We start from the raw sequence: 72,089 nt of genomic DNA on the forward strand, positions 1-72,089 counted from the left end.
GGATTGATCCGTGTACTACAATCCCTATTCTCTAGAAAACAGTTTCTGTCTTTGTATTTTCATTACCTGAATGAGCCATAGAGCCAGCAAGAAAATTTACTTCACGGCAGAGATGTTTGAAGGAATTGAGTCAAAGGTAGCAACAAGATGGCAGATATCTCAAACAAGAATACGAATAATTGATACTTTCTAATAAGATTTAGAATTTAGTTCCGCCTGCATTTTCCTAAAATCATGAAATTTAAGACTTCTTTTATAATTATGGTTATCTCAATCTCTAGTGTATCTTCAAAACAGATGAATGTCTACATCTCTAGATGTGGGTTCCGACTGTAGTAGTCTCCCTGAGACTATCTCCACTATCCAGTAATGAAGCCCTTTTCAATATTTCATTATTGTTTGATTATTTTTTTAAATATATGATCTTATTAGTTTAATTATTCTAAATTAGATTATTTTTTTAGACGTAAACGTGTACAATTTCAATAAGATAAAAGCATCTATGTGGCATCATTGATAACTTTCATACAAGATAAACTAGAAGATGAGAAATGATACAATGGTGTTCTTAGCTGACATTGGCTGCATAGCTTCAAATTGCTAGCTCTTGAGGTTGAGAATAATTTTAGTGAATGATGTGCTGTTTAATTTATTGTCTCTTCTTTTTTTTTTTCTTTTTTTTTTGAGAAAAAGAAAATTCCATCAGATTGCATAACATTGGATCCATAGTTACGAGATCGTCAACATGAGTGACTTCCATGAGCCAATTTAACCAAATTTTACGCTCATATCCCCGAGCTACACTGAATAACAACCAAACCCGTATTGATACAACCCAGCCACCAACCTTACGATGAACAGTTTCACCCGTTCGGACACCACGACCCAAAACTGCCAGACCACGTGTAAGGGTGATTCACCATCATGTTGATAACCAAAAAGCACCGACCTAAGACCAGACCATGACACAGCAGACCGACCATGACACCATAACAATGGCATCGACACGACACAGAAATACCCAAACCCTCACTCACAAGAGGAGAGACTTATTTTCAATAGAACAACAACCGGACATAAACCCTAAAACCTAACAAAACTAAAAACAAAACAAAACCAATGAGGCCTAAGGAAAAAAGCCCAGCCCAAACATCCCTTTCCCCAACAGAGAGCAAGCGCCCCAGACCGTCCTTCCTGCCGCCGGCGAGCTCCGATGTCACCACTCTGCCGCCACGCATCACCACGCCACGCCTCCGCAACCCTACTCCACAACGCCGCTTGGCCACGTTGCAGACAGATCCGACAACCCACATACGACAGCAACCAAATCCAAAATCGCGACCGGTCCTAGCCTCGCTTCGATCTCGTCCGCCGCATCATAGATCACCAGACTGATAGCTCCAGATCCCACCACCGGAAAGGGCCATCGAGTCACTGCTCCACACCCACCATCGTCTCAGATCTGAGAGGGACAGAACATGAACTTTCTGTCCAGCCCAAGGTCGAAGACCCAACCTCCTTGCCCAGACCGCGCTTCTTCTCAGACAACCCTCCACATCTCATCATTAACATCCCCTCCCGGGCCGAAACACTGCGGCAGCGGCGCCGGCAGCTTTCGGCCTGGAGAGAACAAGCCTTCGGGATTTTTTGCCTTTACCCCCCCGCGTGGGGCGCGTTCTCTAGAAAGACGATTTCATTTATTGTATCTTCTTGTTCCCTCTTCTTTTGTAAAAAAGTCCCATATTAATGAAAGCTTCAAAGTTTCATTAAAAACAAAAAAAAGGTACATTTCATACTTATGTAAATGGATAAAAGCATTAATTAGACTCTATATTGTATTACTTGCAATTGATTAAATTTGTGAACTAGTAGGTGCAACATTGTTTCTCAGGAAATGTTTTATTTCTCTTGAAGCATGTCACCACAAGAAGTTAGCAGATGGTAACAAATCTCAAGATTTATGCAACTACTCGAAAAAGATGACAAATCTTACATTATTCAAAACTTACATCATCTTGTACATGTATTAGACTACTATTGATGAAGGACTACCAACTTCTAACCCTCAACTATTAAAGGATAAAAAAAGAAGTAAAAATCTCAAAATGATACAAAATATACTTCTGAACATCAAACTCATTCCACTACTAGAAAAAGGGCCTAAGGGGACACATACAATGAGGACATATGAAGGATTTGTGCCTTTAGATGATAAATAGGGACTCAAAGAAGATATATGTCCCTATAATCAGAAAAGGGACAAATAATGTGTCCCCATTTAACAAAAATACCCACTGCGCACAGGCAACCAGAAGTAATACGTATTTGTAATGCGTCAATCACTATGAATCCATGTCTCGTACTCTCTCTCTCTCTCTCTCTCTCTCTCTCTCTCTATCTCTCTCTCTCTCTCTCTCTCTCCCTCCCTCCCTCCCTCCCTCCCTCCCTCCCTACCTCCCTCCCTCCCTCCCTCCCTCTCTCTCTCTCTCTCTCTCTCTCTCTCTCTCTCTCTCTCTCTCTCCTGAGTGTCAATTCTTCTGTTTTCAATGTATATTATTGTGTATTAAGTTTTCATACACCTAAACACTGTGAGGTTTGTACGCGCAGCGAGAAAAAGAAGCTGACAAAGCGAGCGTTTTCTCTCCCGGCCGGACGATGCCAGAGTCTAGATCTGAAGTCAGATCAGCATAGCCTCTTCTGACAGTATGGTCAAGGGTTGGTGTTTGGTGGACGGAAGATCTGCTGTGCTGCTCTCCAACGTCGGGCAAATCTATTATCTACTGCTCTCTACCTCTGGTTCTCTCTCTCCGAAAACCCAAGGGTTGCAATATGTTGGGCTCTCTATCACTTTTACTTTTGAAAAGGTTACTCTTTTCTTTTGAAATTAATTGCAAATATTTTGGCTTTCATGACTAGAATCAAAGAAAACTCTAGTTTGGATCCATGGTTTCTATTTTGTGGAACGGAGTAGAAACTCTATTTTGATAATGGGTTTTATTTTTATTAGTTTCAGGCAGATTTCAAAATTATTTGGGCTGCATTTGATGTGGGAAACCCTAAATGATTAGTTTTGGGCAACAAAGGACCCTCCACTTCTCTGTGTGTGTTTCCTCTTCTGTAGTGGTCTATCTCAATGTGAGTGAGTTGAACATCTCATATTACTAGTGGTCTATCAGCATTCTTTGTCCATACAAGATATATCTGGGATTTGAAGCCACTTGACTTCAAGCAGAACCATGATTGCAGTAGATTGGGCATTGGTTTACAATTGGTTTCCTCAAATTTTTTTCTAATAGCACATGTTAAGACTGCATATTTCTTTGTAAATTTTTCTTGGGTTTTTGTTGGAATAGATCAATACAACATATTAAGACTGCAAGTATTAGGATTAGAAGTGTTTTATCTTTGAAAGTTGATGGTCAGGAATTCAAAAGCTTATAAGAATTCAAGCTGCAAATAAGGAAAGGATATGTACCTGTTCATATAATTCAAAGCTAAATATTAACATCCTTATCTGGATTTCTTGTTAAAAGCAGGGTTTTCGAGAAAACATCAACCATGGCTCTAGAAGAATGCTATTCACATTGATATGTAAGTCTAATATCATGAGTGCAATGTAATTGGTGGAGATGTGGACCAAGTTTTGTTCCTGTATTGCATTATTCTAATTATTCATGCTTCTTCTAATGCTTATACATCTGTTTTGAAATTCAGAACTCTAAAGCTGGCCGAGATCTACTCTCATTATTTATTTGTAATTTTGCCAGGTAACCCATTGTCAATGTAGCAGAAAGCAACTTTGCTGCTGCATTTTTACTTATTGAAATATCATGTTAGTCTTGTCTGATAAGGCTCTTTATATGAAGATGTTATTTGTTATTCGTTAGATTAGCTCTTTGTATATGTTCTGTGCTTGTTTCTCTGTTTTCATGTTTTTCAGCATGATTAATACGATCCTTTCACATCGCGAGTATGGCCTTTGATACATATCCATATCTATACATATTTTCTTGTTAGCTTATATGATGATTTTGATATGAAATCATACAGTTTTGAGTGGTCGCGGAAGTCTTCCACTTATTTGATGGGATGGTTAAGAGATTATCTATGGTTAAACTCTTCTCAACTTATTAATTGATATAACCCTTTTGGAATGAATTGTTTATCAGTCTAGGCGTGGATGTTCTTATTTGGACATCTTGTTTGGGCTACTGGATTTATGTTCTTAATTTCCTGGCGGGGGTATTGGCAAGAATTGATTGAAACTTTAGCCTAGGCTCATGAGCGCCCACCTTTAGCTAATTTGATTCGATGGAGAGATAAACTGGTCGCTCTTTCTATTGTACAAGCGAGATTAGTTAGCAATGTCTATAATAAAATAATGCATTTCATTTTTTTTTGTTGGGTGACTAACTATGTATATTTCTTGATACAGGTTGTTGATGATGTACATCATTTAACAATATATGCTGCCTGAAGATTGTTTGAGATTGTCTGAGTTTGTCTCTTATCATTTTTGTTACTAGTATTCATTATTAACACTTAGAAATATTTTGGCTTTGAAGACAATACTTTAGGCTTATGAAATAGCAGTGCATGTTGCCTCTTATTTAGCAATACTTCTAACATTGACAAGTTCTGTAATTCTCCTCTTTTATCGTTTCTACAGTTCAGAGAATGACTTGCATGCAGCCATAATGGAATTGATATAGATCATAACTTAGTTGATAGGAATTTGTAGCTTGGACTTCTAGAAACAGTTTTGGGGTTTGTTTATGTATTGCTAGATATTGGAACCTTAGAGATTGTTTAATGAAAAAGGTATATTGACAGTGTGATGACTGTGATGTATTCTTTTCTCTTATTTAGTGGATTCGGTTTTATTTTTTGAATTCTTTTTTTTTTTTTGGCATGGGTACTGAATTTGTTATGTTAAACTAGAAAAGAAGAAGATAAAACTAGACAAAAAATAAAAAAAATAAAAGATAAACCATGGGCACAGATGCAGAAAGTGTCCCCAATTGGTGTATTGTATTTGTAGAAGTGTGTAGTATTTGTTGGCATTTTTTGTACTCTATTTGTAGTTTGAGAAATCATGGGGCCCACTATGTATTTTAGGGACATATAAGTTATTTGTTCCATTTAGCAATAGGAACACCTGCAATAGGCACCCCTACACTATCTGTCCCCTTTTGCATCAATGGGCACACATATCTATCCCTATAGGTATCAATGGGGACACATATGATCTGTTCCCTTAGGTTCTTTTTCTAGTAGTGTTCCTTTATGTAGATGCAAGCATCTAATAGTTTTCATTCTTCGATCACTTCCCTCTCTGCTGGTTCTTTAGGTTGATGCAATTTGATTTAGGTGAAAGGGTTTATGCAGGACTGTAGAAGACTTCAAGTCTGATAAACTGCATGGGCGTGGGTACTTGGTCAATGGAGTTCTATAATGGCTATAGTAGAGACTTGTGGCAACGACTCAATTATAGTTAGTTGCGCCTTCCAATTTGTACATATTCTTCATACGCTGCTCACTGAAACTGAAATTGCCAAATAGAGACTGGATGATTGAAAACTTCGAAACTTGCAACACAATGCGGTAGTTCTATTTTGTAAACAAATCCAACATAGGTTCTCACAATCAGGGGCGGAGCCAGAATTTTTTTCCAGGTAAGGCAAGACAATGGCAGGAGGGGAAGAGGGGAAAATTAGAGGGAAGCTATAGATTCCGGAGGTAATTATGAAGATTTTGCCTTGGTTTTGCACGTTTTTGCCCAATTTCTGCAATGTTCTTTCCTAATTCACCTTGTTTTGCCCAATTTCTGCCATTTTCACATACCTGCCTACACCAAATCAGTGTAAACTCAAAAACCCAGTCTAGGCAAGTGCCTAATCTGGGCTCTATGTGAATCCACCCCTGCTCACAATCTCTCTTAATTAAACATACTATAAACTTCAACTTTTGGTTTACTTACTTTTAAATTCTATGGAATAATGTCACACACACACACACACACACACACACACACATATATATATATATTCATTTCTCAAGGAGATTTATATAGCAATACAATCATGTACATATAATGAAAAGTAATAAATCATATTCTAAGTTAACTATAGCACTAACGCTAATTGATACATAAAGTAAATTATAATAAAACTAATTGATTCGATACATCTCATGTTAACAGTCCCCCTCAAGTTGGTGCATAGATGTCTCGATGGCCAACTTGTCAAGTGAGTTATGAAATACTTTACTTGGAACAGCTTTAGTCAAAATGTCTGCAAGCTGGTCTTCAGTCTTCATGTGTGGCATGTCAATGATCTTTGACTCCAGCTTTTCCTTGATAAAGTGTCTATTTACTTCAACATGTTTGGTTCTGTCATGTTGAACTGGATTATGTGCTATGTCTATGGATGCCTTGTTGTCACGAAATAGGTTCATAGCTTGTTTAGGCTTGAACCCCAAGTATTTTAATAGGTTACAAAGCCACAACATTTCACATATTCCTTAGACCATTCCTCTATATTCTGCCTATGCACTAGACCTAGCAACTACGTCTGTGTCTTACTTCTCCAAGTAACAAGGTTACCTCCCACAAAAGTGAAGTATCCTGAGGTTGATCTTCTATAGTGACAGATCCTGCCCAATTTGCATCAGTGTATCCAGCAACCTCCAAGTGTTTGTTCTTTGAAAACATAATTCCTTTACCTGGAGCTGACTTTAAGTAACTAAGAATATAGTACACTGCATTCTTTGAGCTTTACTTAGAGAATGCATGAACTAACTTACCACACTCTCAGTATACGCAATATCTAGACTTGTGTGAGATAGGTATATGAGTCTGCCAACTAGTCTTTAATACCACTCCTTGTTAGTAGGGACTTGATCAGCATATTTGTTCCATTGGCGTATCAGCAGGTTTGCAAGCTAACATGCCTATTTCAGTGTGTAAGTCCAAGACGTATTTTCTTTGAGACAAGAAAATGCATTTTTTTGATCTAGCCACCTTAATGCCTAGAAAATATTTCAGCCCACCCAAGTCTTTCATTTCAAATTCAGATGACAAGTAATCCTCCAACTTCTTGGCTTCTTCCTGATCATCCCTTGATACAATCATATCATCTACATAAATGATTAGGTCAGTCAGCTTGCCCTTTCTTTGCTTCAAGAAGAGAGTATGATCGGACTAATGCGATGGGTGTCAATTTCCAAAAACTCTCTGCTTGTAGCCAAATGTCTTCATTGACTCGCTGAACCTCCCAAACCATGCTCTAGGAGATTGCTAGAGCCCATACAAGGATTTCTTCAATTTACACACTATACCTTTTTGTGATGGTGCAATGAATCTAGGAGGTAAGTCCATGTATACTTCTTCCTTGAGATCTCCATGTAGGAATGTATTTTTCACATCAAATTACTTGAGAGGCCAATCTAAGTTTGTAGCTAAGGACATTAATATGCACATAAGATTGAGCTTGGCCATTGGTGCAAATGTCTCTTGATAATCAATTCCATATGTTTGTGTGTAGCCATTGGCGACAAGCCTTGCTTTGTACCTATTGAGTGTTCCATCAGCTGCATACTTCAATGTGTAGATCCACCTACACCTCACAGTTTTCTTTCCTATAGGTTTTGGCACAAGTTCCCATGTACCGTTTTTCTCCAAGGCTTCCATCTCAGTCTTCTTTGCTTGGGTCCATTTGGTGCCTACGAAGGCTTCTTGCACTTTATTTAGAATGACAATGGTAGATAATTGGAATACAAACGATGCATATGACTCAGATATCTATGGGTCGATACATGATTGCTAATGAGATATTTAGCCTTGGCTTTAGGGAATGGTTCATAATTGATTTTGGCTTTTCCTCTCATTGAGCGAAATGGTAACTGATATTTTGAGACCTTACTCCCTTCCAGGTTAGGTCTTGTTTCAGGGTCACCTTCACTATATATACGGTCATTAGACTCAATATTGGGCTCATCATGTATGGTATTCTCATTATGCACAACATCATTAGGCTCAAGATTAGGTATATCATGTATGTCATTATGAGGCTCAGGGTTAGACTCATCATGAAGAACATTATCTGATATGAGTGAAGGGTTTGAATTTACCTCAGGAGCATCCTCTGAATATATAGGTACTGGTGTTGTATGAGTAAAGGTGTCCTCTGATGAGTTTGTCGTATCACCGTTGTTTTGGCTTCCTTTAACATCTTTTTCCACAATAAAATGAAAGTCCTCTGATGTTGAAGAAGACTGCTCTTCCATATATATGTTCTCCCCTTGAAGAGGAGTATTTGGGGAAAAGAAAATATCAAGTTCACAAAAAGCGACATCCATGGTGACATGCATTTTTCGAGTGGAGAGATTATAGAATTTATATCATTTCTTGTACGAAGTGTATCCCACAAAAACACATTTTTCTGCACAAGCATCTAATCTACTCCTTTGATTGCAAGGAATGTGGACAGAAGCCACACAACCAAAGATCTTGAGTGGAAGAGTGTGAGTAGGTGGAAGAGTAAAGAATTGTCCAAGAGCTTAGTGGTGTTTTCTGGGTTGTATGGTTAGTTTCAGAAGGTGGTTTAAGAGCCCATGTGGGTAAGCTATTCATAAGATAAGTGGTGGTGAGGATTGTATCACACCAAAGGTATTTAGGCATATGAGCACTGATCAAGATTGAGCTGGCGAGCTAGTTGAAGAATTTGGCTGTTCTTTCATTCAGCCACACCATTTTGTTGATGTGTTTGAGGACATGTGGTATGATCAATAATACCATTTCTATGTAGGTACTCACAAAGGTCATGATTGACATATTCACCACCATTGTTAGAACGAAAAACCTTGATAGGAGTTTGAAATTGAGTTTGAATCATGGCATGAAAAATCTTGAAAACATAATAAACCTCACTTTTATGTTTAATAAGTAAACCTAGCACATTCGTGTACATTCATCAATGAAGAGTATAAACCAACGCATACCAGGAGGAGTAGCTGGGCAAGAGCCCCAAACATCATAATGAATCAAATCAAATGGTGCATTGCTTTTATTGAAACTAGAATGGTAGGTTACACGATGACTTTTTCCCAAGATACAAGTCTCACACTAAAAATCAGATTCCTTACAATGTTGAAATAATGAAGGAAATAAATTTCTATGATAACTAAAGGATGGGTGTCCAAGTCTCTTATACCACAACCAGATTTTATCCTGATCAATAGAAGAGGTCTGGACTTTATTGACTTCACCAACACGACGGTCACCAGCAGATGTCATCTCCATGAAATGGAGCCCCCTTTCTCAACATCACAACCAATTATCTCCCATGTGAGGATGTCCTGAAAAACACAATACCAAGGGTAAAGAATCACACTACAATAAAGTGTTCTAGTAATCTGACTGATAACAGGTTATGGGAAAGGGAAGGGACAAGCAAAACTGTATCAAGAGTCATAGATAGAGTAACAGATACTGAACCAACACCAATAATGTGATATGAGTCACCATTGGCATTAGTAACACCTGATCTGTGGGGTGAAGACAGGGTGTGGAGTATACTTGGGTCATGAGCCATATGATCTGTTGCACCCGAATCAATTATCCATACATCATTCCAATTAAAGTCAGAAAGTTTTAGAGAACTAAGTGTACATGAATCAGTCATGAAGGTAAATAGTGCATTTGGATGTCCAGAAGTATCATCCTCTAAAGCAACACATACGAGATTAACCTTTGAATCTAGAAAGGCAACCTGGAGTGAGGCTTTGGCCTTAACTCTTGGTTTTGGACCAGTAGCATTCTCGAGAGTGGCTGCAATTTCTTTTGTTGAGTGTAGCAATATGGGCATTCCACCACTCTGGATACCTTATCAACTAATAACAAGAGTTGACATTGTGCTTGGTTGATTTGCAATGAGTACAATACATAGGATCCTGTGGCTTTCTCCATGATGGTCCAGAATATGGAGAAAATTTAGAGCCAGATGTGTGTGGTGGCTTATATTTAGCCACCATAGATGACCCTTCTGTAGTTGGCCCAGACATCATTGTTTTAAGACTATTAGCTTCAGCACTGATTATTGAGTATGCCTCTTCAATTTTAGGTAATGGTTTGGAATTAAGCACCTGGCTTCTTACAGCATCAAGATAAGGGTCAAGACCTGCGAGGAACATATACACACGATGCTTACTCGTTCTCTCTATTGCAATAGCAATGCAGTCCACACACTTGAGACTGAGAGGATCTAGGATATCAAGTTCTTGCCACATTTTTTTCATCTTGCTATAGTAATCATCGAATGTGGCCACATTTTATTTGGCAGACACTGTAGCTACTTGGAGTTCATAATTCCTGGAATCATCTTGTGCCACTGAATAAGTAAGTTTGACTGCATCCCAAATCTATTTTGCAGTTTCGAGTCCATCATAATTTTCTCTGACATCCCTCTGCATGGAATTGAGAAGTCACGCTTGAACAAGACTGTCTTCTTGGACACATATTTCATATTCATCTTCATCATCTTCTGACGGAGCCTTTTTCTTCCCGGTAATATATCCAAGTTTTCCTCTCCCCGTAATATTCAGCTTAGCATGTTTGGCCCAAGAGATGGAATTTGTGTTGTCCAACTTATCAGGAGCAATTGGACCATTATCAGATGAGTAGGATCTTCCCACCACCAGGGATGAAGACTTAGCCCTTTTTGAAGTGTCATTCTGGGATGATGAGTCCTTGTCGACTACTGTTTCCACCATCGTTCAGTTTCGTTGTCTAGACTGAAGTCGAGTTTGGCGAGTCAAGCCTTATCAGTGTTGTTGGGATGCTCTTGAAGCATATTTGCAAGCAAATGATGTAGGTCAATCTGATTGTTGATGTTAGAGGCGAGGTGGTGGCGAAGTCACTAATGGCGAGGTCGCTGCCCGTGGCTCCTGGTTTGGGGACTGAAGTGGGTCGAAAGAAGCTAGAGAAGAGATTGCTGGAAGTGGCCGGTGGTAGAATGCCGATGATTTGTAGCCTGAGATTGTTAGCATCGAGTTCAAGGTTGACAAATGGTCAGGTCCGGGTCGAAGTCGTCCTTGGTGTTGAACGTCGGAGGTCAGGTCTGGTCTAGATCAAATGCCAAAGGTCGTCGGCATCAGAGGACTCGGGTATTCCCGGTCACGCTTCATCAACAGCAAAGAGTGCTACTAAGTCCCTGGTCTTGGTCGTCGGAGTCGGAGATGGTCGGTCGACGTCGAGTACGGGATGACGTCAAAGTTGTTTGGGAATGAATGCGGTCGAAGATTGCTGGTAATCTGAGCGGCCAGTGATCTGGTCTGGGTCATATCTGTCACTTGTTGGTCTCTTACTCTCTCATTTTGTCTTGGTATTTGTATTGGTATTGGTCTGCGTAAAATGAAAGAACTTCAAAGATTATTCTTATAGTATTTCGACAGCAGAATTAGGTATGAGAATTTTAGGTCTCAAGAGCGTATTGCTTTGATACCATCTCAAATTTTATGGAATAATGTCACACACACACACACACACACACACACATATATATTCATCTCTCAAGGAGGTTTATATTGCAGTACAATCATGTACATATAAGGAAAAGTAATAAATCCTATTCTAAGTCAACTATAACACTAATGCTAATTGATACACAAAGTAAATTATAATAAAACTAATTGATTCGATACAGCTCATGTCAACACTTACATGATATGTCTCATTTACAAAAATTCAAGCAAGAAAGTTGTTCCTCGTTTCAGAAAAACAAAAGAAAAAAAAATCTTTATTTATATAGATATGTACCTTTGTTTGGACCCGAACTTCACCACTCTCGTGTACGACCATGTTGAGAAGAAATGGGACTGAGTTGGCACCCATTCAGGATAAATAGTTCATGAAGTCATACAACCAAGGGAAAAGTGTCGGTCGGTCACCCAGTTTGATTTGAGGTTTTAGGAACGGACAACCGAGGGAAATGCGAAGTCATACAACTGAGGGAAAAGTGTCGGTCGGTCACCCAACTTGATTTAAGGTTTTAGGAACGGACGACCCAAAAATTAGTGAGTTGGACCATGCAGCCATATATTTGGTTTAGTCCGAGTTCAAAAGGGTGGTTACGCATGTGGGCCGAAATGAGAATTAAAAGTGTTCGGCCAAGTTTAGGCAACAGTATCGACTGAAGAATCCTCACAAGGAAGGAGTTCGAGTCAATCTATGATTTTGATTGTGAAGATCTCGGATATCAGCCAAGTCAGAGTTTTACGAAACGAATAAATCCTAAAAAGAAGGGGAATCCTACTTAAATTCCACGTCTTGGAGAACAAGTTAGCTAGGGTTTTTGATTTGTATATATAGCACCTTGTAACTCATTGTAAAGGGTCTGGCACCACACAAACAAATCAATATACAACTTTTACTCACAAACTTTTCTCTTGCTATCTCGTAGGTACTTTGCCTTCCATTCAACCTTTACAACTTGTTTTCATTTCTAGTTTCTTAGTTTCAATTCAATCCTTTACATTCAAGCACTTTACTTTCTTGTTTATTGATTTTATATGCACTTTACTTTTCGCACTTAGGAGTAGTTCGTAACGTAGAATTATCATCCATTGATCTCTTTCGGCCAGTCCGGATTGGATTGATGCGATTCGCCGTTCACACACATATCATCTCACAACGTTTTGACAACCGAATCCACTTCACCTTCGTCTTTACCGTGATTTGCGAGTACCTTCACCCAATAGATCTCTCGCTTGTCACCCGAACCTTTGAGTTTACCCAAGCAGTGAGTGTGATAGAAGATCCCGGTCAGGATTGACGCCTAACCGAAGTCCTTGCAACAGAGGCATCAGAACCTAAAGGCCGAGAGGGTTCCTTCCTCGGCCTACAATCATTTGAAAGAAGTCAGATCACGCACCATTCAAATCAGAAACCTCGCTTGGCCATTCGGCCGCGAGTTGGCATGCCCGCGCAATTTCAGAAGGACGATTCAACCACAAGTCCCTCGGCTCTCATTTCGGCCGAGACGATTTTGAGGCAAACAACCTTATCATCTTGATTGAGCAAAAACACATGTTAAGGAAAATTTTAGAAAGATGAATTAAATATTTTCAATAACAGTAGCTTACCATGTAATACATCCTTAAAGACTCGACATCGCGCGTCAAGGTAACATTCCCAACATAGATTAGATGGTGGCAGGTGTCAGAACTCCTTCCAATGTCTAGGATCAATAAAAAAATGAAAAATCTTAGGACTGTTCTAGAATTCTAGCGTTAGGGTCAAGATGGAAGTTAGCCTAACCTAGCCGCTTATTAATTAAACCCCTTGGTCCTCACTGTTGGTTTGCTCCTAAATGATCAACTAGTTGGACATTGGCTGCATAGCTTCAAATAATCGACTTGCATGCTGAACAAACACGTACTAATCTTACAAGACTACTTTGGTCTGTGAGGGTTATATGTGTAATTGTGCTTAAATATTCTTATGGAAGCCATTGCTATATATACATCATTGTGCCTTTAAAGAAATGCCTGATAAGTTCAATTCGATCTTGGGCATCTCATTGACATGATGTGCTTAATGGTGACAGTTCATATTCTATATGTTAAGAGAGTTGCGAAGTTTGAAGGTGTAGCTAGTTTCTCTGTGGCTAGTTGACTTTGAGTGGTTCTTTCAAGCCGTCTAGACACCAGTGAGATAGACAACGAGAAAGGAATTGAAGTTTCAAGGTGCAATAGTTTTCATAGAAAGATGCTAGTCCAGAGAAGTTATTATTTGAAACAGAAAGTTGATAGCAATTTTATATAGAAGTTGCTTGAAAAACATGGGTATTGTATTGTGAAAACAGTTTATAGCCTTCTCTTGGAGCTTTCCACATGCCAATAGTTGTACATCCACAATATCTTTGCTCTGGTTTGTGAATGGCTATGTCTTCAATCTTGTTTTCCTCTTAGCCAATGTTTTTCAATAAATAAATAATGGTATTCTTGAGCAAATACTCCACATAATACATGCCTCATCAATAAACTAACTATTAATAAGAGAGAAGTCCATAAGAAATCAAAGTCAAATTTTAATTAATACTTGAAATTTGAAAAAACTGTAAAAATAAGATTTCTAAAAGCACCTAGAACCCAATCGAAATCTAAATACAAACTTGAATAAATAGTACACAAACCTTTCCAAAAGGGCAACAAATAAATAAACTTGATCCCTTACCAAAAACCTCAAAAAACTGTAAGCTTGCAATATGTCAGACTTGTTATTATGCAACTTCCAATAAACAGCATGGCAACTCCTTTAGTTAGAAAACATTGCTGATTGATTATGGGTCGACCAAGCAGATAGAACTTATTGATGTTTGGTCTGGTGTTGACCATTTCTTTTGTGATTGGATCCACATCAAGATATTTTATTCAAAATAGTTCACCTGTAGAGTTTACATCCGCGATGCCTTTGTCTACAAGTTAATTTGGATATCTCCGAATTTGATCTGCTTTTTCATGCAAAGACCAGTAATTAGAAAAGGAAATTCTCAAAAATACTAAATTGATCCAAGGAAAATAGTGAAAAATAACATAAAACCCTCAGATCCCTAGGCCTGGGCTCTTATCGCTAGTTTGGCTACATTATTGCTTTGTGCTTTTTTTGTTTATTTTTTTGTTCTTGTTTTTGTTTTTAGTTTTTAGATCTATTTGTCATATTTCAAATAAGTCCATACTCTTTCAACTTAAGGTTGTCGGCATGAATTTTGACTAGTGGTTGGATTTCAGTAGATGGTTCATTGTTAATAGAACCCAGTCTTTTGCTGGATTAAGGTCGTGCGTTTCATTATCAGCCTTTGTTTAGGTTTCTGAGAGATCTTGGGACGGCCCACCCAATAGTAATTTATTGTGGTCAGTTATTGTCCTAGTTACTACTACCTATTTTGGTCAATTTAGCTCGATCAACTACCTAACTCGGCCTTTATCGTTGGATCTATTGACATGTCAGTCTCTTCTCTTTAGAAGCTGGATGTGTAGCATGATTCTAGAATTATTTGTCTTCGGTTGTAATTTCTTGTTGGGTGCTAATTGCTGTACGTGTAATTGCAATTTATTTGAATGAATTTTTAATTGATAAAAAAAATTTGATACATACTTACACATATGGTAAAGTTCTCCACAACCCCAAGCCAACATCCCACCCAATTTTCCAAAGCCCAAATTACCAGCAATCCCTGTTTGCTATAAATATACCCTAGATGGCACAAGAAAATGCAAAAAACAAAGAAAATCAACCCAAAAATTATTACTATTGCATGTAAAGCATGTCTTCGAAAAAGGACCATAATCCCCAAAGCATTTTTGGGCTCCCTAAAGTTGAGAAAGGAAAGAGTTCACTTGAAAAGGTTGATACTAATTCATCATCTCAGCACAGTCCTCAACAAGCTTGTGGGAGCCTTAAACACGATTATGGCATGGCTTCAACCAAGGATGATTCATCGTCTTCACAACCAACTGTTCAGGACATTCGAGGAATGTCAAATGGGAAGAAGAAAGGAAAGGGAACAAAGTGAAGAGTACGTTATATATGCATACATATCTACAGCTTATATAGCAATAGGTTATGTCATACGTTTGTTGTTGTCTATAGATAGCGAATAAATAGGTCACCAAAGGGCCTTTTTCGTTTAAGTTATCATAACCCTTCGATAAAGAACAAATCGATCCCTTTGCATATGTAATATTATATGTTCTTTGATTCCATTCATAAATGATGTACTTAACTTCAATACTACATAAAAAGCCAAATACCATGAAAGCTTGTTTCTAATCCCTGTAGCAATGCTTTTATTCTTAACATTCAAATTCTTTTTTAACGATTTTGCTGAGGTTTAGATTTTTCTTATTCTTCTGATACACAATTGATTAATGATTAGCCAATAGTAACCAAAAGTAAAATCTTCAAATAGTGATCTCTAGATACTACAGGAACCTCAAATAACCAAACCTAATCAATCCTGACTTAGAAGGAATATCAAGTTAGACAGTGAACAACTCAATTACATTGACGACAAAAATGTTGAATTGAACAACCGTAAAATAATCATCTAATAGTTAATTGGTTAAAAAGATGATGAGAATAACCTATGGTGGTGTTAGGGCATTACTACCTCGCATATGAAGCCATGCATGAAACCATATTCATAAGAGACAAAGTATGGAGGCTGGTCAAGAGAGGTATAAGGCTTTCTAGGCTACATAGGGAGTTTGTGCCGGTTCAATTAAGCTTCTTATTGGACCTCTTGCTCTTTAACTAACTACGTAAATAAGTGCCAACCATTCTAAATTAAGATAAAGTTTCAATAAAAATTTTACAATATGTTAACATATGATATACGTGCATTTATCATTCTTAGGATTTAATTACTAAAACAAGTGCCTATTTTACTCTAGTGGTGACCTTATTTACCTTAATGAGGATTTATTTTTTCGAGTTATCATATTAGTTTTTCATGAGTCATCTAAGTGGTATATATTATGAGCAGTGCTAGGGATCCCAAATTATTATACCAATTGTTTCCCAAATGACATGGCAACTGCCATGTAATCACTTGTGACTAGATAATTTCCTATGTGTATTTATGAAAATTAAGTCTTCAAGGAAAAAATTATTAGAAATAATATTGTGAATTAAAAGGCTTGCTCACCTAAGGGACAGTTTTTAAGGGACTGTGAGGGACAAATGAATCTGACGGCTGAAAATAAATGCACAGTTTTAAGTTGTTATAATTTCTGCTTATATATATTTAATACATGTGGTTTAGATGCATTTGTCCCTCACAGTCCCTTAAAATTGTCCCTTAGGTGAGCAAATCTGTGTGAATTAAATCTTTAATTGGCCAAACGAATAAGATGAAGAACTAAATATGCCCTGCAATCAAATAATCAAATTCCCCACAATCCCAGTACTCAACCCTACAATCACAAGCCATCATCATCCATCTTTGATACAACGTACTCCTCAATTTGGATTGCCTCCAATAGGAAGAGATAACGTGAAAACCACATTTGGGATAATTAGATCTAAAAGGAGAGATCTCACTGGGTATTACAATGGTGACACCTAGGTCTATGAATTCTTTAGAAAGAGAGATTGGGCGAGAGATTTTCTTCTTTAGATTTCTTTGATGGTTTTTACTGACTTCAAGGAAATTTTAGTCTCCTTCTAAATAAAGTGGATTAATTACCTGGGAATGTACTAGTAATGGTGGCTTAGGGTTTCAAAACAATGTTTTTTATTTGTTAAGAAAAAAATAATAATACAAACTAAAAGCAATTATTGGAGACAAGTGGAAATTACAATGTGATGATATGGCAGTTGCCATGTCATTTGGTATGTAAGTTTGGTAAAAAAATTTGGGATCTCTAGCATTTTTCATATATTATATAAAATATGTATGAGGAATATTAACATATCATAACCTTATTCGAAATTTCAACAAAAGATTGGTCGTACACTTTCAAATCTTTCGTAGCAAAAGTGCAGGGGAAACTACACTTGAGCAAGACTTTTATAAATAATAGTGTACGTGTAAGCCGCCTTGTTTATAAATGACCGGTTGCGCGGACAGCACCCAATCCACCACTGTATCAAATTTGTATTTCCCAGAAACAGCTATCCGGAGAGGAGATTACGTCTAATTGTCTAAACGATATTATCCGAAACCACGAAGGTGTATTCGATCCTGCTCGGAAAAGGTGATGACTTCCAATTAAACAAATAAATAATATAACATTGTACTGGCATGGGTTGAAGAAATCCGGCCAGAGTTATAATGAAGCACGCTTCGTACACCAGTAGAAGGTTTTAGTTGACAATGAAAAATGGGTTAATTACAGATCTACCTGTCAAACCCCACGTTTTTAATGCTGTTTATGTTCTTCGGTACTGGTCTAATACACATAATTACACACTCTTTCCTTCATTACCTGTATTGTAAATGTTTCTGGGTCTGTTCAGAGAGAAATTGTTGCTATTATGTCGGTCTTGACCATTTCTTTTGTAATATTTTGATATCTATCCATGTGCATTCACAAGAGTTTTATTTTGTAATTTAAACAATATCCTAACTAATCAGCTTGAAGGTTTTGGTGGACGACGACATTATTCAAATAAACAATCTAATTAAGGTAATCAATCAGAAATAGGGAAGAAAACATGGAGAACCAACCGTACGTTCAACACATTACAGTTCCCGTTTAAGAGCCTATAGCATATTTGCATTGCATCGTATTGCACTGAAAATGAGTTAACCATATCTCATGAGAACGTCCTATTTGGTAAGACAGTTTGGTTTAGTTTAATAAAACTCATTATGGTAAAGAAATTGAAGTTTTTGTGTTACTTGGACATTAGGCTACGTAACTCATTACAGTAAAGTTCCCCTCAATTTCCCGAGCAAGCTCATTTGTATATAAATAGGCCGGAGCAACATACTTATAGACACAATATTAGTATTAACTAGATACAATCATGCCTTCTCCTCAAGAAATATTTGGAAAACATTCAAGTGTAAAGGGTAGCTCTAATGGAAGTGGTGGATCTCCACCGACTGCTCAAGATGTCTGTGGCAAATAGAAACAGAAGCATGGCTGGAAAGCAAGGCCGGATTGCAGTTGTGCAGAATGATTTCTCTTACATATGTTTTCAGGTTATTGTGAATTCATAAACGTGCATAAATTCATGGCAACGTACGAAATATTTGTGTTTGCTCTAAACAGACTTATTTCAAATCTTTATTCTTTGTTCACATTTCAATCAGATTCTCAGATGTAACCATTGCATTCAAGTGTTGTATTGTAAAATCCCATTGTGTGATAAATATATAGAAAAGTTATAATATAAATGTTCATTATTTCTTTTTGTTCATTAATTATGTTGCTTTAGTTAATTTTAAATAATAGAATAAACCGTCGCTTTTCTAATTTGTTGCAAATGGGAAGCCAAAAACCATGCATGAAATTCTAATATATCCATGGCTCCATTTAATCATCAGTATGGAGGTAGATCATGAAATGGACTTTTAGTTTTGAACGCTAATCAATAATGTTTGGGGCCGTGACCACTTACCCAATTTTAGTTTAAAAATTGCCCACTTGCTCCACTAAGAGTTTGTTAACCCCAATTACCCGATCTAACATATATTGACTGTATTACCCTCATTTTAATTAACAAATACTCTCTCTCTCCTCCACTCAGCCTCTCTCTCCTCCACTCAGCCTCTCTCTCCTCCAGACTCTCTCTCTCTCCTCCAGAATCTCTCTCTCTCTCCACCGTCGCTGGAATTATGCCAGAAATCAAACTCCAGATCAGAACTTGACGCTGCCATCTCACCAGGGCCTTAGATGCTGCCATTTCGCTGAAAGACCCGATTACGATCCACGAAGCGGTAATTTTTCCTCGCCGGAGGCAAGAGGGTTCAACCCGTTCTGTGTGTCGCAGCGTGCGAGATCGTCAGAGGGTCTGAGTCAGTTACCATGCTGGCGGCCTGCGCCGTCAAGATGATCCACACCATGTTGTTGATCCACGACGACTTGCCGTGCATGGATAATGACGATCTCCGCTGCGGGAAGCCCACCAACCACAAGGTTTTCGGCGAAGACGTTGCAGTTTTGGCGGGCGAAGCGCTTCTCTCCTTCGCGGTCGAGCACCTAGCCTTGTCCACCGTCGGCATCGAGCCTTCTAGAATCATCCGAGCCGTGGAAGAGCTTGCCCGGTCAATCGGGTCGGAGGGATTGGTAGCGGGTCAAGTCGTGGATATCCACTCTGAGGGGTTATCCAACGTGGGACTGGAGCACCTGGAGTACATACACCTCCACAAAATTGTAGCTCTTCTTGAATGTAAGAAGAAGATAAAAAGGAAAGCCTGAGTTCTTCTAATCCTTCCGGCGTCTGAGTTTCAATATGGGATGTTGCTAGAAGTTATGTATCAATTTTGATTTGTCTGGGATTTGTAGAGTCATGTTGCACTTTCACTTGACCAATATGGGTTTGTTTGATGGTCTATTGGGGGGCAGTAGACACATTATTGGCCCCCGGTAGACTTTGATACGAGGGACAGGGTTCACTATAGTGTGGTGTTTTGATAAGTTACATGTTGTTTTCTGTGTATTAAAGTCAAATTATCTGTGAATCCTACAAAATGGTACATTTTTGGTGGTCTATTGGGAGGCAGTAGAGACATTGGACTTTGTATTGGTGGGCAATAGTATGATTATTGGGAGGCACTAATATGATTATAAATTGATCAATTGTGCCTGTAGTGTATTCATTTTGGTTTTGGGAGTTCATACAATTCACTGGACGGCAATAATATGATTTTTGGGAGGCAATAATATGATTACTGGGGGGCAGTAATATGATTACTGGGGGGCAATAATAGCCGGATTCCGGTCATCGGTCACTGGATTTTGGTTACCGGTTCCAGGAATCCGGTCACCGTTCGCCGGAGTCCGGTTACCGGAGCACAGCAAGGTGGAGGGTGACTTCTCTATATAAGTGAGAAAGAAGGAGAGGGCAAAAAAGTCTCAAAAAAAAAGAAAAAAGAAATAATTGGGTAAAGGGAAAATAATCCCTTAGAATGTTTTGGGTTAATGGGGTTAAAAAACAGTTGGTGGAGCAAGTGGGCAATTTTTAGCCTAAAATCGGGTAAATGATCATTTTCCCATAATGGGGTTTCGTAGCTATAGATATAATAATGTCTTTGTCTCTACTGACCAATTAAATTTTTTAAATTCCAACTTTAATTAATTAGGGCATGATCATCAACAATATTCTGCTTTTGATTTTCTTTTTGGCATGTTTCTATTCTGTTTACGGCGATCATGACTTGTGAAGTGACATTAATATTGCGAAGGAAGGACTTTTAATCCAATGTCAACTTGTTAAATGTCAACTCCCACGCGTAGTAGACACAATGTGCCCGTTCGAATTAATTGCTTTGCAAGTATTCCATTTTTGGCATGAATTTTCTTAACACCTCGTCGCTAGACACCTATGTCTTTGGTTACCCCGATCTCTAGTAGATTTTGAGGACTAGCTTCATTTCAATAATTTTACTCCAGCATGTGACCTTAGTCTCTTCTTTTATGATTTCGTATTTATGTTACTTTTCAGATCAAGATTTATTATGTTTATTAGTTATTTGAACGGTAAACCATATAGCTCTTTTGAATTTTGTTTACATTTTTAGGAGGCTCTAGATATGACTTTTTTTTTTCATTTGTCAAAATTTTAAGAAAACTTCATTCACAAAAGCTATAGAGAAAGAAATTTGAAGGTCTCAATAAAATATAAAATAAAAAAACTCTTAGTTGTCTATAATAGTAATTTTATATGAAGAAAAATAAGTAATTAAATAATTTAAAAAGAAAAGAGGTAAAATGAGAAATTTGGAGGTCACAATAGAAAAACTCTCATTTATACGTGCAGATTTGCTCACCTAAAGGACAGTTTTATCACAGTCCCAGAGACAAATGCATCTCAAATACATGTATTAAATATAAAAGCAGAAATTAAAACAAGTTAAACCTATGCATTTATTTTTAGCCGTCAGACATGGGGGATAGGTAGACAATCTCTTAACCTCTCATCATCAATCTCCTAATCTCTCTGTTTCTCATTCATCCTTTGAAAGTGTCAAAGTTCATATACCAAAAACTCTTTTAGACAAAGACCGAAATCCATATGATAGGATAAACTAGAGAAGAAACTAGAATACGGCAGGCAAAGCCCACTAAATCCACTAGAAAAGGCTAGACAAGAATACTAGAACAAGATATCCAACTCACATGACCAATAGACTTGGCCCAAGGACAAGCTCAAACACCCAAACCCAACCACCAAAGCTAGCCCAGAACCTTGGCAACGAGCACAACAGTAGCACCATACACGCCCAAAAAATCATCGAAATCGCCACTGATAGCCATTGAAGTCGTCGTCACCGTCGCCATAGCACATAGGGTGACCACCCCACCAACACACATTGACCCAGCGAAACCAGCCTCTGAGAACCCCCACCATAATAGATCTAGTAAAATACGTCCTCCCTCCACCATAACCAAGCCTCAGAACTACCCTAGCCACTTGCATTTGAGCCACATCCTCTTCCAAATCGAAAGGTTACGTCAGATTGCACCCCTCAAGCACTACCACCAACTGCCGCCAACCACATGCAACTGCCAAACCTTCTGATCCCATCACCAGGCCGTAATCAAATAGAAATTAATTTGATCACCAACTCAATTCAGCTCTCCTTCACGCCAAGAGCCTCGCCGCTCATCTAGAATCATCCCATAAATCTAGTCTCGCTCGACCACAAATGATGCACGCCGACAAAGCCTAAGGCTTGCCCAACATGGTGGCCAGTCGGACGAGCGACAAAGCCAAAGTGAAGTAGACAGTAGTAGGTCATAGAGACGCGTACGAGGTTTTTTATTTTTATTATTATTATTTTTTTGTTAATGATTTTGATTTTGTTAACGTAGCTCTATAGTATATGATATTTTTGGTCTGGTCCTTGTTATGTCCCTATTGAGACATACACTTGTTTTGGACCCGACCTGTAATTTTTTTGGGGTTTTTTTTCCACTTACACCGATTAAGTTTTTTTAATTCTCTTTTACCCAAAACACTCTAAGGAAGTCTTCCCTAATACCCAATAAAGTTTTTTTTTTTTTTTGCTTTTTGTTTATTTTTGAGACTATTTTACCCTCACCCCTTCATTACTGAGAGAGAGAGAGAGAGAGAGAGAGAGAGAGAGAGAGAATGGAAGAGAGAGAAACCATAAGAGACTTCGTCAGAGCCCTGTCATCGGCCGCTGGATTTCGGTCACTGACCGCTGGAATTCAGTTACCGTCCGTTGCCCACCAGACTTTTCTGAAAATCTAGTATGAGGTCCCCAAAGAGATTGTCGGACATCTCATAGGTTGCCGGAAATATTTATTACCCCTAATAGACCCCTATTGCCCCTTAATAGACATCTATTGCCCCCCAATAGAACTTCCGGTTTGTGAAATGGGAACTAATATTTTTAAAATTAGATAAATAAATCTTTGACTAAAGAAAGAAAACGAGGAGATTACATCAATTCAAAACGTCTATTGCCCTCCAATATAACCTTTTTTTTTCTTTCCGTCTGAGCCTTCTGCCCCCATATTATCAAAAAAAACAAAAAACAAAAAAAATTGATTTGCATCGCTTTCTCCAGTACCAGAAGCATTTAATGCACCAACTATGGTGCCTTCTGATCTAGTACTGCCTCCGGCCTTTGCCAGCACCCGGACTCACAACTCGGATCCCAAACCAGCCATGAACAGAACGGAGAAAAGCTCAAGGTCGGCTTTGATTTTCGCTTGCGCTGCAACTTCATCATCCAAGCAAAGCCCGACGTAGTCGTGAGCCCGGACCTGAAACAATTCGAAACGTTGCTACTAGAATCAAAACGCTCACTGACTGGAAGAAAAGCTCGGACCTGAAACGCTGACGGAGTTTCCGTTTTGTGGCTTCGACTCACTTGCATTGCAACTTCATCATCCGAGCAAATCTAGCTGGCCTACCTTGCTCGATCAATGGCGCCGCCTCTATTGGATCTGGATCTTCACCGAAGTATCACCTCTACCGACAGCATTGTGACCTCGTCTCACCGTCGGCCATCTAGACTAGAGACCAAAGCGGGGAGAGAGAGAGAGAGAGAGAGAGAGAGAGAGAGAGAGAGAGAGAGAGAGAGAGAGAGAGAGAGAGAGAGAGAGAGAGAGAGAGAGAGAGAGAGAGAGAGAGGGCATATGTAATTAATTGATTAAGTTAAGGGCAAAACTGTCATTTTACTTTAAATAGAGTGAGTTGGAATAAAAATTTGTTACTGAGATAAATGAGATACTTTTGGCCAATTTTGATGGTTCGGCCGTTGATTCTAGCGTCTCAATAATGACAGTATTGTGGGGCAGGCTTGACATCCCATTGAGGTGGAATGTGTAATTTCGTTAATGCACGCATAAATGAGTTCAGACTATTCTTTAATTACTTGAAAAAATAAATTCAGAAAAGGTGAACGATGATTTTTAAATCTACGTATTCACAGAGGTTGGGAACAAATACGCGGGAACTTTACCCCTGACTATTTCAAATAAAAGCGTACGTGTAAGTAAGACGTATGGCGGGATTGGCGGTATAGTGCTCTTCCTGGGTTGCGTGAACAGCACCCAATAAACCATCGCCAGTCCCAGCCACAGCAGAATTTCTCATATGCTTCGCCCAAACAGGAGACTTCATCGTTAGAAGGCAGGCGAGCCTTGTGTTCGATCCTGCAGGTCTGAAGAGGTGGCGACCAACTGAAATAAACAAGTAAGAAACCAATGAATTTAGGGTGCATGAGTAGTATACGTATGTTGACGATGAACAAAGGGTTATAGATCTGTCTGTCAAACATTTGCGCTTTTAACGCGGTTTATCAAATCCTTCAAGACTTATTATATTCACAATATATTATATATTATACAACGTTGTTTCTCTGAACATTTGTCTGGTTAATTTTCTGGGTCTGTGCGGATAGACATTGTTGGTCTTGTGGTCGGTCTTGACCATTTCTTCTGTAATTTGAGATCTGTGTCAATCCACGTACGTACAGATTTTGTTTAGTTACTAGTATATAATTTAAACAATTTCCTACCTAGCTTGCTTCTGGGATTTTGATTCACGATTCCCTTGTGATTTTTGTGCAGGTTTGTCGATAACGTACGTTAGTCAATTACAAGATTTTGAAATATCAAATATTAATCTGATTAAGGAAATTAACGAGAAATATGAGAGAAAGCACCATGAAGAACTGAAGAAGCTAGCAAATTTATCACGTACTTATATTTTTCAGCCTTGCATTGCATCCCATGAGAACGTCCTGGTCGGTAGGACAGTTTGATATAGTTTTTATAGAATTCAACAGGGCAAAATAAGTAGAAGTTTATGTGTTGATTGGACATTAGCTAGGGTACGTAACTGTAAAGTTCCCCCTCATTTACCTAGCTACCAAGCTCAATATGTGTATAAATAGGCACATAATCAAAGCAAATGATTTGCATCCATAATCAGCATCCTTAAAGACACAAGATTAGTGTCAAGTAGTTACAAGCACAGGCATGGCTTCTCCTCAAGAACTGTTTGGAAAGAGTTCAGGCGTACAGGGTAGTTCCAAGGGAAGTGGTGGATCTCAAACGACTGCTCAAGCGGTGTGCGGCAAATAAAACGGAAGCATAGCTGTGAAGGAAGGAGTTATGCGGAATGATGCGTGCTCTCTCTCTCTCTCTCTATATATATATATATATACACACACACACACACACACACACACACACACACACACGGTGCGGATGTCCATACCGTGCGGACGGTACAGATTTCCCGTTTTCCCCCACTTTCCGATCACATTTTCACATTTAACTGTTCAGTTTTTAGGTCCTAATGTATAGATCACATCTGCAAAATTTCAACCAATTTGGTGATCGTTAAGATATCCAAAACTGCAATTTACCATTATAAATACGAACGGTTCCAGTTCGACAGATTCGGTCCGTTCATGTAAATTGCAATTTTGGATACCTTAACGATCACCAAATTGGCTGAAATTTTGCAGAGGTGATCTATACATTAGGACCTAAAAACTGAATGGTTAAGATGTAAAAATGTGGCCGGAAAGTGGTCGAAAACAGGAAATCCGTACCGAAATTTAGGTACGGACGTCCGCACCTAAGAAAAATCATATATATATATATATATATATATATATATATATATACAGATCCTATCCAGAGCGGAGCTCCGCTTTGAAATTAACGTGTGAAGTTCAAGTTTTGGGTCACTTTTCGGTCGCATGTCCGCATCTCGACTGTTCAGTTTTTAGGTACTAGTGTATAGATTATCTCTGCAAATTTTCAGCCAAAATGATGATCGTTAAGGCATTGATAACTTCCTTAAAGCTAGTACGGTTCAGGTTGACAGATTCAATCCGTCCATTGGTTTAAGCGAGGTAGATACCTTAACGATCATCAATTTGGCTAAAAATTTGCAGAGATGATCTATACACTAGTACCTAAAAACTGAACGGTCGAGATGTCGATATGCGACCGAAAAGTGACCCAAAACTCGAACTTCACACATTAATTTTCAAAGCGGAGCTCCGCTCTGGATAGGATATATATATATATATATATATATATATATAGAAGTTTCCAGGTAGCTAATTGTTGTTATATATGTGTGCGTGCTCTATAAGTAGAGTAGATTAGATTTGTATATCTTCATTCTTTGTACACATTTCAATTTGATTCACGATGTAAGCATTATTACTATTTGATATAAGTTGTTATAGTAGTAAGTTGAATTCCGACATGTTGAATTTGTTCATAGACTCTGTCGGTTTAATCACTTCTAATTTCTTGGATGGGGACTCTCAAATGAAGAGAAAAACGCCATGAAAGCTAGCTCAGTTCTAATCCATGCATGGAGCTGAGCTTTTAACTCTTACGTACTTTAATTAGGGCCTGTCTTCATTTTTCAATTAGAAATTGCTGGTAAAGGACATGGACTTGCTGCTTTTGATTTTCATTTTGACTCGTGTCACACTTTCTTTATAAATATTAAGCTGGAAAAATTTTACACCCAATTTGGCTTAATATAAATGTCAACCCCGCACGTAGATTGATTTCAGGGCGTAAAAGTTAGAATGAATTTCTTATGGAGTGCGTCTTACGAAGTTATACGTGTGTAGCCCTTTGGCTTGAATTTCTTAACACGCCGTAGCTAGGCACAAAAAGGTTTGTGGGGTAATCTCGATCTCTTCAATTATTTCTTTTTGTCGAAATAAATAATTATAAAGCTACAAATTAGCTCCTAAGCCACACATACAAGACATAAGCAACTGAAATTGGTAAAAGAGCAGGTCCAACCTCATCGCATCTATGGAATGATTGAGTGAGACAGTGAGTCACAGAGTCAACAAGAAAATTTACTTCACGCCAGAGATGTTTGAAGGAAATTTGGCTGGGACCGAGTTAAGCCCAAACTGAAATTTGTTGGACCGATTTTCAAGGATTTCAGGCCCGAAGAGGCTAAAAGAAAAAAATATATATAAAAAAAAGAACACGCCACCTCAGAATCACTGAATTCAACGCTCTTCTAGCTTTGATAAACCTCTTCGGATGACAAATATATATTTCAAAATGCTACATATATACTATGATTATAGCGGCAAGACACAACGCCTAGCCTATTAGCGAGTTGAAGTGGAGACGTGAATGAAATCTTCAGCTATGAACTCAACCTCATTAGTGGTCATGGATAGAGTGGCGTGGTCTAAGAGCTTGTTTTCTTCTCTTTCTTCTTAGTACTACTCCATACTTTGTAAATTTAACACCGGCCTTCACCACTTTAAATTAGGTTCTTTCTCTTTTTGGGCCATTTGTTTCTATAATCAAGTTGAAAATGGACACTGGAGATTAGGGACCTAGAACTATTGAGATGATGAAGTCGAGTTGAAGATGAAGGGTGGAGAGACGGAGAAACAGAGAAAGGGAGAATGAAGATGATCGAGTGAAGTCGAGTGCACCACATAATTTTGGACTTGATTTTATAATAATTGGTAGTTTTACCTCCCTAACATTTAGATGTTCAATCAGTTACCTGCACTTTTAATTTAATCACATGTATCACTATGCTCTCCAATTTAATCAATCGTGTCTAAAAATTAATTTTTTTGCTAAGGTATTTTGTAAATTTAAAATGTGGCTCTAATGGGCTCCCCTATATAATAACGATTCACTAATGTGGCATGCGAAATTATATCGTATGTGACTATAATTTCAAAATACATCACACAATAGTAGGCAAAAAAGTCAAGAGTTAGACAAGATTGATTGAAATTGGTAAACACATGGGCACGCGTGATGAAACTAAAAGTGTAGGGGCACAAATGATTTAAGGTGTAAAGATTAGGGGGTAAAATGAAATTTGCCCTAAACGATATGAGGACACCTATCCTATGATTCAATATCAATCCACCATTCAAGCTTTATATTTTCTTTTCTTTTTACTTCTTTTGGCTCAGTGCCAGATCATTTTATACTATCTTCAAGTTGGATTTTGTAGAACACTGTAAATTTTTTCAAAAAAGCCAAACTGTCTGGGTCGGTCCATAATAGACCTGACCAGGTTTTCGGGCTAAAACATCCAGTCATAGGTCTTAGTCAAACCACATTTGAGAATAATCTTTTAATTGGTCCAGAGAGATTATTAGGTAGGGCAAGCGTGCCACGTGGTGGTACGCTCAGCCAATCATTGCCTATGCATGGGGGTGTTTTGGATATTTCATTATAATTAAACTTGAGTTGTTTTGGAATACAATTAAAAAAAATAAAAAGATATGATTGGTTGGACGTATCACGTGGCTGGTACATTTGCCCGAACTAAGAATTTCTCAGTGATCCAAATACTTCATTTACCATAGAAAAACGAAATAGAAAAAAAAAAAAAACGGAAAGAGGATAGAAATTTTTACCGTTGAAAACCTGCTGCCGCTGACAGGACCCACCCCGAATTCCACCCTGGAATCCGAAGTGGCCCTGCGGGACCCACCTTTAAAGGAGATTTACCAAAAATTTCGGCATAACCTCCCTTAAAAATGGTTAACCCAAAAACCTGTGGAAAAACCAAAATTCACTTCTAATACCCAACCACAACTCCTGGAGCCACCCTGCTCCCAAATTCAAACAATCATCCCAAAGCTAATATCATCATACATAATCTCCAAAGGGTATAAGTTACTACAATCACCAAAGTTAGGTCATCGACCTCAAATATAATACATATAAGTTGGGTCACATATCCCTTAGTAATCAGAGCATTCTAGGAATATAAATAGACAAGGAATATAGTAGGTTAACCAGGTAACCTACAGAAGGTGATGGCGGAAGCAGGTGCGGTCACTATGGCTCACACTCGTACACCGAGCAACAACACTGCAATCTGGGCATTTGAAACCGAAGGGCCCAGGGAAAAGTATATAAAAACGTTAGCGTGAGTGGACAAAAATAAGTAATTGAAAGAAAAAGGGTTTTATACTTTTCCACAATTATCTCAATAAAACTCCCGATGCATGCAATAAGAAAAAAAAGACCGACTAGCCCCGCTAGTCAAGAACAACAACAAAAGAACATGGGGAAAATGGGTTCACCATACGGGAATGGAGCCCCTCAGGCTCAACCTACCCTCGACTGCCACTCACACATAGATTGTGCGAGGAGGAGAACTAATAACCTCAACTTCCATTCACACATAGATTGTGTGAGGAGGAGAATATCACCTCGACTACCACCCACGTGAGGAGGAGAAAGCCACCTCACTGCCACTCACAAACACAAAGTAAGTGAGGAGGAGACCTATTCACATGACCCGTGTATGGTGAGGAAGGAGATCGTCCAAAGCCAGTAAATCTGTATAATTTCCCCACTTATCTCATGAAATAAGAATCCAAGTGTATAAAGACGTGACCCCGCACGCCAATATCATCTCAAGTTCCAATATAAGTAGGGTATAAAGAAGTATAAAGTTTTGCTTCCTCGAATTCTTATTTCGTAAATCTCTTAAAAAGCTCCAAGAGCTGAATATAAATATAAAATCAATAGTATAAATTTCCGAATCCGCATAAAACAAAATCCTCAAATCGAGCATAACGAATCTTAATTCAAAAGTTCAAACCAATAAAACATTCAATAATCCAAACCAAAATAAAATGCTCGATAAATAGTTGTTAAATCAATAACTTAAAACTTGCGGAATTTAATTTGCATGCATCAATTAAAATCAAAGGTCCACTCACGATAAGCGGTCAATCCTGACGTCGCTCGTGATTCTCCTCGTATGGAGACTCCTCTCGTCCTGTACGAATAACAATCATAAATATATATATAATCCACAGGACGGAATTTTAAATTTCACGATACTTATAATTGGAAATTCATAACATCCCTCTTCCTAAAATCCGACTCCTCAACTCTCTACAACATCCATCCTTAATGCTCCAACATTAAACTGTCATTGATGCAATACCTAGAGTGAATTCGAAAGGAATTCGGCGATCGAATTCACGATAAACAATAATTAATCATTTAAACTCAATTTGTAAATCCTCCAATTTCCACCAAACTTCATGCATTACGTTCTACAATCATTATAGGGTATATATAGGGTTAAAACGACAATTAAAACACAAGTCTACGCGCCACCACACGCTACCTACAGTGGCGGCGCGTGGGGACCAAGCGCCGGCGGCGAACTCCTCCGATGACCACCAAATTCCGGCAACAACATCATCTCAACAGACCCAATCAACTTCTCAACTACAACATTGATCAATTTTACCTCTAAGTGGCCGAATCGAACCGGTGAAATTTTTTCCAGAAAAGCTCAAGAACCCTAGAATCGGGTTCGATCGATTCCACCTCTACACGGCAAATTGAGAAGCAAGACCTTAGGCAAAATGATCTCCTGCAAAAACCGAACCTTCGATGTGAATATGGTGGCCGGAGGTGGCCGGAATGGCCGGAAATCGGCAAAATCCCCAAAACTGCAACCTTACCTTCCCGGCGTGAAATCGAGCTTTTCCGGCCAAAACTCCTCAAACCCAGGTCACTGGTATCACGAGCGGGTTGAGGCACCCCTGTGGTGACCGGTTGCACGCCGGATGGTGGCCGGAAAGTGGGGAACCGGAGGGAGGAAGAAAAAACCCGAAGGAGAAAGGGGGAGAGTCGGGGGAGAGGAGAGAGAAAGAGGGGTGGGTTTCCGGATTTGGAAACCTACCCGGGTAACTTTCCCAATATATCCTAATTTTTACCATGAACAGTAAATTTCGTAATTCACTCATAACTTTTGCATACGAGCTCCGATTTTTATGTACCACATGTGCACGCACTCGGTTTAACGTCCTCTACAACTTTCATGAAGGAAATTTTCTCAAATTATTAACTCACAAAAAGTCAATTTTTAACCACCCCCTAAACGTTAAAATTATAACCGCGAACGGTAACCATAAGGAATTTCATGTAATTCAGTAAAAAGGGTATCTCAGATATGGGGTGTAACAGTGTTGCTCATATATTTCCCCTAAAGCTAGCAGTGATAGTTGGCTGGGTTGGTCTAATGGTCATTGCTGACATGTCAGGTTCAATTTTTTGCATTGGGCTCATTTTCATAGAACTGTATGCAGTAACCTACATGTATACCTTGTACACGTCGATTCCTTGTGCCTCCATCTCTCCAGCTCTGGTTTGTTTGGTCGTCGGCCTGTGTAGGCATGCCATGTCTGACTGTTTCTCGGAAGATAATAAGAAAATGCCTATATGGTCGACCAAAATTAATTGTTGATCTGTTGAGTTTGATTATTTCTTCTGTAATTTGATAATATACATCTTCTGATCCACATACCTATCACTAATTTCTGTTCATCTTCTTCGATGGTTTTCAAAGTCAATAACATTTAATTACAGAAGCCATTTCAGATCAAAGATCAAACTCCTAATATGAAAACATACAAGAAAGAAACTTCCATGAAGTTAAACTATAATCAGCCAAAAGTTTCTTTTCCTTTTCCAGGAATGTGTGATGTAGGAGGAGCAATCCTAGAAGCAATCACTACCATTCAAACCCACTTCTCTAAGAGACAAGCTAGTATACTGGTGGGTATGGGATACCCTCATTTACAACTATTTGAACAAAAATTTACAAGTATTTGAACCAAAATTATAACATTGAGAACAAAAGTTACCATATTCATTTACACTATTTACATATAGTTAAACAAAAATTACAACATTGACAACAAATTTGTTCAAAAACTTGTAAAATGTCGTAAGAGGTGTAATTACCATTATTAGAACTAATATTACAACATTGACAACAAATTTGTTCAAAAACTTGTAAAATGTCATAAGATGTGTAATTACTATTATTAGAACTAAGATTACACAAAGTAGGACTCAAATTACAACTTTGACAACAAAATTTGTTCTCACTTTTGTAAATGTGGGTATGAGATACCCACCACTACACTAGAATTTCCCCTTGTCTAAACACCAAACCAGAAAACTCGTTGGTATGAAAGGTTGGTTCAATTCCATAATTTAAACTCTTCATAGAAAATGAAACTAATTAAACTCTTAGGACTGTTCTAGAATTCTAGCATTAGGGTCAAGAAGGAAGTTAGACTAACCTAGCCGCTTATTAATTAAACCCCTCAATCCTCACTGTTGGTTTGCTCCCAAATGATCAACTAGCTCAACATTGGCTGCATAGCTTCAAATGATCGACTTGCATGCTGAACAAACTCTAATCTTACAAGACTACTTTTGTCTGTGAGAGTTATATGTGTAATTGTGCTTAAATATTCTTAAGGACGCCATTCCTATATATAAATCATTGTGCCTTTAAAGAAATGCCTGATAGGTTCAATTCGATCTTGGGCATCTCCATTGACATGATGTGCTTAATGGTGACAGTTCATATTTTATATGTTAAGAGAGTTGGGAAGTTTGAAGGCAAGGGCGGATCTAGCTAGGTTTCGATTGGGCTCAAACCCCACTGAGCATTTTGGGCCGAAAAAAAAATTAGGTTTATAGGTTTATAATTTTTTTTTTAAATATTTTATCTTTCATCTCAAGCCCCACCGAAGTCGGGGTTGGAGGCTTGGTTCCCTAATTTCCTAAACTGAAACACAGCAACCCAGCTCGTTCAACTTCGCCGTTTCGAGTGACTCTCTCCATCCCCGCCTCTCTCTCATCTCCGAGCTTCAGGACTCAGGAGTTCAGGTATCAGTCAAATATAATGAAAAGCAAGAGATAATTTTGACTGAATAACTCAGATATCTCATTCACCTTACAAGAAGGAATTATATACAAATTACAAGTGCGCCTAATAAGACAAGTACTACTCCTAAGGTAAGTAGTAAACCTAATAATACTACAGATATTACATAATATTACAGATCACGGAATATTACAGAATATCTACATAAATAAGGTAAGTATGACTCACGCTAACACTCCCCCTCAAGTTGGCGTATACAGATTACGAATGCCCAACTTGTCAAGTGAGTCATGAAATGCCTTACTCGATACTGCCTTTGTGAGAACATCAGCTAACTGTTCTTCTGAGTGGACAAAAGGAAAAGAGATAAGCTTAGCATCAAGCTTCTTTTTAATGAAATGTCTGTCAACCTCAACATGCTTAGTTTTGTCATGTTGAACTGGATTGTGAGCAATATCCACCGCTGCCTTATAATCACAATACAAATTCATGGCTCGTTTGGGTTTAAATCCCAAATCACTAAGTAAATTTCTCAACCAAAGTAATTCACAACTCCATGAGCCATGCCTCTATACTCTGCTTTAGCACTTGATTTGGCCACAACCTTTTGTTTCTTACTTCTCCAAGTAACAAGATTACCACCTACAAAAGTGAAGTAACCAGAAGTGGATTTTCTATCCGTAACACAACCTGCCCAGTCTGCATCTGTATAACCACTAATATCTAGATGATTATGCTTTGAAAATATCAAGCCTTTTCCAGGTGCAGACTTTAAATACCTCAGAATACGGATCATAGCTTCCATATGAGCTTCACTTGGATTATGCATGAATTGACTCGCAACAGTAATTGCATATGCAATGTCTGGCCGAGTATGTGAGAGATAGATTAATCTGCCAACTAACCTCTGATAGCGAGCCTTCTCTGTAAGAACTTAATTAGGGTACTTAGCCAGTTTATGATTCTGCTCAATAGGAGTATCAGCAGGTCTACACCCTAGCATTCCTGTCTCTGTCAACAAATCAAGCACATATTTTCTTTGGCATAAGAAAATTCCTGAACTCCCCCTGGCGACCTCAATCCCCAAAAAATATTTAAGAGAACCAAGATCTTTCATCTCAAACTCTAATGCAAGCAGATCTTTTAATCTTTCAACCTCCTCTGAATTATCACTAGTAATTATCATATCATCAACATAAATAATCAAGGTAGTTAATTTACCTTCACAGCGTTTCAGAAACAATGTATGGTCATAGTTGCTCTGCTTGTACCCAAAACAACGCATAGCTTGAGAGAATCTTCCAAACCAAGCTCGTGGTGATTGTTTGAGTCCATACAAGGACTTATTTAACTTACACACAAATCTACCTCCTGTGCTTGCCTCATATCCTGGTGGTAGATCCATATAGACTTCTTCAGATAACTCTCCATGTAAAAAGACATTCTTCACATCAAACTGTTGCAAGGGCCAATCTAGATTAGCTGCTAGAGACATCAACAGTCGAACATTATTAATCTTTGCTACTGGAGCAAAGGTCTCCTTATAATCCATGCCATATGTTTGAGTATATCCCTTTGCAACAAGTCTTGCTTTACACCTGTTCACTGAACCATCTGCATTGTGTTTGATAGTGTACACCCATCTACATCCAACAACTCTCTTTCCTTGTGGAGGTGGCACCATCTCCCAAGTATTATTCTTTTCCAATGCCTCCATCTCTTCATTCATCGCTTGAGACCATTTGGGATCCTTGAGAGCATCCTGCACTTTACTGGGAACACATATAGAGGATATTTGATTCACAAAAGAAGTATGGGATTTGGATAACCGGTGGGTGGATACAAAGTTAGCTATGACATACTTAGACTTAACATCTAAACTTGGTTCACATTGACGAGGTGGTTTACCACTAGTGGACCTAGGAGGCAAAACATACACACTATCACCAATATCAGAGTTAGAAGAAATACCACTAACCTCAAGATTGGGACGCTCCTCAGGGATTGGTTGACAAGGGTTATCTGTATCTAAGAGGGGTGGAGGAGCTTGGCCTTCTTGGAGGGTAGATGATTCGGCAATTGTTTTTTCTGTTTCGGAACTCGCAATGCTCTATTCGGCAGTTGCATGGCGAAGGGTAGACGATTCAGCAATTGCCGTTTCTGTTTCTGTACTCGCAATGCTCTGTTCGACAATTGCCTTTTCTGTTTCTGCAGGAGTGTCGTTGGCTTCAATGGGCTGAATTTTAATCCCACAAGACTTCTCTTCCCAAAAAGTGTGTTTCTCCCCCTGAAGTGAAGGATTGATGGGAGAAAAGTAACATGCATCCTCATAAAATGTGACATCCATGGTAACAAAAACTTTCTGTGTAGGAGGATGAAAATGCTTGTAGCCTTTCTAATGAACACCATAGCCTACAAAAACACACTTTAATGCCCTGGCATTGAGTTTGGACAGTTGATTCTTAGGAACATGGACAAACACAACACACCCAAAGACACGAGCAGGGAGATTAGAAAACGAAAGGACCGACACATGATTTGAAAGGGCAGCATAGGGGGTTTGACCATTGAGAAAAGAGGAGGGTAGCCTATTGATGAGATGACAAGCAGTGAGAATTGCATCTCCCCAAAGATACTTAGGCATATGAGCACTAAATAGAATAGATCGGGCTATGTCAAGAACATGACGATTCTTTCTTTCTGACACCCCATTTTGTTCAGGGGTTTGAGGGCCATTAGTTTGATGAATGATCCCATGAGAATGAAAGAATTGGTGAAACTGAGAATTGACAAACTCTCCCCCATTATCAGAACAAAAGACTTTAATATTGGCTCCAAATTGATTTTGAACAAGAGCAAAAAATTCTTGGATAGCAGAGAAGACTTCATATTTGTGTTTCAATAAAGCGACCCAAGTAAGACGGGTATAATCATCAATAAACAAAACAAACCAATGTTTTCTAGACAAGGTTGACTCACGGGAAGGTCCCCAAACATCAGAATGAATAAGCTTAAAAGGAAAAGAACTCCTAGTAGTACTCAAAGGATAACTAGTACGATGAATTTTAGCTAAGACACATGACTCACAGTGCAACTTAGACTCATCAATGCCCAGAAACAAGGATGGCATAGATTTCTTCATAACACTAAAGGAAGGATGTCCCAATCTCCGATGCCATAGCCATAATTCTTCAACTTGATTAGTAACCCCAGTCGAAATCAAAGCTGCTTGGACTGCCTTCTGTGGCTTCACTCCAGCAAACATGCAATCTAGATGAAATAGTCGACCCCTTAGATAACCCTTGCCGATTATTTCCCTGGTGAGGAGGTCCTGAAAAGTCACATACAACTGAAAAAATGTTACAGAACACAGACATTGAGTATTAAGCTGAGGCACAGATATAAGATGATGAGAGAGATCAGGAACATAAAGAACATCATGTAGTGTCAAAGAAGGGGTGAGACGAATAGACCCTATTCCTAAAAAAGGAAAAGAATCACCATTAGCATTGACAACAGAGGAAATAGAGGGTGGATTGAGAAAAAGAAAGAAACTACGATCATAGGTCATATGGTCAGATGCTCCAGAATCAATTATCCAAGTATTGCCACCAGTAAAGGTAGAAATTTTTAAAGCAGCTCCAACCTTACCATTACCACCGTGACTTACGGATGCGGTATCCTTACCAGCAAAGTTGGTGTGAGCTGGTTTTGTCACCGCAGAGTAATCTTGGTCTTGAACAAGATGAACAACAGCCTTTCCCTTGGGTTTGTTGTCCTGACGTCGGAGCCTATCAAAGTAGCCTGCTGGAAAACCAACCAACCTGTAACAATTTTCTTTGATGTGGCCTGTATTCTTGCAGTAGTTGCAAGTCAGATTTGAGGAGAACCTGGGAGAAACGTCTTGATCTTTCACCATGGTGAATACGCAGCAGAAGGAAAAAAACAACAAACTACTTGGAAATATAAGAAGGCAACGGTGATGAAAGGATCAAAGGACAAGGAACAAATTCAAGCACAAAGAACAAAGGTCAAGGATCAAAGAACAATGAGTCAGAGTCCAGGATCGGATCTCTGCTCTGATACCAAGTCAAATATAATGAAAAGCAAGAGATAATTTTGACTGAATAACTCAGATATCTCATTCACCTTACAAGAATGAATTATATAAAAATTACAAGTGCGCCTAATAAGACAAGTACTACTCCTAAGGTAAGTAGTAAACCTAATAATACTACAGATATTACATAATATTACAGATCACGGAATATTACAGAATATCTACATAAATAAGGTAAGTATGACTCACGCCAACAGTATCTCTCTCTCCCAGTCTCCCTCAGTCCCTCTCCGTCTTCTTGTCCTCCTCTTCCTCTTCTTTGTCTGATCGTCTCTTCTTATCTTCTTCTTCTTAATTGGATTGAATCAATCACCCATTTGAAATTGAAATTGAATTCCTCAGAGTAATGAAATTGTGTGTATGAATGATGCCTAGATTGGAGCTACTTTTCATTGCTTGATGCAATGATGCCTAATGCCTTGATTTGCTATTTTGCTTCGGTCAATCTCGAGTTCTCGACCAGACGACCACTGATCACCTGATTCACCTCAATGAAAATTGAAATTGTAAGTTATTTCTTTTTCAGTTTATCTAGAATTCTAGTTGTTGAAATGCTGAATGTTGAATACTTGAGTTGAATTGAAGATGTCTTGATGAGATATATATATATATATATATATATATATATATACAGGCCTGTTCCAAAGCGGATGTCCACACTTCGCTGAAATGCGGACGGCGACGCAGCGGAGGGCGCGCGGCTTGCAGGAGGGAGGCTGGACGCATTTCAGACGGTTCTGGGCAGCGTTCGAGGTCAGAGGAGGTCGGGGTTGCAGGTTCTGGGCAGCAACCCGACTTGCAACTGCAGTTTTTCTGGGCGGCCCTGCAACGACGTCGCCGGCGACTCCACCAACTGCAGACCTCTCCGCCCGACCCTTGGCGTCCTTCTGCGCCCCGAGCCGAGCTGCAGCGTCGCTGTCCGCACTTTAGCGAAAGTGCGGACGTCCTCTTTGGAACGGCTCCATGTGTGTGTGTGTATATATATATATATTGTGATATTGCCGATAGAAGTGTTCTCTATGTGATATATGTGGCATAATGGCCGATATAAATGCTATTTATGTGGCAATTTGCATTGCTCTCTCTAATTTTAGGTGATAACTGTGTGAATTATATTTGTGTTATCTAATATAAGTTATCTCAATAATTTATAGGTGTTTCACCAAAATGTCAAATCATGAGCCGAAACCGAAGCGTTCAAAAAAAATTACTACATGGTTTCAAAGAACTAATATTTCATCTTCAAGCTCAAATGTGATTTCTAATCCTTCCATATCCTCTCCAAATTTAGATGATCAACCGCACCGTCGAGATTCTCTATTATTTTTTTTTCTTCACTTTGTTAAGAAATCCAAGCCCCACCGAAGGTGGAATCCTGGATCCGCCCCTGTTTGAAAGTGTAACTAGTTTCTCTGTGGCTTGTTGACTTTGAGCGGTTTTCTCGAGCCATCTAGACACCAGTGAGACAGACAACGAGCAAGGAATTGAAGTTTCAAGGTTTAGTAGTTTTCATACAAAGATGCTAGTCCAGAGAAGTTATTATTTGAAATAGAATGTTTATAGCAGTTTTATATAGAAATTGCTTGAAAAAACATGAGGTATTTTATTGTGAAAACAGTTTATGGCCTCTTCTCTTGGAGCTTTCTACATGCCAATAGTTGTACATCCTCAATATCTTTGCTCTGGTTTGTGTATGGCTATGTCTTTGATCTTGTTTTCCTCTTAGCCAATGTTTTTCAATAAATAAATAATGGTCTTCCTGAACCAATACTCCACATAATACATGCCTCATCAATAAACTAATTATTAATAAGAGAAAAGTCCATAAAGTCAAATTTTAATTGATACTTGAAATTTGAAAAAGCCGTAAAAATAAGATTTCTAAAAGCACATGTAACCCAATCAAAATCTAAAAATACAAACTTGAATAAATAGTACTTGAATAGCTATGGCCGGTTTGCTTTCCAAATAGGCATCAAAGAAATAAACTCGATCCCTGACCAAAAACCTCAAAAAACTGTAAGCTTACAATACGTCAGACTTGTTGTTATGCAACTTCCAATAAACAGCATGGCAACTCCTTTAGTTAGAAAACATTGCTGATTGATTATGGGTCGACCAAGCAGATAGAACGTATTGATGTTTGGTCTAGTCTTGACCATTTCTTCTGTGATTGATCCACATCCAGATATTTTATACAAAATAGTTCACCTGTAGAGTTTACATCCACGATGCCTTTGTCAACAAGTTAATTTGGATATCTGGCCCCTTAATTCAATCTACTTTTCCAAACAAACGCCAGTAATTACAAAAGGAAATTCTCATAAATACCGAATTGATTCAAGGAAAATAGTGGAATTAGTGACTTTTAAGCCCCCATAGCCCAATCTCTTTTGGTTAAAATAGAGTTTTCATTCCACTAACCCATGTTAAAGTATTCAATTTAAATATATAATCTATAATTATTATTTTTCCTCAATAAAATAAGAATTTTTTTTGACATACGGTCTGATCAATTGAAATGTTATTAATATTCAAAGTTTAAATATGGTGTTTAACTAGTAATTACTTAGATTATTTTTTTTAATTTTTCATTACACCCCTGTATAGATAGAATCCTGAGTCCGCCACTGGTTGTAATCTCGTGTTGGGTGCTAATTGCTATGTAATTGCAGTTTATTTGAATGATTGATAAAAAAAAAATGTGATATGTATGGTAAGGTTCCCCACAACTCCAAGCCAACATCCCACCTAATTTCCCAAACCCCAAATTACTAGCAACCCCCGTTTGCTATAAATATACCCTAGATGGCACAAGAAAATGCAAAAAAAAAAAAAAAGAAGAGAAAATCAACCCAAAAATTAATACTATTGCATGCAAAGTATGTCTTCGAAAAACAACCATATTCCCCAAAACATTTTTGGGCACTCTAACGTTGAGAAGGGGAATGAAATGTCTGATACTAGTTCATCATCTCAGCATAGTCCTCAAGAAGTTCGTGGGCGCCCTAAACACGATTATGGCAGGGCTTCAACCAAAGATAATTCGTCGTCTTTGCAACCAACTGGTCAAGACATTCTGGGAAAGTCAATTGAGAAGAAGAAGGTAAAGGGAAAAAAGTGAATAGTACGTTACATATGCATACATATTTGCAGCATATGTATGCATATGTAGGAAATTAAAGGTTATGTCATACATTTGTTATTGTCTATAGATAGCGAATAAATAGGTCACTAAAGGGCCTGTTTCGTTTAAGTTGTCATAAACCTTCGATCAGAACAAATCGATCGCTTTGCATATATAATATTATATATTCTTGGATTCCGTTCATAAATGATGTACTTCACTTCAATACTAAATAAAAAGCTGCGCTAGAGACCATGAAAGTTTGTTTCTAATCCATGTAGCAATGTTTTTAATCTTAACATTCAAGTTCTTTTTTAACGATTTTACTGAGGTTTAGATTTTATTTTCTTCTGATATATACACAATTGATTAATGATTAACCAATAGTAACCAAAAGAAAAATCATCAAATGGTGATCTCTGGATACTATAGGAACTGACTTAGAAGGAATATCAAGCTAAACAATGAGAAACTCAATTACATTGACAACAAATTTGTTGAATTGAACAACCGTAAAATAATCATCTAATAGTTAATTGGTTAGGAAGATGATGAGAATAACCTATGGTGTTAATTGGTTAGGAATCTGAACATTAATATTATGAATCTAACATGTGATGAGAAGTGTTTGTCCGGTCCTCTGTTGAATCTTGTCTCCATTATTCAATTAGCTAGCTAGAGATTCAACGTTAAATTCCATTATTCCTTTTTGTCATTTGTTTAGGCTCTTGACTTGTGAAGCTTAATATTAATTTGTTAAGAATCGTCAAATCTATATGAGCCTAAATGGTTAATAGTACCAAATATAAATGCACGTGTAAGTTAGAATCAAATGTAGTGTTGTAGACGTGTATGCGTGCATGTTAGAATCCAAAATAGAAAAATATATACTGATTCATATATGTTGGGACCAATAACTATTTTCAATTCATGTTAGATTCTAATTCATTTTATATATGAATATAGTAAATTACAATGAAGAATATATATGTTAGATTTGAACTCATTATATATATAATGGGACAGTACTATTTCAATCATGTGTTATTTGCACATCGTTACTTGCTTTGATATTAAACCGTAAAGTACTTCTTCTAATTACCACATGAACTTTCTGTCCATACGTCTAATTGAGTTTCTTATCTTGGGAAAATTCTGTGCATAAGTTTCTTTTATTTCATTTTCATCAATTTCTTTGACTGATCGGTCACACGGCCGATTGAGAGCCCTGACACTATTTAAAAATCTTTTAGTCAGCTTTATATATAGAGTTTTCAGTTTTACATATATAAGAATGAATGAGATTCAATAGGGTTTCACATTTTGAGTCTGATCAATTTAATTATAGTCCTTTTCTCTCTGGCTAGAAGCATTACGAGGGTTTAGGGGTTGAACTTTGACCTTTGAACGTGGAACTATATACATAGGTCTAGGCAATTGGCATGAAAACCTAATTTTCATGGGTGAGATGACTGGCTAAACTTCCTTTATTTCCAAGAATTTATACTTATTGGTAAATAGAGGGTAAAAACATAGAGAAGTTTCAGTTAGAGTACTAAAGTCATATATTCAAATATTAGTTTAATTAGCCGCGTCTCATCAAATTCAAATTAACTATCTGCAGCGGATTCTCTCTTTATTATCACTTTTTCATGGTCAGTAGCTATTCGCATAATTCTACTCTGCAAATTGGGTAGATTTGTTGTATTCACTGGCTGACTGGCATATATAAGTACATGTTTCTTTCCAAAAAAAAAAAACAAAGCTGGGTTCATTTTTTTTATACATTTCAATGAAAATGTAGAGATTCATAAGTAATCTCCAGGATGTTAAATAATCATTTGAAAAATCAACCAATTCACTCAAAGAAAAAGTCCAAGCAAAAATTTCTTTCCGAATACTTTCCTCGAATTCATAACTGAGGACTAGTCCAAGCAAATGGCAAACTATTAATTAAAGCGTTCAAATTCACTACTGTTTAACGGCCAGACTAGCGTTATATCTTACCATCTGAAAACTTGTTGGTATAGGAAGGACGGTCTCATTTTGATAAAAATAATGAAGACTATCGTGTTACGTGCTTTGATATGCAAACCGTCAAGTACGTATTCCTTGTCTAAGTTTGATCTATTTATTTATATGTCTTTTGACTGGTCATGCCAGTAACCCTTGACTACGTATGGATATGCATATGAGGCATTGGAAATAAGTACACAAATTTTAACAATTTCTTAGACTTTAGGGTTATGATCGTATCTGAAGTTTTGGATAACATAATTTTCTGTTAAACTTATTCTGTTGGATATGATAATACAAACTCATATATGAAGTTAATGGAAAACAAGAAAGAAAAATTCAAATTGATAAAATTTTCAATAACTCATACATGTACCGTTGAAAAGAGCGATAAATAAAGAGTTATATGTGATTCTATGTTGTAAGTGCACCCACTCAAACGTCGACGTACACGTCAGATTTGTGTGTGACCATGATGCTTCCACAAAACTATAGTTGGCATTGGGTTGTAGTTTCTATTGCCAACTAGGACACACTGTTTGGTTCAATTTAACAAAATTTACTTTAGTAAAAGAATTTCAACATTCCTTGTTACTTAAACATTAGGGAAACTCATTATAGAAAAGTTCCCCCACAATTTCACAAATTAATTCTACGACACCTGCAACCCTCATCTATGTATATATACACATAGGGCAAAGCAAAGGATAATAAGATCCCTAGCTAAGACAAAAAAAAAAAAAGTATTCTTAAGTAGTTGTAAGCATGCCTTCTCCTCCGGAAGTTTTCGGAAGGGGTTCAAATGGACAGAGTAGCATTTCCAAGGGAAACGGTGGCACTTCTAATCAACCAACTGCTCAACAAGTGCTCGGCCAGCCAAAGCCAAAATAGAAAGGGAAGCAATATGCCAATTAAGTGAAGAACAATTCAGAATGTTGTCTTATATATGTTTTAAGGTCTGTGCAGCTTGTTGTTAATTATTAGTACTTTGGTCATATACATATATTCACATTGATCGATTACGCATTGTAACAAATAAGCTAAATTTACATCTACATCTCTTTATTCTTTCGATACATTGCAATTCGATTAAAGATGTAAAAAGATCCAGCAGGTTATATATATTGTAGCATTCTAAATTGGGTGGCTAGTGCCCCCAGAATAAAACTAGTGTAGTAGAGTGTAATAGATTGAAGAAATAAATATATAGTTATTCATCTCAATTTGTCCATAAGTGTGTTGCTGTTTATGATATAATGAATTATAGAATGAATCGATGCTTATCTAATATTTTGGACGGCACAATCCCAATTAGAGAGGACAATCCATTAAACATCCATTCTAATATCAAATGGGTCTGAGATAGATCTGATCAATTCAAGTGCATTTTAGTTATATATGGACACCAATGGCAGCTTGCATGCAGCTGGTTTATTATCCAAATTGTGTATGTCTAGCTTGTCTCCATTCTTCAATGAGCTCTCAATTATTCAAAACAAAAAAATGAAAAAATATATAGTAGCCGATTAAACAATAATGTCAACCGTTGCGGTACCAGATAATTATTTGCGTTTTTATATATAAATGTCCTGGCTGAAATGGGAAATGAACTCTTAGTTAGAAAATCGAATAGTTTGCAGATCAGTACAAAGAAAAGCTTTATTATCCGTTTACATTGAGTCCAACTCTTTGCCAAAGAAAAAAAAAATTGAAGAATTTTGAGTGCAAGTAAGGAGTAGTCCTTATTGTCTGGCCGGCTAGAAGCAAGGAAGCAGCAGTACGTGAGCATTAGGGTTTGAGTTTTGACCTTTGTCTGATAATTGTCATGCAGGTGGGCATTATACTGTAAAAGGATTTTAATTGTATGTTATTGCAGAAGCAAAACCAAATAGCTAGTAGAACAAACAGCATACCAATTACCGATGGCTTGAGACCTTGAGTTAGAATTTTGTTTTTTTATTTTGGGCAAAATAACAAACTTAAATTAAAGATAAAACAGTAATGAGACAAAATCTCAACTGAGCCTTACAATAAAATCATACGCAAAGAAGGATAAGGCTCAACATTTACCCAAATAAAGCAAAATAAAGAAAACTCCATAGGCCCAAACTAGGGAAGCCCACAAACTTGACCACCAAAACACCAACTCATCAATGAGAAAGAAGCATAAAAATCTACTGCGTCGACAGTTGGTTTGGTTCGGCTCCAGTTGTGTTTGAAACTGATTGCCTACAGTTAGTTAATGCCATACAAGCTGAGGGTGAAGATACTTCGGAGTTTGGTAGGTTGGTAGATGACATCTCTCATTCTCTATCTATCTTAAAGAATTGTCTGTTTGCTCATGTTGTTAGGGAAGCCAATGTATTAGCTCATAAGTTGGCTAAATGTGCTCTGGGCACAGGCTTGTTACTCTCTTGTTGTGGACTTGTTCCCACAATATTAGAGAAACTCCTCTCCACCTAATGTAATCTCCTTGATTTCATTAATATAGTCTATCGTTTTGAGATAAAAAATAAAAAAGATAATTTGTCGTCTTCGCGACCAACTGTTCAAGACACTCAAGGAAAGTCAAATGGGAAGAAGAAGGTAAAGGGAACCAAGTGAAGAGTACGTTATATTTACATATATGTCTGCAGCTTATATAGCAAAAGATTATATTGTACGTTTGTAGTTTTCTATAGATAGCGAAGAAATATATAGATCACTAAAGAGCCTGTTTCATTATAAACCCTCATAACAAATTGATCCTTTTTTTTTTGGGTTTGATCGAGAGTGAGATAGTAAGTCATATCAGTTACGTTAGCGAGTTAGTAACACATTCACCCACCTCAGAACAAATCGATCCCTTTGCATATGTAATATTATATATTCTTTGATTCTGTTCATAAATGATATACTTAACTTCAATACTAAATGAAAAGTCAAAGACCATGAAGGCTTGTTTCTAATCCATGTAGCAATGTTTTTATTCTTAACATTCAAGTTCTTTTTTAACCATTTTGCTGAGGTTTAGATTTTTTTTTCCCTCTGATATACGATTGATTAATAATTAACCAATAGTAACCAAAGTTAGAATTCTAAGGAAGATTGAAGAAGAAGGATGAAAAACCCAGAAAAGGAGAGAGAGCTTCGTATGGTTGATGCTAAAACCACAGTTGTTACAAAAATACAAACTTATCTACCTTTTATACTTCTACATATAACTTTCCTTTTTTACCCTTAACCCCCCCCCAAAAGCTAATGGTAGGGAAAACTAACATCAAATTGTAACAGTAATAAAATGTTGTGATTATGATAGGAGTGAAGATGCTTGCTTAAGACAAGAGGAATGTGCGGCAGAAATTGAGATGTATTGTCATGTGGCCAAGATAGACATGGACATGGTTGAGAAAAGGAAGCAGCCTTAGCTTGAAATTCTACAGATGATGGTGATTAGAAATCCTAGTGATGCCTATGAAAACACTCTGCTACACTGTGACCCTTCTTGAAACAAATCTGACACTATAAAGAAAAGCCAGTAGCAACAACTTGCCTAGGAGATGATCTCTGAGAACAAACATGAGCAGTGTGACCCTTGTTGTTGCAGATTTGACAAGCTTCAAGGGAATTATGAGAGATATTTCCAATTGTTATTAGAGCTCATATTCTATGAGTAGTCACAAGGTTGTTGTGAATAGCTATTGCATTGCAGCTGTAGATACTTCTCACTAGCATGACTAATTTGCTATCTCTACAAGCATAAGTAACACCTTCTTAGGGGGTCCACAAGCCATGGTGGGGCCCAACCGAGACATGCATCCCTTAGCTCGATGTCCAGAAGCGGCCAATACCTAGCTGGGAAGCCACCTTCCTGGCCTTGCCAACATGCCTCCACAATATGGCTTTCTAGACTAGAATATAGGTTTTCATCCCACATCTAAGAAAATGTAAATGAGAGGGGTTCCCTTACCTATAAAAGGGACCTCCCCTCCCACTTAGAAGCCATCTCATTACATCTTATGTGATCCTCTTGGACCGCAAGGCCCAACACACATAGTTAAACATTCAAGTGGATGTAGCGGGAGACGAACCGCTACACTTCTTGTGTCTTCTCTCTCTCTCTCTCTTTATTTATCGTTAATTAGACCCCTTGGTCAACAATATTAACAGTGGGGCCGTCTATGGGAAGCCAACACAAAAGCTTCGTCACCTACCATGAACTTTGATCCGTAAGCATCGAGGCAACGCTCGGTCAATATCAAATCACGGTTGGTCAACTCCCATTAGGGCCAGTCAACTCTTGGTCACCACCTATTAGGGTCGGTCAACTCTTGGTCACTGCCGATTAAAGTCGGTCAACGCTGATCAATGTTGGTCAAACTCCAACTAAAATATATATATATATATATATATATATATATATATATTGGTGCCAATTTCCTCTGGACACCCAGAGATATACTTTGGGCAATCTACCTTCTTTGTCTTTCGCTCGATCATCAGCGCCAAGCGCCGGTAGCACATCATAGCAACTCCAGACGCTAACTGTGATCACCGAAACATCATGCCAGTGCCGATCCTCGACCCTGATAGTTGTCGACGTCAATCTTAGTGGTTGATGGCACGAGGCCCAGCTCGTTAGCGTATATTCATTTTTAGCCTTGGCTCTCACCTCACTAATCATCTTCTTCCTTGGTCAGCGACCATGATAAACATGCTTTACCGTTGGCCAAAGTTTCTCTAGGAGCCACCGCTGACTAGAACTTCATTGATCAAGAATCCACTGAGCTCACAACCTCCGCCAAGACAGCAAGCATAACCACTAACTCTCCGTTGAGCACCAAGTCCCCGCTGGCAAGTACCAACACACCAGCGGCCTCCGCTAACAAGTTCTGCTGACCCGCTAGCCACCACTCCACTAGCTGTCGACGTCCCAGAACCTCACAACCTCTGGCCACGACTCCACTGAGCATCACTGCTGAGCCTCGCCCCTAGGTATCACCGCTGAACTCCTCAGCTGGCCACCACTCCGCTAGCTGTCGACGTCCCAGAACCTCACAACCTCTGGCCACGACTCCGCTGAGCGTCATCGCTGCTAGGCATCACCTCTAAACTCCTCCGCTAGGTACCAAAGCTCCTCCAAGCCATGTTCTTCGATCAGCATCAAGATTGGCGTTCACTCCACACCACAACAATTTATTAGTGCACCCATCAGCGGTCAATTGTCTCACCTATTCACAACCGCTGCATCATAGCGGCAATCCACTGCCAAGCATGACAGCGCTATGCACCACCGCCAAGCACAAACAGCGCCACTCCCAGGCAACTGTAGCTCTTGCCAAGCAACTGCAATGCTCGCTCGTCTTCATTGCTTCTCCAGCCAAGATTCACCTGGGCTCATTCTCATGCTCTTCAACAAATAGACATGAGTTCCCAACTCTTCCGGCACAGTAACACGTCGAAGCTTTTGGTTAAAAACAAGATAAGATTTCAACTTCTACTCGTTGTTGCGCAAAGTCAAAGCATGTTTTATATACATATATCGATCTCTCACAAGCATACTGACAAGTAACATGGCTACTGCAAGCATAGAGTACACTTGTCAGGGGTTAGGTCATACATGTGGTCTGCTATGCTCCAAGTTAATAACACACAGGAACCAAAAACTCATATACGTGGCTACGTGTGGACACCTACAAAACACAATTTAGCTGCTTTAAACATATTTTTTTATGCACAACCCATTGCACAACTACGACGTATGGTCAATATTCATTATCATGAATCCAAAGTACTCTATGGCAGCTCGTAAAATTGTGTTTAGCTTCTATGTACATACCATCATATTGAAAGTGCATACCTCTTGGGCTACAGCTCATCACTTGTCAACATGACAATGATTATTGCTCACGTCAAATATTCAAATATTGTTTCACCATTGATAAGTGGTCAGACTCTAAAAATGCATTTTTGCATAACTTTTGACCAATTTCATCATGTGCTAGCATTCTAGCAACTGGGTATTCATGCATGCTTTGACGCAAATGCATTCCATGTGTTTCTGGTGGCTTTCTCTGGGTACCTCACACAGAATGCTATACCGTCTGGGGTACCAATCCAACTCCTAAATCCTGTATCAAGAACACAACGTTAGATGGATAAACCGTACCGGATGGTTTATACCTCTCTGATGCCTGAGTGAGAAACTAATAGATGCGTATAGAGTAAATTGTGGATAAAGAAGTTATTACCTGTGAAAGGTGGTTGTGCTAATGTCTTTATATTCAAGCATAGGAAAGGAGTCTCCCCTATCCTCGATGTGGGACACAGGTTGTTCTTCTGATGCCATATCAGTCCTCTTGTTGTGTATATAGATGGGCTGTGCTGGCCTTGCCCCGGGCCCTGGGTGCCCGGGGTGGCATCCCATGTGAGGCCTGCCATGGTGGGTCGTGAACCCGGCCCATGGCATAGTACCTGGGAGTACCGATGGGGCCCAGCTGATAGTGCCAAACTTAGTTGAGACTTCCCCAGTATGTACACCATGTATACATGCTTCTTATGTCTATCTAAGTGCAATATCTCATAATCACACAGTACATCAATTTCATTTTGTTGCCTATTTCAAATATGATCCAAGTTTGCATCTACACATCCTTGTAGTGACGGGATGTATGTGTCACCTAAGGCCATGCATATATGTGAACCTATAATATCACCATGGTCACCACCATGTTCCAATTATCATCACAGATAATCAGAGTTTGCATGCTCCCTGCAAATTCGACATTCAAAATAGATACACACATACATTTATCGTTAACTAGCTATAAACATGGATTATACACTTTGCTCAATTGATACATATATTCAAATAACTTGTCTATTTTATCAAAGAACTTGTGCAAGTTGCAAATATTGATTTTACAAATCCACATATTAATCATCTATTTTTCAAGGAAATTCAACTATTTCTATCGAGCATTTAACCGCAACTACGAATTGATGTACATTATTGGAGCACTTTATCCACCAAAGCAATGGAGCGTCATGCTTGGACAACTCCAATATGATTTGGGTATATATATCAATTCCAACTCCAACTCACTCCAAATTGGCATAAGATAAGTAACTATATCTTCCTTTCTACACGCTCCTGCAATTCAAGCTATTGCCATGCCTTTACATGCTTTTACTACTTCTAAGCATGTGCCTACAATATATCACATTTGATATACATTTACATGCTTCAATGAATTTAAGCATGCTTATACCATATATCAATTTAAGTAGTACACATACTATGCTCAAAGCCATGCTTCAAATGTCTCAATGATCCTTAGGCATGTTTACAAAATACAAAGATGTTATTCTCAACTTCGCTACAAGTACATGCTACACATGCCATGTTTCTATTTAATTACAATTTAATTAAATAAACATGTGCCATTTCTAGAAGCTTGTGACACCTATGACTTAATTAAACATGCTCGGATAAACGACTTGCTTGGGTTACGACTTGCTTGGGTATCGAGCATGGCCACAACTTGCTTGGGCCATGCCCCGCATGCTCGCACAATGCCTACCCTCTCAACTACACCCAACTTGCCCAAACACAACCTAACTCGCTCAAACACATCAAGTTCCAAGTTCACAATGCTTCATACTATTCACCGGGAGCTACTCCCAAAATTTTATATGGACAACCATTGCACCTGCAATTATCTAATATGCATGTCACATGGCCATAAGATCCATATATTATTACTTGCTATACTTATTTTTCATTGTTCATACAATTACAAACTTTACATATACTCTATATATAAACATATGCTCTAGCCTCCGGGCACCATACTTTGTCAAACTCTCCCCATGGGAAAGAGACCTAAACGGGTCTAGACTCCATGAGTCTATGGTCTACGACCAACTGCTATGCGGTAAGGTAGCGCCCCATAATGACAATGACAGCTACGCGGCATTACACTCAAGTTTTTCTCCTCCGGGAAAGAGTAAACAGACTGGTTAACGTAGCCTACGGCGGCCATTGATCACGCAGTTAACCCCCGACGCTCGGGTATCAAAGATTAGGTTCGCTACCTAACACCCACTGCTTAAACGCAGATCCCCTCATCAAACAATTTTCTGACTATACGGAGGTCTATAGCCAGGAGTAGGGGACTCCTTGGAGGGCCTAGCGGGGGCCTACCCGAAAGGGCATAAGAGTTAGCTCCGACCAATTCTAGATGGACAACGCACTTGCACTAATTATGCTTGCAATACGGCACAAAGCCAAGCTTTGCTATCAACCCCGCTGAAAATCCTCCTTGATTGGGGAGTTCGGGGACTTGTACATACAACCCAACATAATTAGCAATGGTTACGCTCATGCCTCAGGGCATCATCTTCGAGCTATCGGTTAATGCCTCATGGCAACCCTTGAGCTTTCACGCTCTCGCCTCTGCTGCACCGCCGAGCTTTCACTCTCTCGCCTTAGTGGCACACCTGAGCATTCGTGCTCGCGCCTCAATGGCAACCTGAGCTTTCACGCTCTCGCCTTCCTGGCACCCTCGAGCTTTCCGCTCACGAGCTCTAACGCTCAAGCCCACCCGGCACCCCCGAGCTTCCCGCTCACGAGATCTAATGCTCACGCCTCCGCGGCATCCCCGAGCTTTCACGCTCAAGCCTTCCCGACATCCCCGAGCTTTCCCGCTCATGCTTTCCCAACATGCCCAAGCTTTCACGCTCACGCCTTTACGACACCCCCGAGCTTCTCGCTCAAGCCTTCCCGGCATTCTCGAGCTTTCATGCTCATGCCTTTAAGGCACCCTCGAGCCTCCCGCTCACGCCTTCCTGGAAACCCCCAGTTTTATGCTCACACCTTCCCGGCATTCTCGAACTTTACACTCATATCCCCTTGAAATAGTACACGTTAATGGAATATTGAATTCCTATACCATTTGTCGTTTTCAACAAATCGAATTCTTTTTGCGTTCCATTAACATGAGCGAAAACCAAACTAACCCAAACATTTTCATATTGATCATTCACGAATTACAAACGCTTGCCTTCATGACACTCATGCAACTTACACCGAGCGTAACCTCGTCAACTCGACCACATTCGTTCTCTTGCGAGCACCACATGCATCATATGACTCATTCTTAGTATGCTCAAACAACCATATGCGTTCTCGAGCCTATATGTCATATACGATCATACTCGACGGAATTCTCATGTGTACATCAATATGTATCATGCACCTCGTACATTCATATATGCCAATGCATATCAATGCAACTCACATATGTTGCCCAATACAACAAGCATTCTACATATGCGCGTTTTTTTTTCTTTGCAGGTTAACGAGTCCCTTCTTGCTTACAGAGTTCAGGGACTTGTAGGGGCTAGACGCCTCTTGAGTGTTACTTATGCTTGATGACATCATGTTTATAACTCCCCAACCAAGAAGCTCCTCTTACTTGGGGACTTGTAGATACCTCTCACTAGCATGACTAATTTGCTATCTCAACAAGCATAAGTAAGACCTTCTTAAGGGGCCCACGAGCCATAGCGGGGCCCAACCGAGACATGCATCCCATAGCCCGATGTCCAAGCTATGCCACGGTAGTCAGAAACGGCCAATACCTTGCCTGAAAGCCACATTCCCCGCCTTGCCAACATGCCTCCACAATATGGCTTTCTAGACTAGAATATGAGTTTTGCATCCCACATCTAAGAAAATGTAAATGAGAGGGGTTCCCTTACCTTTAAAAGAGACCCCTCTTCCCACTTAGAAGTCATCCCATTACATCTTATGTAATCCTCTTGGGCCGCAAGGCCCAACACACATAGTTAAACATTCAAGTGGACGTAGTCTCCCCCTAAGGTAGCAGACGAACCACTATACTTCTTGTGTCTTCTCTCTCTCTCTCTCTCTCTCTCTCTCTCTCTCTCTCTCTCTCTCTCTCTCTCTCTCTCTCTCTTTATTTATTGTTAATTAGACCCCTTGGTCAACAACATTAATAGCAGCAAAGGCACACCATTTTGCTGAAAATCATGTTTCTTCCTACCAGTTTGTTGAAAATCATGTTTCTGCTAGATAATATCAGTATGTGTATGAGCAACTCCACCCTTGTAAAGATCATCACTAGCTAGTTTGATTAATATATCTGGAATAGACTTGAGGTTGTGCATATGTGGTATTGCTGTGATTAAAGCCACCAAGATGTTGAGGAAACCAAATAGCAGGCAAATATGGTGAGGTGTGAATGACATTTGTACCAGGAGGATGAACAATGAAACCAACATTCCCAACAAGGTAACCAGCATTGAGAGGATGAGCAATGAAACAAGATGCAGTGGAAGTGGATGTCATCATGTAGTCATTACTTGACATATGGGGTAGCCCAAAATTTTCATTTCGAATCATGGTGTTAGCAGCATATCACTACTACAAAAAGGTCATCAGACGACGGTGAATTTGTGTTGTGTGATGACCAAGCTCACCGTGGTCTAAGTGAGTGTTGTGTAATTAAAAAATCAGACAACGGTGATTTCACCGTTGTGTGATATCACTTTGCTCAACAGAATACTAGTTTCCGTTGTGTGAATTCTGCGCAGGCATATGCCTGCCATGGCATGCGCTGGGATGTCGCGGCACAGTCAGACAACAGAAAATGAAATTTGCCGTTGTCTGAGATTCATAACACACAACAGATATAACTCATTTTTTGTTGTCTGAGATTCATAACACACGACGGAGATAACTCATTATTTGTTGTCTGAAACTAATAACAGACAACGGATATAACTGATTATTTGTTGTTTGAGACTAATAACAGACAACGGATGTAATTTAATATTTGTTGTCTGAGGTAAGTAACACACAACTAAAGTAAAATTATCTCCCTTGTATGTTGATTACTCAGACAACAGTGATCATTTTATTTCTGTTGTGTGTTATGAATCTCACACAACAGAATTTTGTTTTCTTTTGTTGTTGGTTGTTAGTTCACACAACAGCTATATTTGGTTATCCGTTGTGTGAATATTGTAATCAAATTGGGTACCAACCAGTGACTGTTGTAGGAGAAGCCTCAATTTTGAACTCTTTTATCATCATACAACACATGGTTTTGTCTTGTGTTGTATAACTTAACCTTAGACAACTTGGATTGCCTTAACAAATTGTATGAGGTTCTCTCAGACAACATATTCTTTTTATCAACTGTTGTGTGAACATTATAAACCAGTTGTGTGATTATTTGAGGTTGTGTTGTCTGAGCTTGTTCTCACAACTTCTTGTGAACTGTTGTTTGTTCATTTATTATCTAGCAAGCTTGGAACAATTTTCCAGAAACAATGCAGCATATATTTTACCACAAAAACAGTACATATATTACCAAATGAACAGTACATATAAAGTCACATTGATCCATATAATTAGTGTAACTATATAGTTGCATTTGTCAAGTACAACCAAACATCTAACTAGATAATTAAACTACTAGACAAACAAAAAAAGCATTCCTAGTCTAGTAGACCGATGCATGAATGAATCAAATGCTGATAATTGTTTCATCTGATATCTATCAGCACAAGCAAAATTTCATCATGCTTTACAAACATCAGCTAGTGATGGCTCCTACACGTATCTATTAACCACAAACCTAGCCCACTCATTCCTTATCTCATCGATATCCACTTGGGTATAAACAAGGCTGCTTCTTCTCTCCCACTGAAAATAATTCAAGTAACCCATGTCAAAATTACCATAAAAAGCTCATTGGAACACAAATAGAATAAACAATCTTTATGGTACCTTGTTAACAAATGAAAAGTCTTTATCCTCAATGATGTCTCTCATGTATCGCATGACAAAGTAGCCGCACTCCTTGTTGTTCAGTTGAGGAGGAATACCCTAAAAGCAGTTAATCCAACATAGCGAAAACAAAAGAATCCAAAATTAATCATCATGGAACCTAATACAAATTTGCTTCCAGAATCCTCTATAGGAAAAACATACCTATCGACAAATTTTTCCATATAGGTGAACTTCGGCCTTTCCTACCCTTGTGTGCATTATACATAGATATTGCACTAAAACATAATAGATGCACAAACTATCAGGTTTCAAGAAATAGCCATTGTACTCAACATTTCATTATTCAAACTTGTATGATTGTAACTTACCTATCAACAATGGAAACCCATTCTCCGGTGGGTAACTGCCTCTTCATGGGATCCATAAAATAAACAATTTCTTGTTCGGGATCCACAACAGTCAGCACCCAATGTTTACTATATAACAATACAATATGATTTTAATTATCAGTCCACATGTATCACTACAAGCAAGTTATTACATATATAACAGTTGCTAGCATTCAATTATCAAATTACTTACTCTGAGTTATATGGTAGCATGAAAATCTGTCCAGGTTTTGCAGATACCAGCCTCTCCTTTATATGTTGGGACCTTTCTTGACCTTTCCCACACCCAATTGCACCAATCATCGCAGGGTCAACAAAAGCAACCATATCCAACATTTTATATTGACTCAGGACATCATAGAGGTACCTAATTACAAGCATATACACCAATTTGAATTCAGCAACAGATTATTCACATTGATACACCAATGAGATAACACGTGGTACTTGCAAGAAATAAATCAAATTTTTTTTTTTTACCTCTGGTATATCACTATGCAGTTCCCAGTTAATTCGTTCATGGTTGCAATTCTGTGCACATCTTGCCATAGTATAAATGTTTTCCGTGCACGGCCAAACACTTCAGCCTCAATTTGAATGGTGATAGCCTTCTTATCTTTGAATCCGACCTCACCCCACATGCACAACATGCTCAATGAATTTGGTAAGGAAGCTGCCAATGATTGTAGGCTAAACTCATCCTCAGAGAGTTCGTCTTCCTGTACCACTTTCTTTTTTCTCTTCCTCTCAGGTTTCTACACATACAAGATTGATGATTTTATTTTCTAATCTTATAGGCTGCAACCTTAAGCAAATAGGAATATGGACAAATCAAGATCTGGATATATTACAATTATTGTGAGAACTTACCTTCACAGGTGACATTATGACAAGCTCTTTCGGCCATGGTACCCAACTCCCCATGGCCTGCCTAACAGTTCGTATTTCATCACCCACAGGAAACGGAACTAAGGCGTTCTCCTCAATTGCAACAGAGACTGAAACACGCAAATTATTATCCCCTAGTGGATAACCATGACAAAGTTGGGAGGGGTCATTGTGTTCCATCACAGTGCCAAGAGCTACAATATGATCAACTGAACCTAATGCGAACTTGGCACTAGTCTCAACTCCTTGTACCTGAAACACACAAAAAAGCTGGAATTTTATCTTCAAATACAGATTTCTATATACTGTGTGTGTGTGTGTGAAACACACAAAAAAGCTGGAATTTTATCTTCAAATACAGATTTCTATATACTCTGTGTGTGTGTGTGTGTGTGTGTGTGTGTGTGTGTGTGTGGTCCACAATCAATAAAAACTATACTACATTGCAATAATATAGATATCTGTTTTAAGTAACTACCACTTTCTCTCCAGCTAATTGTCCCTCAACTCCATGGTCAGCCACTTGTTTCTTTTCATGCTCACTCAACTTGCTTAGCTCATCCTTTTTATTGGAGTTGAAAACAAATTTTCCATCACACTCCTTCCTCTTTGAAACTTTGTTTTTACATTCCATTGCTTTCTCCTCAATTACAACAAAAGCTTTCTGAATTGCTTTCCCATCCACAACATTCACTACCTCGTCTTGCACTTGAGCATATCGATCTCATCACATGTTGGACCTGCAGTTTGTGAACAACTTCCTTGCCCAGATCCATGCATAATGTATTTCTCTAGCACTGCTGGAGAACTAGCTACTTTCCCAACCTCCCTTGCGTCTACCTTTGCTTCCAGCTGTGCAAGCTTATGAACCCAAAATGCCCTCTCTTCTTTAATCGCCTGTTACTTGGCCTCTTCAATGATCTTATCTTTTTGTTCTTCTAGTATTTTTTGCACACTGATTCGAATAGTCTCTTGGATGCTCTCCCTTCTACGTTTAGGGGTGTGAAAATAAGATGAGGGATTCACATAAGCTCCCACCCCTCGCACTCTACCACCATGCTCAAGAGTGCCCAAAGCCAAGGTTAACACATCATTACTTCCACTAGTGCTTAATTCTCCACTAGCAACCTTCTCCTTCAAGTCCCTCTGGTCACATTTACAAAAATAGTAAATAAGCATAGACAGAATTTTAAAAGGTCAGCTGTAGACATTGAACTTCACAAAATTATACTCACAATTTTTTCAGCGCACTACTTCGTCCCTTCATCCTTGAAGGTTCCCTGCTTGGTCTGTCGTCCAGCGATCCATAGTGTCGCTCTATCAATTTCATCCTCCTCCATTGTTGTAGACTACCAAAAATAGATGGTTACTAAATTTGTGGTGATAAATTAATAGCCACGTTAACAAATTACCTAACAATTACCCATAACTTACCAGCTCTTCCTCCAACCCAGCATATCCCTTACGGGACATTCGGTGGGGATACTTATTCTTCGCACGCCTAGCTTGTGCCAACCTACGCACTTCCTGAAAAACATATGCACTCAATTGATATACCTCTTTAATATAACAACTTAACACAACAACCTTAATGTAAAACTTACAATAAATTGTGGGTTTGTCCGTTCAGCCACAAATTGGGTCCAATGATCTTTATTGATGAATCTATAATCTTCCGGAGGAAACTTCAAGGATTCAGGGTCATCCAAGTAAGGCATAGTGTAATGCCTTGTGAGCCGGGACTTGAATTCCCTCCATTTTGATGCAGCTGATTCCAATACGATTTTCCTTTTTTCAGGACCAATCTCAAATGCTCCCTGTGTAAAGAAACACAGTTCTTGTAAGTGATAGGAAAACAAACAAAAGGGCCAAATTGTATTATCATTCATAATATACGGCAGAAACTTTGATGTCAGAAGGTAAAAGTTACAGGAATATGATCTGCTACTACTAACTTCATGAATAGACAAATGTATACCTGCACACGTAACCAGATTTTCTCTTTCTCCTCAGCTGTGACACCTCCAATATGGTTCTTGATAGTTCTCCAAGTAGTCCTTATGCTTGGTATCTTTCTACGAGCTAAGACACCAATATATGATTGCATTTCCTTTGCTACCTTCCCGAATGGAGTCCCTTTTACGTTGAAGAGAACCACTTTCTTCTGCCTTAAGCTCTTGCGCCTTAAAATACGTGAAATTGTCACACAATGCCGCTTAAGTAGCTTCAGACCTCCGGTCTCTTCATCTTTCCTATTAGATTTCCCATTTTTATCAGAAATGGATGCATCAGTTGATGTCGAATGTGACTTTTTTGATGACTTAGTTTTCTTCCGCTTCACTCCCTTATCCTTTGACTTCTTCGGTATTGAGGCAGATTTTGTTGGGCCCATTATCTACAAAAAAGACTTGATAGACATTAATTAGCCACTTGTACTAAAGAATAAACACATCTGTTTCAGTAAGTCATCAAAAAAGTACAATACAATGAGCCCACACAATAAAGACCAGACTAAATACAGAAAGAAGCCAAAAACCATGCCATTTTAGTAATCACATGACATGTAGAAAGCTTCAATCAGTTTCATTCAACAAGTTGACAACAACATATCTGGTTTGTACCAAATTACATGGCTAAAGCAAAAATGAAAGGTGCTGATCAACCAATACATAACAAACCACAAGGAATTGAAGTGGGATAACAAATTATCATAATAGAAATTAAACTGCCTATATTATCCATCAACAACTATATCCTCCTCCCCTTCCCGCATGTAACCCACTTCTTCCTCATTTGCTACGTTACCAGGTAATTCAATAGATGGCATCATGGTGGTGATAGGATGGTGAGTAATAATAGTGTCCCCAAGCTCATCTTCAACCTCAAAATCACTGTAATCCCTACTAGAAATTCTTAGAACTACTGACCACATTGGATCTACAGGGTCTTGAACATAAAAGATTGGCTGAACACAGTTTCCCAACACAAAAGTATCATTTAAATGACCTTTCTTATTCAAATTCACCAATGTGAACCCCAGCTCATCTACCTTCACACCCCTTTTATTCTCTACCCAATCACACTTAAAGATAGGGATCCTAAACTTTTCATAATCAAGCTCCCATATTTCAGTAATCACCCCATAGAAGCTCATGTCATCAATAATTAGCATTTTATCCCTAGCAGTAGCTACTTGCGGTGTCTTAGCAAGTAAGTAGACACCACTGTTTTGCGTTGATCTAAGATCATCACGCTTCTTTGTGTTATACTGAACTCCTGCAATTCTATACCCACTGAATGTTGGTACTTCATTGCTCGGTTTATCTGAAAGCCATCTGACAATCTCGGGAATGTGAGAATCTGGTTCACTTAGTTGAACAGCAACCTGGGATTGAACAAAGAAAATAAGTATCTGGAATATCAACCAAAAATATTCCCATAAATGTCGTTACTGTTCAGACTTACCCTCTCCTTCAACCAATCTGCAAATGTCTTGTTTTGCTTGTCTGTAAGCCACTTTTTATTCTTTTTGAATCTTGGAAACTCCCTCTTCAAGTATTGTAGGTGTTCACTACAATTACCAAAAAAGCAGTGATACATTGAGTGAAGATTAGTGTACAAAATTACATGAAATATTAACAGAAATCACAATCTTAGATAAAGGGATGGCACTTACACAAACTAGCTTCTGAATTCATCCGTGTTTTGAAGCGCGCAAAGATGAGCTTGGTCAAATAACTTGCCGTAAACACTAATAACTGTAGCACCTGAGGTAGGCTTGTCCTCTATGTGAGGGTCAGATGGAATCCCAACAGTCTTGTCATCAATGAAAAGCTCTACTAAAAACTCAACCGCCTCTTCAGCAATATAACACTCCGCAATGCAACCTTCTGGCCGATTTCTATTTCGAACATATCCTTTGCAAATCTTCATGTACCTCTCAAATGGATACATCCATCGAAAGCAAACTGGTCCACATAACTCCACCTCTCTAACTAGGTGAACTGTTAGATGAACCATTATGTCAAAAAATGATGGGGGAAAGTACTTTTCCAGCTCACACAATGTTTCAACAAGTTCACTTTGGATATTCGGCAGCCTTGACACATCAATAGTCTTGTTGCAGATTTCATTAAAAAACAGGCATAACCTGATCACGGCAATTCTGACCAGCTTTTCAAGCACACCTCGTATGGCAACAGGGAGGAGTTGTTGCATTAAGGCATGACAATCATGGGATTTAAGTCCACTAAGCCTTAAATCATCCATGGAAACCAGGTTTGATATGTTAGAAGAATAGTCTTTAGGAACCTTCATGCCAAAAAAAGACCCACACATGCATCTTTTTTCATTTGTCTTTAGGTTCCAGCTTGCCAATGGCAAGCGCTCCTTTTTCAGACCTTCAAGATCAGGCCTTAATCCTAATCTAATACCCATCTCCACTAGATCCAACCGAGTTTTCACTCCATCCTTTGTTTTTCCAGGAATATTGAGCAAGGTACCTATGAGACTATCACATACATTTTTCTCTATATGCATCACATCAAGGCAATGCCGAACAGGGAGAAACTTCCAGTATTCAAGTTAAAAAAAAAAGACTTTTTTTTCCAGCAAGGCCTGGTTTCATCGTCCCCACCCTTGTAAGGAGGGGGCTGATTTTTTTCCCAAAACGGTACTTTGGAACTTCCTGCTCCACCCTGTGCAGTACTTCTTCCCCACTCAAAGGAACAGGAGGGGGAGAATGTTCTAGAAGGTTGTTGAAAGCAGCCTTTTGCCTTCTATAAGGATGGTTTCTTCCTAAAAACCTTCGATGCCCGATGTAAGCCATTTTCCCTCCATTAACTAGTCTTGTTGGTTTTGTATTTTCAAGGCAAATAGGGCATGCATTATACCCTTTAACTATACTCTCAGATAGGTTACCATAAGCTGGAAAATCGTTGATTGTCCAGAATAGTAAACCTCTAAGAGTAAAGTATTCACTTTGTCTTGCATCGTAGACACCACTAACTCCTTCCCACAGCAGTTTCAAGTCGTTTATCAAAGGTTCCAAGTAGACATCAATGTCATTTCCTGGTTGTTTAGGCCCAGAAATCAATAGAGTTAACAACATGTGTTTTCTCTTCATTATGAGCCATGGAGGCAGATTATATGCGACCAGAATAACAGGCCAACAGCTATACTTGCTGCTTAATGAACTATGGGGATTGAACCCGTCTGATGATAATGCAAGTCTTAGGTTTCTAGGGTCAGAACCAAAATCTGGCCATTTTTCATCTACTAACTTCCATGAAGTTGCATCAGCTGGATGACGCATCAAGCCATCGCGTTTTCTGTCAGTAGCATGCCAAGTCAGACTCTTACATGTACCCTCTGACTGAAACATTTTTTTGAATCTAGGAATAGGAGGAAAGTACCATAGTACCTTTGCAGGTACGCCTTCCCTCTCTTTCAAGTTTTTACCTACTTTCCACCTTGAAATACCACATGTAGGGCACTTAATTGCATCAATATACTCTTTTCTATACAAAACACAATCATTTGGGCAGGCATGAATTTTAGTGTAATCCATTCCTAGAGAACTCAATGTCTTCTTTGCCTCATAGACAGAGGCAGGTATCTCATTGCCTACTGGAAGAAACTCCGCAAACGCAATCAACCACTCAGAGAAAGCAACATCACTCATACCGTGCTTTGCTTTCAAGTTGTAAAGCCTCACCAGAACATTCAACCTTGTGTGCCTATCACAACCAAGGTATAACGGTTTATTAGCGTCATCTACAAACAGTCTAAACTCGTTACACTCATCACTTTCCATGTCTGCATCACTACCTAATCCTAATTCATATTCAGGTATCTCATTGCCGTTCACAGAGTAAGAACTATGTGAATCTGAATCTACTGCTGCATCATCAGTAGATTCATCAGCTGCTGAATCCATTATGGCCTCCCCATGCTCATTCCATTTATCATAACTCGCATCAATACCATTTACAAATAGATGGTCCCTTATTACAGAAGCGGAAAAGTAGTCAACATTTCCACATTTTGTACAAGGACAACAAATATGGTTAGGGTCTTTAGCATTATCCAAGGCAAATTTACAGAACTGTGTCACCCCTAATTTATATTGCCGAGATCTCCTATCCGCAACCATCCATGTTCTATCCATTTATACTACGCACAAACAGAAAAACAAAACAGGAAGACAAACTTAATTGCAGATATATCATCACGAACTCATATATATTTGCTGGTTTCTTTTAAACTGATAGGTACTGGAACAGGGAATCTCGGTGTGCAATGGACTGAAACAGCTACCAATCCAAGATTATGTTTTACCCTATATACCTTCAGCATACAGTAATATGCAATAGCACCCAAATAGGAAGACAAATTTTAATTCAGTTTTTCTCATTATAAAGTGGAAAATGTTTGAAATATGTCTACTGAAAAAGCAATAATGGCTGGTTGTTTTTCATGCTTTACAATGACCAAACGCAAATAGAGAATATATTAGAAGCAACATGTTGTTAGAAGCAAGCAAGAAAAATATCATTATCTACAAGTAACATAAATAATCAAAAGCAAGCAACCAAAAATAATATGATTTGTAACCAAAATGTCAGCAGATGTACACAATCTACTCCACTATTGTTGTTGAGAAAGGCATTGCATTAATCTTTGACAGACAGTGACTCATGTATAAGATATAATGAGACAGTAAAAAAAACAAGAGTAGTTAAAAAAAATAACAAAAAGAAATACCCAGATGAGAATTGATGGTGTTGTTGACGCTGCAAACAAGACAATGTTCTGTTGTTCTCAAAGTAGCAGGCACCTAGCTAGCTCCCAATATACAACCAACAGCCATTTCAGAGATGGATTGAAAGTTCAATTACCTAGTACTCCCACCACCAAAGCTACACACCCATTATCATCATTTGCACCAAAAAAAAATTAATCATTCGTCAGCGCGTGTAATTTGAGCAGGAATGAGATAAATTTGTGTCACGAAAAAGCAAATTTGAATAAATGAAACAGTACTGCTGCATCGTTCTTGTATATGAATATTTAGGTATTATAAGCCAAAAAAAGAAAGAAACAAAAAAACCTGAAAATTGAGTAGTGCTGATGTTTATGATGAGTTGCCATCTATATGCAGCAAATATATGAGTTGTTGACCATAAAATCTACTATTAGAGGTTAATTAATGCTATACAATGCAATATATAAAAGAGATATATTGTTGAGGCTCAGGGACTATGAACAAAATTTTCAGGTTACAAGGTGAGCAAGGCTATTGCCTTAGGCCTCACATGTTAAAAGGCCTCGGTTTGAAAGTTAACTCTGTTATATATATATATATATTTGGATCTGAGTAAGAGGCTGAAGGCTGAGTAAAATGCCCAAGTATCTTCAACATAGAACACCTAGAAAAGCAAAAAAACAAGCCCAAATCAGGGAGACCTCTTCACATGATGATCATAGAATAATCACATCCCAAATGAGAATAAAACATTTTGCTTTTCTATTGGCTATAGCCTAGTACAGATTAGAGTTCATTTTTGTTTTTTCTTTTATCAACCACCTAGTTCTCAAAACCAAAGAACTACATAGACTTTCCTCATTTCACTTCTGAAAAGTCTAATTTCTTTTTCTTATCAATTTTCAACCGTGAGCTCTGAAGACTAATAGCCACTGAGGTAAGTAGTTCAACAAGACCATAAAATTCAAGAAAATGTTCTAAGACCCACAGCAAAAATCAGTGTCCTATCAAATTAATAAAATACGATGGAAGCCAACAAAAGGAGAAGCAAGTCAACAAAGTGCAGTTCACTTCAATCATTTCTTTCATCCTCATTCCTAGAGAATCCATAATCAGAAATTGAAAACTTTCCTCCTTTTTCCATTATTCCCACATCTTCTGAGCAAACCTAAAGCAAAGCATTCAACTTTTGCTCAAAATTTCTTTGCCCCAAGTTGTAAAACACAACAAAAGAGCTTGACACGGATCCAGCATTCACAACCAATTTCTGAGTCAATCTTTCTCAAGTCATAAAGCTCCCACACATTGACTTCCTAAAGAACAGGTTATCAAAGATTCAAAGTTCCAATAATTTTGGCAAGATGGTTTCTGGGTATTCACAAAAGAAGACCAAACAACTCGAAAATGAACAATAAGAATTTTCTTATCAAACATCCAAAAGAGAGCGACGGAGGAAGAGAGGAGAAGCACCTAGTAGTCAAAATTATGAGCAATACACACTGGGTATATTGCAATTAGGAGCAATACACCCAAAACACCAAACATCATGATTCACAAATCTGGACAACCCATTCCCAATTATCAAACATCATCAGCATGGGTACTGGGTAATCGATGTTTACCTAAGATTCAAGGATTGAAGCCTTGAAGGAGTCGCAGAGATCAGAGATATAGACTTGCAGTGAAGGTGACTCGGTGGCAGAGGAGGTGGCTCAGGCAGACTGAAATGGGAGGTGGCTCGGTGGCTGGAGCCTGGAACTCTGGAAGGCGGAACCAAAATGGATCCGAACGGGGAGAGAAATCGCGACCGGTGGCAGATCGAGAGAGAGAAATAGCGAACGGTGGCAGATCGAGAGAGAGAAATCGCGAACGGTGGCAGAGTCGGGACCGGCAGCAGCAAAGCACGATAGCAACAAGCCAGATCGAGAGAGAGAGAGAGAGCTAAGTGTAAGGGATATGCAGTCGAGAGAGAGAGCTAAGTGTCGAGAGAGAGAGAGCTAAGTGTCGATGTAGTCGCGAGAGAGCTAAGTGCTATGTTTTTTTTTGTTCTTTCTTTCTTTTAGACACGATGTGTGGGAATCAAAACCTAGCTAAAAATTTTCTTAAGTTATTCACACAACAGAAATATATCTCACTGTCGTCTGAATGTATCACTAAAAATTAAAATGTAAAATCATGGAGGGAAACATGGCGCCTTCAACATTTTTGGTTAAAATGTTACCGCCAGTTGCATGTTCACACAACAGAAAATCTTAAATCTGTTGTATGATTATTGTAGCATGCACTAGCCCTATCTCGGTGAAGACATTCAAGCAAGCATATCCTTCAACTTTGGTGCTTAGTTTTTCAATCACACAACGGCAATAATAAAACCCGTTGTCCTAGTAGCCCGGCCCAAATTTCAGCTTTTCAACATCCAACCAAAACTCCGAAGTGGAGGGAAATCTGCCGCTAAATTTTTAAGGCTCAGACGACGGACCATGCTTAATTTTCGTTGTGCAATGTAGTTCCTATAAAAAAGGTATCACTTTGTTGGCATTCACACAACAGAATTCAACCAGCACCGTTGTATGATTAAACTGACTTCAACACACAACAGATGATTTGTGTTCCGTTGTGTGATTAGAGTTGTGTGATTAACTTTTTGTACTAGTGTATGCAGTATTCATAAGAGAAACAGATGTAGTGATATTGTTGGTATTATTAGGTATAACAGTATGTTGAGGTGCAGAAGCAAATAAAGTAGTAACATGGGTACTAGGAGAATGTCCATGACACTCCTATGCAACAGTTCTTGTATATATGGTTTTCATGATAGACAGCAAGTGCACTCATGGGAGCAAAAGTAAGGATCTTTAGTTCTTGACCAAGATCAACTTCAACATCAAAAAGGAGGGTACAAAGTTCAGGTAGAGATGTAGATGTTTCTCTAGTACGAATTATCAATCTGATAGTTGAAAATTCAGCATGTAACCCATCCAAGATCAAACTCACTATTTCATCATCGATAATAAGAATTCCAGCTACAGAGAGTTGGTCCCAAACAGTTTTAAAGCATTCCATATACTTGTCAATACTATCATTACCTTTCCGGATTGTTTGCATATAGGTCTTTAGCTCAAAAGCTTTAAACTTTGAAAGTTTAGCATATCTATCTTCAAGCGAATACCAAACATCTTTTGAGGTTTTACTCCCAACAATGAATTAAAGAGCTGAAGATGACAAAGTACCAGCTAGTAGAGCCATTATAGCAAAGTCATGCTTCCTCCATTCCTTATAATCTTGCGTAAGCTCATGAGTAATTCCAGCCTCTTGTGCAACTTTGTATTGTGAAGGACAAGGGATAAAACCATCAATATATCCCATTAGATCACACCCTACCAACATTGACATCAATTCGATAGTTCTTGGCTATCATCAATGCAGAGACGGGGAAGGTAGAGAGAGTCAGTGATTTTCTACCCATAGAATTCCATCAAAGACTTGATAAGAAGTGCTTCCGAATTGTAGTCAAGTATAGACTTGAAATCACAAAAGTGAAGGATATGCCATCTCACTTCAAAGTCTAGAAGCAGGGAGTCACGAACTTTGCCAAAATGCTGCTTAAGTTCTACCCACAGTTTTCTTGGGTCTTGCTCATTGAGGTACTTATTCTGGTGCGCGTCATTCATGTGCCTTATCATGAGAATTATGGGTTTAGCTTTATTTGCATAGCTCTATTCGCTTCAAAAGCGACAGCTTGTTGAGGAGTAAGTACGTTCTGACTTGGCTCTTGGATCGTACTTAGGATCCCATCAGCCTTAAGATGCTAGTGCACATTACAAACCCACTTATGGTATATCCTGCGCCTGTTGTCTCTAATGGAGCAAAGTTCAACTTGCTTAGGTTACTTATCCTGAAAAACAACAAGAAAATAGGGTTAGTTTGGATCAAAAAAGGCTACCAGGAAAGCAATAAAAATTTCTGAGCGTAGTCACTTCTAAGAAATTAGGAATTTCATAGCGTAGTCGAGTCCAAGAAATTTGATTCCAAGAGGGGTTAGATTAGATCGAAACAATGATGTTTGTTGTCTCCATTTCATTTCAACAAACTCTAAGTTTGGAGAACTCTACAAGCTCCAAGTTTGGAGTGAGCACGAACCCCCACAGTTTGACTTAATTATGTCTCCCTTATGATGAAGAAAGGGGGGTAGAAGAAGGGAGTTTGCAAGTCTCCGAAAAAAAGAAAAGAAATTGAATAAAAATTCAAAAACATGAACTTTTGGAAGAAAAAAAAAATACCTTGAAATAGATTTTAGAAAAAAAAATACCTTTGTTTGGCTCCAAAACCAGTTGGCGTGCAAACTGTCACTTTTGAGCATGGTGTGCGCAGGCGTGCCAGCACCGTGGGGTGCAGTCGTCGGGGTAGTCCCTTGACCTGACTTCTTCTTCAAGCGTTGTGGACGAGGAGAGCACCAACCTCGCCACAGGGTTCTTCTCTAGCCTTCCGAGAAAGGACTTCTTGCCTTACGGATAAGGACTTTGGTTGTGATCTCTTCGCGTTCACCGTATCGATACTTAGTGTTGTAGACTAAGCAGAGCAATCATTGGGAAGTTGTGAGAAAGCACGGGTTTTGCTAAAGCGTGACTTTAGCTTCGCTGGGTTGCGAGGGCGTTACCCTTGCTTCACTAGTTGTATCGGTGGCAGTAGCACTGGCAGTCGGCTTGCGGAGAGACTAGGACTGGAAGCACGGTCGCCAGGTTGATCTGGTGATGCTGACAGTCGGCTCTTGGAGAGACTAAGACTGGCGCGCAGTCACCGGGTTTCAATGAGGTTGAAGGTTTGCTCCCGGGAGGCTTTGTAATCGCTGGGATTGATTGATTCGAGAGAGGTCCTTTTTTCTGTCCTTGAACCCTAGTATTTATACCTAGGGCTTTGACTGTTCCTTGCTATAGAAGGATTATTGATTGAATTTTCCTATTCAATCTCTGCTACTTGACTCCAATAAGGTTTCGTTTTCCTTATGGATTACGGAATGGGCGAAGCTGTAACCCAAACCCAAGCAGGCTTATTTTTGGGCCGTAGGTATAGGCCCGCTGTGCTAAATCCACTAAAGGATCTTGCCAAAATTACTTTTGGGCTCAAACAACCTTGAAATAGACCGGACCGCGCTTTCAGGCTAAAACATCCAGTCATAGGTCTTAGTCAAACCACATTTGAGAATTATCTTTTAATTGATTCAGAGAGATTATTAGGTAGGACAGGCGTGCCACCTGGCAATACGCTCTGCCAATTATTACCTATGCAAGGGAATTGTACAAATTTCAATTCGATTCAAAGGTGTAAACATTTAGTTTCAGTTGTTATACATTATTGTAGTGTGAGAATTCCACTTGTAATAGAAAGAAGAAATACAATATATTTATTATTTCATTTTGTTATAAACTACGTTGTTGTTGATTCATTTCAAGTACGAATGTGAATCTATGCCTCTATATAATTTGTTTCGTGACCTCTATGAATGGCATCCACGAAGAGCAAGAGGAAGAACCATGAAAGCTTGATTCTAAACTTCTAATTCACATGGAAGTTGACAACGATGGAGGGATTTTATTTGATTTGGATCACGAATGTCTTTTTTATATGATTCTAGTTGTCTTGTCTCCATTATTTCATCAGAGACTGTACCGTGTGCTACTTGGTTTTGATTTTCATGTTGACATTACTCGTGACATTTATCCAAATGTCAACTTAATTAGCCATTTAGTGGTGTACGTGGTACGTACATATTGCTGTTGTCCGAGGTTAAACTCATCGATCTTTATGTATGTATACACATCGAATACATCTTTTGGCATGAAATTTCTTAAGATAACATGCAATAATTTGAAACATGTATTATATGCTAATACGCCATCCCGAATGTTCGTCTATCTCTCTAATCGTAAGTTTTTAATTTTAAAGATTAAAAAAATCTTTAAAAAATTAATTAAATTTGGGGATAAATAATAGAGATAATTACATATAAGTGTATCTTTGAATGTTTTTTTAGCCATAAGGCCACCAATTAATTTTTTCCCTCATAAGGTCACAAGATTTAAAATGGTACTATATTTTGGATATAAAAACCAACATATTTACATACATGCCACTAGAGTAAAAAGTCAACCATTCTCTCTCTCCTCTCCGGCGAGGTCTCCGGCCAACTCCGATGGGTCTCCGGCCGACCTCCGGCGGGACTCTAGCTGACCTCCGACTAACTTCCGGCGACCACAAAATCTACTGTGACCAACACCAAAAACTACTGTGGCTAGCAACAAAAGCTACTCTGATGAGATTTCCGGCAACCTCCGGCGATGTCACAAAAGCTACTGTCACCAACAACAAAAGCTACTGTTACCAATAAAACATACGCTCCCAAAAATCAAAAGCTACTAACATCATTAACAAAAGCTACTATCACGGACACAAAAAAATACTCTCACTAGCAACAAATGGCTACTGTCACAATCACCAGTAACAAATGCTATATTAACCATCACCAAAAGCTACTATCAAGCAAAACAAAAACTACACTACACTAACCAACACCAAAACCTACTCTCACAAAAACCAAAAGCTACTACCAAGTAGAAAAAAAACTACTCTATGAAAATAAAAAGCTATTTCTATAGTTTTAAAAATCCACTATCATAGTTGTGAAAATCTAGATGTAGAAACCTACTGTTAATGTGCTAAAAAGCCATTATAACAAAAGCTACTAACATCAGCTTAAAAAATACTAACAGAGACATAGTAAGTTACTATCACCTTGTTGAAAAACCACTATAACAGTTATAAAGAGTTACTAACGTGAAATCTATCAAAATGAAAACAGAAGCTATTAACATTAGCTTGAAAATATACTAGCATAAGACAATAGAAAGCTACTATCCCTTGGTTAAATAACCATTTATAACAGTGTAAAGAGCATCAGCATTCCTTGAGCATCAACATTTTGCTTAAAACACGAAATTATTCATATTGACATATCTAGTCAATCCCAACAGCTTAATCACTTACTAATCAAAGAAACAAATATTTCAGTATCAATCTCTCTTTCAAGGTCAGAACAAGTAACTTTCTGTGCGTAGAACATGGAGAAATCATTCAACAAACGCTCAACATATACAGAAATTCACATAAAAAACGATGTCGTTCGAGAGAGGGGCTTACGAGACAGAGGATAGCTCTCTGACCAAATGGCGGATTGGAACTAGACCTCGCCGTAATCTCTCAGATGCCTAGCCGGAATCGTCGTCGAACAAACAGTTCGATCTCACCAGAAAAATGCCTCTGAACACGCTCCTCCACCTCTTTCTCCACAGCTTGGGAAAAGCTGTCTCTGGCGGAGATCACAGTGCCTGGAACTGAGAGAGACCATTGGTCGCCATTAAATATGATTTTCGTGCCATTCTAGATCGCCGGAGCCTAGCTCAAGATCCACGACCTCAACTCGCATACCAAATCCACGACCTGCACTCGCATACCAGATCTTGTGGACGACAAGGATGACGATTTGGCCGTTGCGGAAGAAGGAGGAGACTCTGACCGTGGTCGATGAAGCCATTCCCTCCGGTGACTGATTTGATTTCTCCGATCTGCTTTGAATCAGCGTCGAGATCGGAGAAAACGCTGAAGAAAGATGAGGAGATGGTGAAACGATGTCGTCCTGTTTCGCTCCGATCTGCAACAAGGCTTGTCTCTCCGTCAACATCATCCGGCCAGCGCTGAGCTTTACGGCGCAATAGTCGATTGCCACCGAGGGAGAGCTTTCGATGTCAGAGAGGTTCTTCAACGGTGAGAAGAGAACGTTCTCGATTGGTGGGGGGGAGAGAGATAGAGAGAAATTCGATTCTCATTTCTAGAAACGGAGAGATATTTTGATCTGATTTGGGGCAAAGGGCAAAATGGGTATAGTAAAATAAAAATCTACTATTTTGTAACCTCAAGTGGCCCTATGTGTACAAAAAAATTTAAGTGGCCTTATGACTAATAAAAGTTTCAAAATGACACTTGTGTGTAATTTTCTATAAATAATAACGTCTAAATCGTTTTTTTCATTAATCAAGGCTTGAGGATAACCGCATTGACCCTTATTAAAAAAAAAAAAAAAAAAAAAAAAGCAAATGGACTAGCCTCCTTCGATGCTTGCGGTTTGGTGGTGCCTATTTGACTATTTCGTATTATCGGCCGGACGAATTGTCTATGTTTTTGGTTTGTAGGAGTGGTCTCTATTAATATTTGGCAAGCTATTGTAGGATTCATGGAGGTGGGATGCGACTCGTGGCAAAAGAAAGAAAAAAACATGTTATTATAACAATAGTCATTTGGGACACACCTACAAATAATTCACAAATTTTGGAGAAAAGCGTATAATAGGTGATGAGAAGTTTTTAATTTCCCGACCAAAAAAAAAAAAGGCAAAGAAGTTTTTTTTTTTTGAATTGGCAAAGAAGTTTTTTAATTTCCCAGTATATTCCTTTGGGAATATTGGGAACAAAATCCGAGCGAAAATAGCGAGACTTTTTCAAATAAAAGAGAACGTGTGAGACGAATGGCGGGATTGGCGGTGTAGTGCTCATCCTGGGTTGCGTGAACAGCACCCAATCAACCACCGTCACTCCGTCAGTTCCAGCCGCAGCAGAATTTCTCATATATTTCGCAAACTGAAATAAAGAAATAAGAAACCAATGAATTTTGGGTGCACCTGTTGTATACCTACGTCGACGATGAACAAAGGTTTACAGACCCATCTGTCAAACCTTGCGATCTTAACGCGGTTTTATAAACCTCTTAGTAAATCCTTCAAGACATAATGCTTACAATATTCCAGACTCTCTGCAATATTTTTACGTAGACATTCACAAAGTACGACCTTGTTGCCTTGTTCATCTGTCTGGTTAATTTTCTGCGTCTGTAATTGTTGTTGTTTGGTCAGTACGTTTTGACCATTAATTTCTTCTTTAATTTGAGATCTTTGTTGATCCACCTACATACAGATCTTGTTTAGAACTGTTTTGCCTAGCTTGCTTCTAGGTTTCTGATCACGATGCACTTGTGATTTGTGTGCTGGTTTGGATAAAGTACATTAGTCAATTTCAAGGTTTTGAAATATCAAATATTAATCTGATTAAGGAAATTAACGAGAAATATGAGAGAAAGTACCATGAAGAAAATAGCAAATTTATCACGTAGATATTTTTTTCAGCCTTGCATTGAATCCCATGAGAATGTCCCGGTTGGTAGGACAGTTTGGTTTAGTTTCATAAAACTCATTAGGGCAAAATAAGTTGAATTTCATGTGTTGCTTGGATATTAGGGTACGTTACTCGTTATTGTAAAGTTCCCCCTAATTTCCCTGCCAAGCTCATATGTGTATAAATAGGCACATAATCAAAGCAGATAATTTGTATATCCAAAATCAGCATCCTTAAAGACACAAGATTAGTATCAACTAGTTACAAGCATAAACATGGCCTCTCCTCAAGAACTGTTTGGAAAGAGTTCAGGCGTACAGGGTAGTTCGAAGGGAAGTAGTGGATCTCAACCGACTGCTCAGGCGGTGTGCGGCAAATAAAAGGAGAAGCATGGCTGTGAAGAAAGGAGTTGTGCAGAATGATGTGTCCTCTATATATATGGAGGTTTCTAGTTAGCTAGTTGTTGTTATATGTGTGTGTGCTCTATAAACTGAGTAGATTAGATTTATATGTCTTCATTCTTTGTACACATTTCAATTCGATTCAAGATGTGAGCATTATTATTATTTCATTTAAGTTGTTATAGTTGTAAGTTGAATTCCACCATGTGTAATACATAGAACAAATATAATAGATTTATTTTATTTCAATTTGTTCATAAATTGTGTTGGCTCAATCACTTCTAATTTCTTGGATGGGGAATCTCAAAGGAAGAGAAAAACGCCATGAAAGCTAGCTCAGTTCTAATATGGAGCGAAGCTTTTGACTCTTACTTTAATTAGGGCCTGATCATTAATATGGTTCAAGTTTTGTCTTGTCTTCATTTTTCAATTAAAACCTGCTGGGAAAGGACATAGATT

General features: G+C 38.6%; 1 protein-coding gene, 1 long non-coding RNA gene and 1 pseudogene across 2 annotated transcripts; 1 reads left to right on the forward strand and 2 right to left on the reverse strand.

Moving 5' to 3' along the window:
• The first annotated feature begins 10,919 nt into the window (after positions 1 to 10,919).
• On the forward strand, positions 10,920 to 19,929 carry LOC112203821 (annotated as a pseudogene).
• Positions 19,930 to 53,993: 34,064 nt separating this feature from the next.
• On the reverse strand, positions 53,994 to 55,893 carry LOC121049206. The gene is made up of 7 exons (XM_040505857.1): positions 55,724 to 55,893; positions 55,228 to 55,497; positions 54,838 to 55,112; positions 54,551 to 54,724; positions 54,337 to 54,444; positions 54,170 to 54,243; positions 53,994 to 54,064 (listed from the first exon to the last, which is right to left on the reverse strand). The coding sequence occupies exons 1-7, from the start codon at positions 55,877 to 55,879 to the stop codon at positions 53,994 to 53,996; spliced, it is 1,128 nt and encodes a 375-aa protein (XP_040361791.1). The 5' UTR covers positions 55,880 to 55,893.
• A 370-nt stretch (positions 55,894 to 56,263) lies between these two features.
• Positions 56,264 to 56,897, reverse strand: LOC121049117. Its single transcript, XR_005799362.1, has 4 exons — positions 56,850 to 56,897; positions 56,680 to 56,772; positions 56,481 to 56,594; positions 56,264 to 56,391 (listed from the first exon to the last, which is right to left on the reverse strand). It is a non-coding gene; the product is annotated as an uncharacterized LOC121049117 (long non-coding RNA).
• Positions 56,898 to 72,089: the final 15,192 nt, after the last annotated feature.

This window comes from Rosa chinensis, chromosome 5 (genome assembly GCF_002994745.2).
Source record: "Rosa chinensis cultivar Old Blush chromosome 5, RchiOBHm-V2, whole genome shotgun sequence".
Taxonomy (NCBI): domain Eukaryota; kingdom Viridiplantae; phylum Streptophyta; class Magnoliopsida; order Rosales; family Rosaceae; genus Rosa; species Rosa chinensis.

Coding starts and splice junctions, on each gene's coding strand:
- LOC121049206 (XM_040505857.1), bottom strand. CDS start 55,879: ATGGAATGTAAAAACAAAGTTTCAAAGAGGAAGGAGTGTGATGGAAAA. Junction 55,498..55,723: donor AATTAGCTGGAGAGAAAGTG/GTAGTTACTTAA, acceptor TGTGTGTTTCAG/GTACAAGGAGTTGAGACTAG. Junction 54,445..54,550: donor ATGCTACCATATAACTCAGA/GTAAGTAATTTG, acceptor ATTGTTATATAG/TAAACATTGGGTGCTGACTG.